This window comes from Rana temporaria, chromosome 1 (genome assembly GCF_905171775.1).
Source record: "Rana temporaria chromosome 1, aRanTem1.1, whole genome shotgun sequence".
Classification (NCBI taxonomy): domain Eukaryota; kingdom Metazoa; phylum Chordata; class Amphibia; order Anura; family Ranidae; genus Rana; species Rana temporaria.
The window spans coordinates 325,288,718-325,353,459 of record NC_053489.1 but is presented as its reverse complement, the minus strand read 5'-3'; the positions used below and the strand labels follow the sequence as shown (position 1 = coordinate 325,353,459).

Below are 64,742 nucleotides of genomic sequence, written 5' to 3'. Positions count from 1 at the left end.
CACCAGTCCAGCATACCTCTGACACTTCACTCCCAGTGACAGAATGGGGTGCTGCCATGTTCATAGTTAACTGTTACTCTTCCATATCAATTGTCCAGGGTATGGGTCTTCAAAAAGGTAGGTTTAGTTCTGGTTGCTGTGATACATTTGCCTATATGTCTCAGTGTACTGCTCCCTGCTAGCCATGGGTAGATGTAGAAAGGAATTTCATGTGTGATTCATTCCTCTGACAGGTTATTGACGTGCTAATGTCCCCTCACTATTCTAAAGGTTAATTGATCTATTGTGTTGTGTAAAGAAGATCTGTGTTTACCCTTAAAAGATGTGTATTGTATCATCAGGCTAAATGATTAGAGAAGTAGTATGTTAATTATTCTGATTGCTTCAGTGTAGTAATTAACTCCCCTGATGTCTTTATCTAAAGAAACGTGTCTGCATGGTCGGCTCCGACTTGTCTCCTATAATCTGTATGGGAAACCCCACTGTGTGAGGGGGGCGTTCCTAACAGGCTGTAACCACATATAAGCTGAGTTTTTGTGTCAATAAAGTGTCTTGGTTCCAGCATCCAGTCTTGACTCATGTGTGGGGGATCCTGTGATGTTCTTGTATGGAGAGGAGGGAATGCTTGACGGGGATATCATACCGATACCGTCACAGTTGCTACTGGAAATTGACTGCTAGGGAGGGAACCAGATCACTGACCCCCCTCCCTACCAGAGCACCTACACCAGGTTCCACGCTTGACGACTGCCTGCAATTTACCTTGCAGTAGTCCTTGGTTACCTATAGCAATTGAAATACTCTTCCTGCTTAGCTTGCTGAGTAGACCTTTGTATGGCTTTGCTTCATACCCCATATGTGCTTTACCGACCCTAGCACTTTTGATATGCCAGGAACCAACATGCACCCCTTTAGACCAGGCTTAGAACAGTTGATGCGACTTTTGAGTTATCAGAACAGTACAGTCCAACATGAACATGTCCTTAAAATGTCCCCAACTACAGTATCTCTAGCAGATTGCCCAGCAATACCTCCATAAAGGTAGTAGTCCATGTTTGGTGTGTCCCTGAACTGGCAGATCTCTGGACTCCCAGTGCCTCTGATGGACTGCAAGGCCCACCAGTCCACCTCTGCAGCAATCATTCCGTAAAGTAGGAACAGAATTGGCAGACACGGTGCTAAGCTTTTCTCTCATTTAATAACACCAGGCAGATGGACTGGGCCCAAAAAGGCCGGGAACAGCAAAACACAACCAAAATCTCATTACAGCCTGGGTCAGCCACTGTCTAGCTAGAAAACCATAGACAACAGCATGTTTGCCAAATTCAGACTTTGCTGCACTTGTATTGCCGGGTTAATGGTTAGTTTGCACTGCTTCCTGTAGGGGGAGGGGGAGAGATCAGGACTCAGGAAGACACCTCCCCCTTCCACTGTCCTGCTCATTTTCATGATCAAGCTCCCAGTGTGCATTTGTAGAATTCAGAGCTCTGCCGATCTATTTATACAGGGCTGAGACCAGCAAAGCCAAAACTCTACACATAGGCACACTGAACACTTGATCCACCCCTTTTCTCAACCAGGTTTCTGTATCACCCCTAATGACCTCAGGCAGCCTTCTTGAGAAAGGCTGCTTTAGGCAACATGTCCAAGTATCCGTTACATTTGAATAATTATTATTTTGAGTCTTTGACAGACTTTACTAAATAAAATGGTCCTGATGGACCTTGGAATCCTCTATCCAGTTCTGTGGCTCGCATAATGGTTTTGCTTCTGAAAGCTCCACATTCCCACTCAGGACAAGGGCTTTTGGAGAGGACTAGGGGAAAGCCTCCTACCCGCTGATTATGGCCCATAAGAAGAGAAAGCAGATCATTCTATGATGGACAACCATTTAATGGATGCTGAGAGCGTGGCTTGGATTAATTCTTTGAATAAGGTCAATAAAGCTTCCCTTCTAGAGTGAATGGAAAGGTGTAATATTAATCTTGTACAGGCTAATAGTCAGAGGAAATATGGTGGCCATCCTGCAGACTGAGTTGGAGAGGCTCCTTCACTTAGGACATAAATATTTATTAACCATAATCCTCAAGAGATCTATGAAGAGAAGATACATTCATTCCACTGGATTAGACTGCTGGGACATTATTTGTCTTCTGATGACTTTTCTATTGGACAGAATATACAAGTTTGTGTTGCTGCCATTGTTGATTGGGTCACCTATTGTTTCTGTGGATCTGATAGTATTATGTGCACTCCCCCTTGTTAGCAAACTATTGTGGGTGATATATGTTTGTTTAATTAGATTACTGGTTAATTAAGATCACTGTTAATTGGATTGGTGTTTGACGTTTACATTGTCATGCCAATATCCTTTAGAGGGGAATGCCCTGATGTGGGGTATAAAGTATGTGTTTGAGTCTCAATAAACAGTCATTCCATTGGAGCTTACCTCAACATTTTGTCCGTGTACGATGCTTGGGGTAAAGACTGGTATTAGCTCTCGGCCTACTCGGAACAGTTTGGAGGGCAGGAGGCACTGTTAGGCAAAAGGAAGCACCTAATCTGGGTGCCGAGCGGTTCTGTCACAATGTATAATTTCATTCACATGGAAACACCGGAGATAAAATGTACATTGGGATTGGTTTTCCAAAACTGGAGGAGAGCACAAAATCTGGTGCAGCTCTGCACAGAAACCAATCAGGTTTCCTGCAGTTTCCCCATGGCGCCAGGTCACCCGTGTACATCACAGCTATACAAGGGCTGTCACAGCGGGAGTAGCGTTACTCGACAGTAGTCTCCTATGGAGGCGCATCAGTAGCAGCTTTTTTTTTTTCTGTATAGTTAAAGGGTCACTAAAGGAAAAAATGTTTTTAGCTAAATAGCTTGCTTTACCTTACTGCAGTACTGGTTTCATGTCCTCATTGTTCGTTTTTGCTTTGAAGTAGCTGTAATTCTGCTGTTATCTCCACACTTCCTGGTTGCCCGTTTCCTTATAACCATCGTACTGGGAGCTTTCTCACGGTGGTCTAAGCTGTCATTACTGTGTGTCTAAAACTCCTCAGAACCAATCAGATTCATTTTAAAAACAAAACACTGCCCTGGATTTGTTTGTTTTTGTTCTGTGAGTCTTCCCGACTCACCTCTCACCCGGAACTTCATGTATGTACATTTAAAACCAAAGTGAAACTAGAGGCACATTATATGATAGATTAAATTCAATTTTTAATCATTTTTAAAAGGAATCAGTTAACTTTTATGTCTCTATACCCAATAAACAGTCATTTCAGCAAAAAAAATGTTTTCCTTTAGTGACCCTTTAATTCACCTAGGAGGCATCCCAGATTTCCTTTTTACATATTCTTTGTAACATTTAAAATGACACTAGTGTTACTTCATTTAAAAAACAAAAAAACAAACTTATAGCTCTTTAACTTTGGGTGTGAGCCACAAGTTTTATTTTTAGCCCTTTAAACTTATTGTAAATGGGAATATACTTTGCAGTGAGTTCACAAACAGTCTTTTTGAAGAATTCCCATTTCTGTTCTGTGCCTATTGATGCCAATATTCTCTCCCAGTCCAAGTCCTGGAGAGCAGCCCTCATCCTTGGAAAATGTGCGCTCTTGAAATTAAAGGGGTTGCAAAAAGTTTGTTTATTTTCTAACTAGGTTCCTGTAAGCTAGTGCATTGTTGGTTCCCTTACCTTTTCCTTCAAAATGTCCCCCCCCCCCCCCCGTCTGTATTTCTCACTTCTTGTTTCTCATCAGTAAGCTTGCCCCCATCATCCAAGCTGTTCTGGCTGGGGGGGTTAGTCAGCGTGCTTGGGACTACATCCCTGTGGGGAGATGCCGATTACAAAAGGAACCCATTTAGGGAAAAAAAAAAAAAACCAACAGCCCTTTAAGTGTCTTTATCTTTCCCATATGTGATTTTTGCCAACATCAAATGAAATCATGTTACAGTCACTGCTACACAGATGTTCATTTATATGAAAATTAGTAATATGGTTAGAGATTACCAGTTCCAAAAGCGCATCATTCCTAGTTGGGGCCTCAATAAACTGGACCATAAAATTGTCATGCAATACGTTTGTAAATTTTTGCCCTTTAACTGTCCCAGCAGTGCTATTATAGCTGGGTAGTTAAAATCCCCATTATCACCATCCCAGCCCTTTCCATCTGTGCAAGGCGCTTACTCTCCACCTCCTCATTAACATTGGGTGGTCTATAACAAACCCCAATTATTAACTTTGAACTATGCACATCTGTATGCAGTGCCACCCATAATGCTTCAGACTCCTCAGACTCTTCATCCACCTTCACTACTGGATAGGACAGACAAAAGATCCTTAAGTAGGTTGGTCCAGCACTGCCTTCCATATCCAACTCTTCAAAAAGGAAGAGGTGAGTAAAAGAGGGGGATAGGCAACTTTTACAGGATTTCTAAAACAGCACATGCATATTACGCAAAACAAAGCTACTCATGGCGGCAGTGAGGGCTAAAAAGAAGAGGGCATTACCAGCGGCCCCTTAAGGCTCAAAAGAGAAGGGGGTCCTGAGGACAGGATAGATGACTGTGACAGAGGCAGTCTTGCAAGTTGCACAAATTGTGGCGTGTAAGGATTCTTTGCAAGGGAGCTCAAAAAAAAACCCCACACACGTGTGTTAGAACCTTGTCCCTATGGCCCTCCAGGAGAAGCCAGCCTCCCTCCCAGTCAGTCATCACCAACAGGAGATATATCCAAGGCTGTTAGCAGGCTAGTGGAAAGGCACACCAGAGGAATACTCACAGCCCAAAGTAAACATGGCAGCCACAGGTTCTGGCCAGAGTAGGTTTCAAAGTAATGGCCTTGTGTAGTGTCAAGGGCCTGAATAATAATTTATTATAACGTCTGTAAAGCTTCTATTACATACTGTATACTCAAAGATTTCCCCTGTTTGACCCCATCAATTACTTCCATCGTTAGAATGGACAGAACAGCAGAGGCACCTATGTACAGTGGATGTGCATGTACTGTAAATAATTCCCCCCTTTATGTAAATTAATCATTTACACTTTGCTACAAGTGCAATATGCAAAGCCAATAGTGATTTTTTTTTTATTAAAAAAAAAAAAAAAAAAAAAAGGGAAAAAGAAGGGTGGCCCAACACAAAATATCACCTCAATTTGCGTAAATAATGTTAACGTTCTATATATTGGAGATGGGAAATTTCAGCTAGCTTGTGCCTTTTTAGCAGTTAAAATTAGCATTAGCAGAGTTTTAAAGGTGTGACATAGGTGCTGTGAAACAAATATTGAAGTAATTGAGCGCAAGTCAATCACGTACAATTCAAAAATCAATACATACCACAATATTAGGAAAAGTAAAGTATGTAGCCGATTATACAAGAATTACAAATTTCAATCCTTATAAATTTGTCAGAAGTTCATGAGGAATTACAGTGGAAGAAAAAGTCCAGCACACAGGACAAAAAATGCTGTCAGAGTTTCTGTGACCCCTGTAATAGAAAAGGTGGCCCTTTCACACAAATAAAATTCAATTATTTGTCTCACCTCTTACAAATCACGGAGACATGATAATGATGCCAAACAGGATACATTCAATGTGATCAACACAGACCTTTTATTAGACAGTTATTTGAATACAAAACTTAGGCACTTATGAGGTTCAGGTTGTTTATTATTAATGCATTTTTTTTTTTTAAGTTTTGTTTGGTGAATGTAATCTGCTAGGCAAGAATTAAGGTGAATGTCACTGCCAATTTGTGTTTAAAGGCACATTTTTCAGCACAGGTCATCTTTACCAGAAGCATGCAGCCTTTGAAGTGCTACGACACCTGCTTTGTAATTCAGTGACTGACCCAGTAAGAAAGGGAGGATAAGTATGTGGCCTCCAGAGAAGTCAGCAAAACCATGTTTCTTCTTTTCCATTAATGAAAATCTACACTTTGATAATCGCTTTTCCAATGTTCTCTCCCTTAAGCATTCCCATGAATCCTGCTGGCATGTTTTCAAATCCATTAGTGATGTGCTCATGATATTTTAATTTGCCCTAAAAAAAAAAAAAAAAAAAAAAAAAGGTTTTCAAATTAGTACGGTAATTAAGGATTTAACCAAGGAAATACAAAAAAATTAAAACAAAAAACCATCATGCGAGTTAGAGAAACCCCCCCCCCTTTTTTATTTATTTAATAAATATAAAAAGTCCATAATAATCGCTATCTTTTGGTATGTTGAATATGCAGTTGGTATCTTTTTTTGCATCTGTTCAATAACTGCAAAAAATATGATTTTTGGACTTAAAAATCTTTGAGATGGAGGGACACAGTTTTGATAAGTGGCCTAGGGCTTTAACGTTGACTACAGAAAAGACGAACATTGTGCACAAAGAAAACTGAAGCCCCCTTGAGGCTATAAACCCCGCTTACCTCACACCTGATCTGTTGTAGCAAGAAGCCCAACTAGAAAACTATAACATTATAGCATACGAGGGGGGGATGGTGCTGCATCCCACAATGGACGCTAAGAAAAAAGTACTCTATGGCAAGTACAAAAATCCTGTTTTCTACATTATCCAGCGAGGGCCACAACTTTGATAAGCTACCCAAGTGTAGCACTACCCCCGAAGGAGCTGCTGGTTTGTTTTGGGTGGCATGTTACCTCATGGCTCTTCCGCCATCTAGGGGTGCATGTAGCAGTAATGGAATGTCCACGACAGGTGTCTTTTCTGTGCTCTTTATTACCCAGCTGGGTAAAACAACAGAAGAGTAGAGGTGAAGCAGAAGGAGAAATAGATTCAGGCGTAACAATAGGGAAACAGTCCTGCTTCCAACGACACTTAGTCTTCTTCGCCACTCCTGTCGGAGTGGGTATAGCGTACCTGGACAGGCCTCTCTCACTGACCTGGCAGCCAGAGTATCACTCAGAACTTAGAGGAAAAGTCTCTGCCACAGACCCTCCTTAGGATTGAAATAGCGGAGATAACCCTCCTCAAAAGACTTTGGCCTGGATCTCTTTCAGGTAGTTTGCAGGTTACCGACTGACAGGTGACCAACGTCCAACCTCTCAGTACCCGGTTACCGGTGGATTGTCGAGACCCTATTGGATCGCCAGCCTCTCTTGGCTCTCCCTCAGATGTTCTCCCCACCGAACAGCTTCCTCTCACTGGGAACAGGCTTGGAATCTTCTCAGGATTGGGGACCCATTCGATTACTGGGGCCCAGCCACAGCTTTAAATGTTCCAGGAACACCACGTGGCATGAGCACCCCAGCCTGGAAGGCCATTTCGCCAGGGCGCCGTGATGCAGTCACCCTGAAGGTGGGTGCCGCACTCGAAGAAGAACCCAGACCAATGGGGTCCGTCTCATAAATACCCTCCCCCAGCATGCACAGTGAGGAAAACCCCTCCCGATAGGCTTCTGGGGAAAAGCACCCAAACCTCAACTCCACTGCTACCACCTGTTGTCCTGGTGTGGGAACAGCACCCAAGAAGCGACATAATGAGCCCACAGTCAGCCAAGCTGAGACAGAGACCCAAATTTGAACAAATCAGCTGGGTCAGAGCCAATTAACTCTCTGACCCCCTCCAAAGTCAACTTGGCACCGGTACTTGGAAGAAAAAAAAAAAAAAAAAAAAAGGAAAATAGCCACTTGTGGAAATTTTTGTCTGAAATTACCATCCTCAAAAGGCAGATACATCAATCTTGTAGAACTTCTATCTGTAAGACTAAAAATTGTGTGTTCACATGCTCTAAGACACTGGATTACAAAAAAATCCAAGTAGTACTCATTGCTCTAGTTGAGTGGGTTTTAACATGAAAAATAAGCAGGAAAAGGGGATGGGGACAGGGGACGAGGGACAGTGGCTAGGGCTGGTCCTCTAAGGATCCCCTCCCCCCAAAAAGGGGGCGATTATAGGACTATGTCGGTATGGGTTCCATATATTAATCTGGATGATGGTACACTTTTATTATTAACTACTTTATTTATCTGAGGCCATACTCAACATTTTTTGCATGAAAAATAAGCACTTTATCTCACAACTCATAAGACTCACAATCTGTTAAAATAGTGGTCTCTGAAGCTGGATAACCTCTTTTAGGATATTCTAGGACAGACAGGGAACCCATTTGCAGTGGCCGATAAACCCAGAAGCAGTGGCCGATAAACCCAGAAGGTCCCTACCACATTCAGATGGAGAAAGATCACCTTAGGGTGAACTGGTGTTGGGCACAAAGGTAATGCAATATCTTCATGGTGAAAAGCAGAGATCACTTTGGGCAAAAAGGAGGTCCTTGGTCTCAAAATCATATGGTGCTCCTTACAGGACAATGCTAATAACTCGGAGACCCTTCTAGCCCAAGTGATGGCTCCAAGAAAGTCCAGAAAATGTTCTTAATAGGTTCAGATGGGTATGAACCAGTAAACTTAGCAAGAAGATGTTTAAAAATAACTAACTGACTGATGGTGCCAAGGGCAAAATGTTGATCTACCCCCAACTGAAGGAAAGGAAGAAAAAAACGGTCCACCGAAAAAGGCATATGAGAAAAACCAATAGCGAAAATAAGCCACAAGTGCAATAATAAAGCTTGTGAGAAGCATATTAATGAACTTTAGGCAAGTATGAAATAAAATTTGCAATGCTGTGGTTTCCCAGAACCTAGCTTTCAATAGCCAGGCCACTTGGCTCATAGGCCTGACATATCTGACCACAAAACATTGACTAACAAAATATACAAAGATCAGCAAACCACACCGACGTCGAGAGATAGATAGAGAGATAGAGAGATAAAAAAAATAAAAAAAATAAAATGCCCTTGCTTTTGACTGTTTGAAGTAGATAAAAAAGGTAAAAACTTCAAAGAAAAGTCAGACCAGGCATCCCTTGCATTCTCCCTTGTGTACCATGTAACAAGGCAACAAGTCCACTTTTGTGAAAAAAAAATCATAAATAGAAAATAAAAAAAATATAGTGTATACAAAATTGCAACACAAGTCATATTGCAATTGAATGTTTTTTTAAAAATTTAAATTTCCTTTTCAATCTGCAGTCGCTGTAAATTTATGAAAATGCAATATGGCTACCTGGGAGGTATTCTGTACATAGAATACCTTGCAGGCTCTGATAAGGTCCGCCAAAAAACTGACATGCGGACCTGATCAAAAAGCCAGTGAGAAAAGTGCCCTTCATCTTTTTTAGGCTGGTTTCACACCTATGCATTTTTAGTGCTTTTTGCATTTTGCACTAAAAATGCATAGGTGTGAATCCAGCCTAAAAAAAAATGAAAGGCCCCTTTCTCACAGGCTTTTTGATCAGGTCCGCATATAAGTTTTTCAGGCAGACCTTATCAGAGGCAACAATATTGTATCTGAAGGTTAAAGTAATTGTAGAGTATTCGGTTATCTATGTGTCTAGTGTCCATTTCTTCGCTAGGTGGCAGTACAACCCTTTGCTGCTCATCAACAAAGCCGTGTCTCTTAACAGACGATGGAGAAGGAAAACCTGTGTTGTGTCAAACATTCAGAGCTGTTCTGTGCACATGTCCGGTGTTATCCCAAAGAGTTTAATTAGCCTTTCCAGTTTTTATCTTGGGACTACAGTATGATTAGTATCTAGGTTGTGAAAATAGGATGGGGAGGGAGGATTTGAGTGGTTTAGCAAAAGAAAACACCATTCACTCCACAAAATGCTGTGTTTTATCAGTTCACCACAGACTAAAGCTGGACACACACTTTTCTGTGGATTTTTTCCTTCATATTTACCAAAAACATATAATATGGGAGGTCAAACCTTAAATTTGTATGCAATCAGGCAGGTCCTTTCACTACATGGTTTTGGTAAATCTAAAGGAAATCAGACAACAAAAGTTGTATAGCGTGTATGGGGGTCTTAGACTTGGGCGCTGTATGCATTTCAGGCAGATATTTTTTGTGCTTGCAGGGTTTTTAAAAAAGCAAAAAAAAAAAAAAACAGGAAATGTGCATATATTGTAAAGATGTTCCAATTTCAAGGTCCCTTTGAGTGTGTGGGTGAGTGTGTAGGTTAAGGAATATAAAAACGAAAAAACACACACACACACACACACACACACACACACACACACACAGATCTCTACTACAGGGCATTTTAGTCACCCTCGTATGGAAATTCTGTAACAATCAAATGAATATGTGAAATTCATTGCAAGGTAAAATATACTTTTCTGCTTGTATCATTTTTTCTGGAGAGTCTAGACTACCTCCTAGTACTTCCTTAACCAGAGATCACCAAATCCAGCAAGCCTCTAATGAGGCACTTGTTTAAAGCATGCATGTTTTCATCTACTGACCACCTATACCTGCCCCAATCCTCATCACACACACTATACTTTGGCCCCTAAAAATTGTTTGCAATAATGCCTTGTTCAGTTGGTTCTCCAATGAATGCCAAGTGTAAATACCCGGAGTAATAGCCTTACCTCTAAGACCCACTGCAGGAGCTGCTTCTGACCTTCCTCACGTCGGTTCTCCCAGCGACTCACAATGAACCCTTCCATTCGGAGTTGTTTAAACAGGATAGTTGGCTGCATGGAAGGTCCTTTAATGAACAAGCATCAACATGATCAATGGGAAAAAATATTTAAAATAAAGATAAATATATGTCCCACACAGAAGTCTTAGTAATCATGAATGACCAATGCCTAGGTTTCTTCACATATTTAGGAGATATCCTAATGACCAATTTGGCTTTTAAACTGGCACAAATGAAAGATTTTGGAAGACTAGCTGTTTAGCCATATCCATATTAAAGTAAAACTATAGCTCACATTGCCACTGGGGGGGGGGGGGGGCATTACACCTGCAAGGGGCCCGGACATTAAAAAAAAATTCCCTCTCCACACTTTTTTTGTTTTCCCACCCCCCCTCCTTTTTTTCATCTTTAGCAACTCAAGGCAGGAGAGAGAGAAGAGAAAACTGGACTTTGTTTTGTTTGTCAGCACCAACCACCCCTGTCCCGCTTATCTCGGGGAGAGGGAGATTACACTTTGGTTATCACAAACCTCCCGCATCCCCATTGCCTTAATCATACAGTTTCAGTCCTGAAGGATGGATGATAAAAAAAAAAAAAAAAAAAAAAGGGGGGGGGGGGGGGGAGACCGAGGAGCCACCAGATGACTTTCACAACATGGCAGACAACAGGTTTAAAACCCCGTCATCCATTCCATAAAGCCTTAATCACGGTCCCACAAAAAAAAAAAATACATTCTACTTGCAAAATTAGTCATATGCATGCATTTCTTTGCAGTATTGCACAATTTGAAATATTTTGGAAGAAAATAATATACCTGAAGGAGGCACTGCGTTGTTGTACATGGAAATGGTACCACATACAGCAATTCTTCCAAATGTTTTCATTTGTTGCAAGGCAACATCTGCAAACTTTCCTCCAACCTAAAAGCAGAAGTAATGACACAATGAATACAGACCAAAAAAAATAAAATAAAAAATAAAATGAATAACACACACACACTTTTTTGTAAATATTTTTTTCCAGAGGTAAAAAGGTTGCTACACAAAAACAGAGCCTCTGGGTATAAACTGGCTTAAATAATGCCAACATAGTCCAACTAGTGACACTGATTACATCAAATCAGAAACACTATAATCAAGCACTTAAAGACTTTACACTGCTTGTATCCACTAGATAAGTAGTATAGCATATCAAATTTAACAAAACACCATTCTTAGGACAGTAAATGGAAAGGTGTAATGTGTACTGGGTCTATAACACTAAAGAATAATCATGAATAGAAGTATCTGGGAGGCTTTTAAGCACAAACTAGTAGAAAAACAAAAAGGTCAACTGGCGTCATAGTAAATCGAGTGCATTAGTTGTGTGCGATTCAAATATTCCATATTTTGTCAAACTTGGCTGAGCATCCCCTGGAGTGATACGTGGCTTAGTATAATGAAATGGGAGAATTAATCAAGGCCTCCCAGAAGTGTAAAGAGTGCACTTCGGGTTGCTTCCATTTTTGAATTATAGCTACAGGACCACAACAGGTGACAAAAAAAAAAAAAAAAATAATCTGTATCTCCACTACCATACTTCCAACAGCATGAAGAAGCATCTGGATACATTTTGCTAAATGTTTGTGGTGTCAGACCTAGATGGAGCGGAAGAGACCATGGGCTCCCTACTGCCAACTTCATAATCTCTGCGTATCAAGTCCTCCTTGGCCAAGTCTGAGCTACTAGGATCACAGGTTTCCCCTTCTACCTGGATTCTGCGCAGGAGCTGAACTGGAGGAAATGCATAAATTAGGGATACATAAAACTGCCCTTAAAGAACCGAGATCTTCTGCTTCCATAATGCTCCTGGAAGTTCCACATTCCCAAGAAATGTATAATGAACACAGTGATTCACGTTCACGTTTACTCATTCACGTTTACTGTACAAACACCGGAGATAAAAGGAATCATTGTTGCTGTCATCATGACTGTGCATATTTGTACATGTTTATGCCATAGACACTGTAAATCCTTTGCCAAGAGGCCAATTATGCAATGCAAACATTTAATAACCCAAAGCAGGTCAAGTAAAATTGTTTTTGTTACAATACATACAACGCTCAAGTGAACTTACATTCTCAAAGTAACAGTCATAGCCTTCTGGAGATGCTGTCTTCAGTGCTTCCTCCAAAGAGCCCACTGTTTTATAGTTGAAAGCTTCATCAAAACCAATTTCCTTTAAAAACTCAAGTTTGGCATCTGAGCCTGCAGATCCGACTACTTTACAGCCCTGATGAGACAAAAGTTACATCATTCCATCTTTACTTTCTATTATTTATTTCAGGTCACTGTTCTCTTTACTGTGCGTTTTTGATTTGGGGCTGACGGCAATTGTACATAGATACTTTAAAAAGAGAATCCCCCCCCCCCTTTTCAGGATTCATACTTGCCTAGGTGGATGCAGCATCAGTACGATGCTGCATCTGTCCCCCGATGCCTCTACACTGAGCCGAGTGATCGAACACCGCTGAAGATTTTCCCACTCAGCAGGCGGATGACAGGTCTGTGTCTGTTCCACTGATGCAGAGCAAACACAGTCCACAGTTTTCTGTCATCCAATCTGCCAGACGGATGAGGAATGGATCCCCATCTGTCTGTTTATAGTGGATTGGATCGGATGCCGACATCCACTGCACTGCATGGTCCAATCATCATAGCTGAGATACTTTGGGACTCTTTCACATCAGCAGTTGTGTTAGAACTCGGCCTTTGGCGTACAGCGAGAATTCCGCAGTGCTTATGTACTAGAAACCCAGAAACCTTTCCATTCTCTCCCCCGTTCAAACTTTACTGAAATGGTCAATGACATTTATTGCAGCGCTATTGCCTGCAAAGCAGTACACTGCTGTGTGTGGCATGTGAAAAAATAAATACTTGGCATCGTTCAGCATACACAACCCACATCAGTGTTGTGAACCGAGCCGATTGTAACCAAGGCAAAGTTGCCTTGTCTTTGGTCTGTGCAGTTCAAGCACAGTCCCAATGCACCTGGCGGGACCAGGCCATAAACATGTAATTTTTGCAACATTTAGTCTCAGGGTAAACAACCTACCTGTTCGGTGTCATTTTCATCCTGGGATGGGTCATATGCACAGTACAATGTAAATGGCTATAGTTGCAGGGCATATAAACCACAGTAGTTATGCAGCAACCTCCTAGCCGCTAGCGTAGGTAAATTTAGTCTGGCTCTTCTCTAGGCAGAGGATTACCGTATTTATCGGCGTATAACACGCACCCTGACTTTAAGAGGGAAGTTTCAGAAAAAAAAAAAAAAAACACACAACCCCCTGCGTATAACACGCAGGCACAGTTTACCCTCTATTTTCAGGGTAAAAAAGTAAGTGTTATACGCCAATAAATACAGTACTTTGTTTTTTGACTGCAGTGCTTCAAAGGCTGTGGCTCCGTTACCTCCCCTTGGCTTCTAGAACTCTCTGGAACTTAGGATGAGGAACAGAGGCTGCAGCCTGAATATTTATGTAGTTCCCACCAACCCCTGGGGAGGCGAGGCCCAGAAGGTGGGGAAACAACCCATAAATACTCAGGAGCCTGGCAGCAGAGCCCAGGGTACAGTATGGAGAGACCAATATCTTATTTTGCTGAATGAATTTGAAAATGAGATTGCTTCCAACACCTGCGCTACCCTGAGCCCTCTGTAGCCATGACCACACAAAGAATTGGAAGTTGCACAGCATATACTCTGACAGGCAGCTACAGTACAGTCAGAACCACACTGAAATATATAAACAAGCAGCCCTTGTAGGATGCTAGGATTAGAAATAAGTAGAGTTGCCTTTCTGGGTTTACAATGTGGGCAATTTACCTAGAAAGCATTAGCACATTTTATGTGAAGTGTAGCTTCCGTAAAATAAATCTCTAAGGCTTCTCCTACCAACCCTCTGCAAATAATTGCCTGGCTTCCACAGTATTCCTCTGAACCACCGACTTGCAATAAGTTTGCCAAATACAAGTTCTGACTTCTCTTGCGGCAAACTTATTGTGGGTTAGTGCCCACAAGAACGGAAGGCATGTGACCTGAATGAGAGCCAGGCAAGTAGCATGTGCAAAGGAGGGTGAGCAATGACAGAACATGTTTCTTTAGGTAGCCTTCATTTAAAGTCATAGCTTTTGGGGGAAACATAAAATTTAATTACAAGGGAATCACTTTAACTTACTTTGATCTTTGCAATCTGTCCCACTAGAGAACCTACAGCACCAGCAGCGCTATTAACAAGAACCACTTCTCCTTCCTTGGGACTGCAGATTTCCAACAAGCCAAAGTATGCTGTCAGACTTAAAATGAAAGCACATATTAAATCACAGTTGTGGTGGCTTTTGTTTAATCACATAGTAAATTACAGAATTTTGCACCATTAACCAGAAAAGTCAACTAAACCGTTTTATTACACTGACACCAATATCAGACAAATTCACAGTGGATGTCAAGTCTGCATTTTTCTGAAACAAGCTTTTACACAGAATCCGATGCAGCTGTGCATGGTAGCCAGCTTCTAACTTCAACTTGTTCAATTAGGTTTTGACAATAAAGCCTGAAAGCCGACTGGTTTCTATGCAGAACTGCACCAGATTATGCACACTCCAGCAAATCTTCTGTGTCTGTAGCACTGTTTAGCCATTCACAGAAAGCTTTGTATTGTATGAATGAATAAAGTTTCATCCGATTGGCTGAGGTGAAGATCATGATGTAATCTGCCCACCACCTCAGCCAATCAGAGGAAGACCTGTATAGTGCATAGTATACAAAGCATCCCATGAACAGCAGAGCTCAGCCCAACTCTATTTTGTTATGAAGCAAGACTTCGTCTCGCTGCCGGAACACAGTTTATACAAACACACACACACAGCGACTACATCTGTTAATGAAGCAAGTAGGTTGATTGGCCCAGACAAATCATTTAAAAAAAAAAAAAAAAAAAAACACACTAATACTTGGAGTCAGGCTTAAATAACAAAGTTTGGTGGCGACGTTACAGAAAAAAAAAAGTTTCTCACTACGCAAATATTAATAAAATTATGCCGAGACATGCTCTAGAGAAGGAGAGCGAGGTTTGTGGGGTGTATTTGGGAAATGCTTGGCTATACACGATCATGTTGCACATGCATGGTTTGCTTTTACATAGTTTTGCCCTTCCTCACTCTGTACCTGGGGGGGGGGGGGGGGGGGGACTTAATGATCTGTAGCTAGTCCCACCCTTCTACCTGCTTTAGCCTGTATTCACCACATGTACTGTATTCTGCTGGAGCTAGTCGAGTAGCGGGATACCAAATATGTCAACCTTTAAATTTGAACTTGTGGCCATAATAGCTGGCCAGATTACTTCTATCTGCCTGTAAAAAAAAAACAAGCTTGTTGTACAGCCTTTGAATGCCATGAAGTGGGGTACATGTCATGATCAGTCAAAAGGTTTAAGATATACATGGAAGGAAAAAAAAAAAAAAAAAGTAATTACAGTATTAGACTAACCAGAATATTGTAAATAAAGCACTTAGTAATGTGAAGGTCACAAAATTAAAATGAAAATGCTGCAACAACTAAAACGTGTGCTCATTTAAAACAATGTATTCCCTGTGATACCAATTTGATTTAGTGGCATCCAGAGACGAAAAAAAGACAGTACAATATGGCTGCAAGTTAATTCATCCTAGCAGAAAAATGCTAAGTGCACAAACATTGATAACAATGCATGCCATCTGCAGCCATTAAACAGGAACTCCAGGCACAGGCCACTTTATATTTTCTGAAGCACGAAGAAGAAAAAAAAAAAAAAAAAAAAACCGCTTCTCTATACTGTACAATTCATAAGTTTCTTTACACTAGAGCAGGGGTCACAAAACATTCTAAACAAAGGGCAGGTTTATTGTCCTTCAGACTCTTGGAGGGTTGACTTTGGCCAGCGGGAGTGGAAATTTTCCTGGCATCAGTGGAAGTAAACATCTGGTATTAGGGGGAGGAATAGTGACCCATTGCTGGTATCATAGGGATGAATAGTGCCCCATTAGTGGTGTCAGTGGGAGAAATGGTGCTCCATTGTCAGATGGCAGAATAGGGTCTCGTATCAGTGGGAGGGATTGTGCCCCAAGGGCCTGATAAAGGCAAGCAAAGGGTCGCAGTTTGGAGAGCCCTGCACTAGAGCCTTTGCTGTGCTTTGCAGCCCTCATACACTGAAGTACTAGTGTCATTGACAACACACACCATAGAATGCCTGGTCTTGTTAAAAAATGTACAGAGTGGAAAGTGCTCTGAAAAACCAAGGGGAGAGGTGGGCCAAATATAGGACCATAAGGCTTTCATGCAGAACAGCTATTAGACATCATGGGGCCCCCCTGTGAGGTATAACTGACAGGGGTGGGGCTTGAGCTGGACCCATCCCTCCCACTAGCCTGCAGGCATCCAGCAGAGAAGGAGGCAGCGTGAACTCTGTACAGAGTGCAGGTATAAGGTGTATGTTCAGGTGTCAAGAATATACAATGTATGGAGTGCAGGGGTCAGGAGTATGTAATTTACACACTGCAGTTTCAGGAGTATGTACATAGTTCAGGGGTTGGGAATGTTTAATGTGCAGGGGTCAGGAATGAGTACCATACAGGGTTCAGGGATTAAGAGTGGGCAATAATCACAATTCAGTGGTCTGGAAAGGGTAATACATAGAATGCAGGGGTCTCAAGTATGCAACATACAGATTGGAGAAAATGGAAGTATACAAAAAATAAATAAAAATTTTGAACCCCCACTGTCATGTTCAGGGGGCGGAATGCAACCCATTCCACTGAATGGGGCCACCTCACAGGCATGTACAATGAACGCAGTTGCAGCAAGGTGGTGCATGTCGTTGAGGAGACAAGTGCTTCCTTACTGCCTTTCAAACACCCTCTGAAAACTCTTCAGATGGTGACAAATGTACACTAATCCACCATAATAATGCCTCTGAGATGTGTCACTCCAAACATGTCCAGGGTATTGCTGCAACATCAAATGTTACTTCAAGGAGGCCCAGCTAAAATAAATCTGTAGGACAGAAAATACAGCAGGAAAGATACCATCCACAATATTTTGGATATGTGGGAGGGCAACTAGGTGCAAGAACATTGTGCAGCCTGACTTTACTACAAACTAACAAGAGTTGAAATTTAAACCATCTGGTCAACCTAATGCTCATGCAAGGGGAACAGGGCGGGGGGGGGGGAGGGGGGGGGCCTGATGTTGATTTAGACAGGGGACCATTTCATCACTTTCGGGTTCAAGCAGAGTAATCTGCCTCTGCATTTCCTGACAATTACATTAAAGTCCTGGCCGGGCCCTGGCACATTGATCTCGAAAAGGCCAGGATTCAAATGTAATCGTCAACACGGTGGTATAGTACCTCGCTTGAACCTGAAAGTGATTAAATAGTCCCCTTTCTGCCCCCACTAAACAAATGGGGCCCAGGAATGTTTTTTTAATAAAGAGCAGGGATTACTACTGTACTTTAGTGCCCAGAATTTGGGAGTTCCTTCTCTGCCTCATGGCCCCCCTGCCCGGTTGTCATATATGTGAGCTTTACCTTTCATAGCTGCAACTGGCTAGAAGTACAGTACCATCTGTAGTATTCAGTGTAAAAAATAAATAAACGGTGACTTGTACAATATAGAGCAGCAATGGGCTCTTTTAGTACATAGATAGGATTAGGGGCAATTCTTTCCCCTACTTTTCAAATGCAGAGTAAAAAAAACAAACACCTCTGGTCACAGGCCAGGATAAAAACCCTTTGTACATTTTCAATCACTTTTTCATAAGAACGTTGTACAAAACAGATGCATAACCCAACTCTGAAATTCACAACCTAGAGAGTGAGCTTGTCCTACTAGTATGTCCAACAAGTAAGGCCCTTTTCACACTACAAAATAAATCCGTTTTAATAATCCGTTTTAAAATCCGTCAGATAATGTTAAAAAACGGAAGTTATACGTCCTTTATAAAATATCATTAAAGTCTATGGGATTTTTTTATGTTCCGTAAAGATCCGTAATAGTCCGTTATAACATACGGACGTTAGTTATAACGGAATATGTGACGGGTTTTGCACTATTTTTTGTAAATTTTTTGTCCGTTGCAAGTAACGTATATATTAACGTCCGTTATATTTTAACATTGAAGTCTATGGCACATGGACGTTAGTAAATGTCTCCGTAAATGTCCGTTATGTTAACGGACGTTAATTTTACTGAGCATGGATATTCAGGGGAACCCCGCCGTCAATTTAAAACAAAAATGACGTGCGGTTCCCGGTAAATATCCATAACCAGACCCTTCAGGTCTGGTATGGATATTCAGGGGAACCCCGCCGTCAATTTAAAACAAAAGTGACGTGCGGTTCCCAGTAAATATCCATAACCAGACCCATTATCCGAGCACGTTGACCTGGCCGGCCGCAGAAAAGAAGGGGGGACAGAGTGCGGCCCCCCCTCTCTCCTGAACCGCACCAGGCCACATGCCCTCAACATGGGGAGGATGTCCCCATGTTGATGGGGACAAGGGTCTCATCCCCACAACCCTTGCCCGGTGGTTGTGGGGGTCTGCGGGCGGGAGGTTTATCAGAATCTGGAAGACCCCTTTAACAAAGGGGACCCCCAGATCCTGACCCCCCCCCCCCCTGTGTGAAATGGTAATGGGGTACACTGTACCTCTACCATTTCATGAAGGAAGTAAAAAGTATTGTAAAAAAAACACACTGACACAAAAGAATAAAGTCCTTTATTAAAAAAAAAAAAAAAACACTCCAGCGCTGAAAAATCCACTCGTTCCCGGCTTCCTGCGTTGTCCTGATCCAGCGACGGGTGCGGGTGATCTCCCGCGACGAGAAGATCCAGCGTCGGGTGATCTCCGCTCCGGCGATGTGAAGATCCATCCATCTGGCGCAGCAGCATCCCGGACCTCCTCTCACCGCTGGGCACAGCCCAGCGAATGAGCGGCTGAAGCTGTGACATTTCTTATATAGAGGAGGCAGAGCCACCCGTCACGTGACCCTGCCCCCTCTGACGTACCTCTGCTACATCACTGGGTAAGCCCAAGAAGAGGAAAGGTCTTTCCTCTTCTTGGTCTTCCCCAGTGACGTAGCAGAGGTACGTCAGAGGGGGCAGGGTCACGTGACGGGTGGCTCTGCCTCCTCTATATAAGAAATGTCACAGCTTCAGCCGCTCATTCGCTGGGCTGTGCCCAGCGGTGAGAGGAGGCCCGGGATGCTGCTGCGCCGGATGGATGGATGGATCTTCACATCGCCGGAGCGGAGATCACCCGACGCTGGATCAGGACAACGCAGGAAGCCGGGAACGAGTGGATTTTTCAGCGCTGGAGTTTTTTTTTTTTTTTTTTAATAAAGGACTTTATTCTTTTGTGTCAGTGTGTTTTTTTTACAATACTTTTTACTTCCTTCGTGAAATGGTAGAGGTACAGTGTACCCCATTACCATTTCACACAGGGGGGGGGGGGTCAGGATCTGGGGGTCCCCTTTGTTAAAGGGGTCTTCCAGATTCTGATAAACCTCCCGCCCGCAGACCCCCACAACCACCGGGCAAGGGTTGTGGGGATGAGACCCTTGTCCCCATCAACATGGGGACATCCTCCCCATGTTGAGGGCATGTGGCCTGGTGCGGTTCAGGAGAGAGGGGGGCCGCACTCTGTCCCCCCCTCTTTTCTGCGGCCGGCCAGGTCAACGTGCTCGGATAATGGGTCTGGTTATGGATATTTAGGGGGAACCGCACGTCATTTTTGTTTTAAATTGACGGCGGGGTTCCCCTGAATATCCATACCAGACCTGAAGGGTCTGGTTATGGATATTTACCGGGAACCGCACGTCATTTTTGTTTTAAATTGACGGCGGGGTTCCCCTGAATATCCATACGACTTCTGGAGCTGGACTTCAAGAAAGGGTGAAATGTTTTTTATTAACGGACGTTAGAAAGGAATGATATAACGGATGTATACGGATATATACGGATAAACATTATCCGTTTTCAATAAAGGAAGAATGGTAAAATATTTATCCGTATGTATCCGTTATTAAACGTCCGTTAATAGGTGTAATACGGATATTATAAAACGGACATACAATCCATAGTGTGAAAGAAGCCTAATGCCGCGTACACACGGTCGTTTTTTGTGATGAAAAAAAACTACATTTTTGAAAACGTCATTTAAAATGACCGTGTGTGGGGAAACGTCGTTTATGTCTTCTGAAAAACGACACAATTTTTTTTTTTTTTTTGAGCATGCTTCAATTTGTTATGTCGTTTTTCAAAACGTCGTTTTTTGTGTCATAAAAAATGACCGTGTGTAGGCTAAAACGACGTTTAAAACCACGTTTTTAAACCCGCGCATGCTCAGAAGCAAGTTATGACGCAAGCTTGAATGGAACAGAGTGCTGTCGTACGTGCTGAACGTAACCACGCTTGGCTAGAGCATTTTGAAAAAACGATGGTGTGTAGGCAACGTCGTTTTTTAAAATGAAGTTTGAAAAACGTCGTTTTTCTTCATGCTAAAAAATAACGTTTTTTTCCCCATCACAAAAAACGACTGTACGCAGCATAAGACATCTTTAGGTCTGGCCGAGGTCTCACTGTTGAGCAGCAGTGTCAGCAACATATGTGTTAATGCAGCACAATAGTGTGAACCCAGCCTAAGGGTTTGAATTGTTGGGATAGCTTCACTATTATTTAATGAGGCAGATAAGAAATCAAGAAAGTAGTGCAAAGTACAGCAACAGATTATATCTTACGTAACTGAAGTCAGGTCATTGGGTGCATTCTGACTAATGACTTAATTTTTTACATGGTTATTTACCCAAGTATTATACAAACATGCTTCGAAATGTTAAGACAAGTGTATATGGCAACCATTTACAAAAAATGTTTTAAACAAGTTTTAAACGGCTTTGCCGAGACCTTTAAAGCAATTGTTAGTTCTAGTAAGATGTTAAACAATACCCAAATGGGAGTGCTGAATGTCACATTAAACAAGCTGCTAGCTGTATTTTACCAAACGTCAAGTAATACTGAAGCTTACTAAAGCCTTAAGCAGTTTATAATCCAACAGCCAGCACTCCTGATACGATCTGAGTTTAACCTCTCCAAAATGGAGTTGATGGGTGCTTTAACAAAAAGGTACTTGAATCTGCCTAAAAAGTGCTTTGCAGAAACTTGCTGTACATACGGTTTTATACAAGAAAATCCCATATGTACCTTACATGTAGATGGGCATAAAACCCATGCTATGTTGCCCTTAATGCAGGACTTTACTCATAACAACTTGATCTAAAAAAACAAAACAATGGGCCAGATTCAGGTAGCTGCGCCGCGGCGTAACGTATCCCGTTTACGTTACACCGCCGCAAGTTTTCAGCGTAAGTGCCTGATTCTCAAAGCACTTACCTGTAAACTTGCGGCGGTGTATCGTAAAGACGTCCGGCGCAAGCCCGCCTAATTCAAATGGGGCGTGTACCATTTAAATTAGGCGCGCTCCCGCGCCAAACGTTCTGCGCATGCTCTGTTCGTAAATTTCCCAACGTGCTTTGCGCGAAATTACGGCGCCCCAACGTGTTTGTGAATGGTGACGTGCGTAACGTACTTACGCCGAAAAAAAAATTAAAATTCGTCGCGGGAACGACGGCCATACTTTAACATGGCTGGTGTAAAGTTAAGCAATGAAAAAGATTGCTTAACTTTGCGACGGGAAAAACCGACGTTACGCACACGAGTTGCTTCGTGGATCGCCGTAAATGCTAATTTGCATACCCGACGCTGGAAAACGACGCAAACTCCACCCAGCGGCGGCCGAGGTACTGCATCCTAAGATCCGACGGTGTAAGTCAATTACACCTGTCGGATCTTAGGGCTAGCTATGCGTAACTGATTCTATGAATCAGTCGCATAGTTAGGACGGGCGGATCACAGAGATACGACGGCGTATCAGGAGATACGCCGTCGTATCTCTCTGTGAATCTGGCCCATTGTTCTTTAGCAAGGAACATACATGTTACATGAATAATAATGCTACCAAAATAGTGCTTGCTGTAAATTGTCCCCAGCATTTCTCCTGTTTCTTCTTGCTGGAGGCTGCCATTTTGCTAAAGCCCCAGCAGTAAATTTGTATTTATTTTTTGTAAATTACAAAGTTTGATTTGATTGTGTCCTCAACCAAAACTGTCAAACCATCAAATGGCTGGTGTCGTAACTGATCACATTTTCCGCACCAAGGCAGTTTCAGGTGTAGCGGGGTCATCCTGTCAGTCTAAGGACAGGCCATCTCCGCTGGGACTTTATTCACGCTTGTAAATATGTAAGATACCTTTAAGGAGTTATGCATTATGGGATTGCAAGTAGCGGGAGATATGGACTCCATTTGACTCTTAGGAGAAACAGACTACACATCCCATAATGCCCTGCAGCATTGGAACATGCGACACCTCCGCACATACTTATGGGGGAGGTTACTTAAGAGGGCGCGGCCCACCTCGCTCTCTCAGGACCTGCATCTTCTCCTATGCGGAGCTGCTGACACAGCCCAGCCGTGCGACTAGGCCAGAGGCCTGGGCCTAAATCCACCGAGAGACCAGCCATCCGGAAGGAAGCAAGACTCCAGTATCCAGCCCGTGTTCCCGGAGATCGAAGAGGCAGCCCAGCTGACAACTGAAACAGTGGAGAACCCTCGTCCGGGACCCCTTTGTGCTGTGGAGCGGTGTTTTACTAACGCGCCTTCTGAGAACTCTTTGACTTCCACTTAGACAGACACCTTAGTGCCATCCCACAGGCATACGTTCGGCCTCCAGCTGAAACTTAGAGGCCCAGTTAGCTGTTTAAGTGTTCTATAGAAGTGACTGGCGCTGACAAGCGATCAGTTCACCAACGTTTGCTGTTCCAGATACTTTGTTGTGCAATTCTTTCACCGATAGCCACTTGTGGATTACAAATTTAACGTGCACCGACCGGCCGCAACATGGACATTAACTGTTCTACGTTAACTGCTCGCTAGAGGGAGCTCATAAGCATAGACTTCCTACCTTAGTTGAAGTAAATAGTACCGTTCTTCAGTATGAACCATTAATTGTCAGTATTAATTGCTGATTTCTGCAAGGGCCCTTGCGGAATCATAGTGTGATATTGTCCAACAGTTGTTTGTTGTGCTCTAAACCTAAAAAAAAAAAAAATGCAATAAAACTATCCCCTATTTTGTAAACGCTATAAATTTTGCGCAAACCAACCGATAAACGATTATTGCGATTTTTTTTACCAAAAATAGGTAGAAGAATACGTATCGGCCTAAACTGAGGAAAAAAAAAAATTATATATGTTTTTGGGGGATATTTATTATAGCAAAAAGTAAAAAATATTGCATTTTTTTCAAAATTGTCGCTCTATTTTTGTTTATAGCGCAAAAAATATATAGCGCAAAAAATAAAAACCGCCGAGGTGATCAAATACCACCAAAAGAAAGCTCTATTTGTGGGGAAAAAAGGACGCCAATTTTGTTTGGGAGCCACGTCGCACGACCGCGCAATTGTCTGTTAAAGCGACGCAGTCCCATACTGTAAAAACACCTTTGGTCTTTAGCCAGCATATTGGTCCGGGGCTTAAGTGGTTAAAGTTTTAGCTTTAACTGTTCAGTTTTGGACAGTTTACTTACTGGAATGGTGCCAGCTGATTGGAGAAAAGCCCATGTGGCAAGAATAAAGAAAAAAAAAAAAAAATAAAAAGGGGGGGGGGGGGGGGGGGGAAGGACAGACACATGTACCTGTAAACTATAGGCCAGTCAGTCTAACATCAATAGGTATTAAATTGGAGTGGACGATAAGGGACTAGATACAGTTTATCAACAAATTCTTGTATCATTCGTAGTAAGCAGCATGGATTCATGAAGGATTGTTCTTGCCAAAACAAATATGTTAACATTCTATGAGGAAGCGAGCTGCCATCTAGACAAAGGAAGGTTTGTGAATGTCGCATATTTGGATGTTGCAAAAGCATTTGATACAGTCCCCCGTAAACGTTTACAAACCAAGGTTTGTCGGCATGGATCATAGGGTATGTATCTAGGTAGAAAACTGGTTATAGGGACGCGTAAAAAAGGGTAGTCATAAATGGTGAGCATTCAGAATGTTCTAGTAATAAGTGGGGTACCCCAGGGCTCTGTCCTGGGATCAATTCTATAATTTATGAATAAATTATACAGAGGTTGGTATAAATAAGCTTAGCTCACGATACAAAGCCAAGCAGGGCAATAACTTCACAGCAAGATGTGGAATCCTTACAGGAAGACCTCAGTAAAATAATGGGGTGGGCAACTACATGGCAAATAAGGTTTCATGTACAAAATGTAAAGTAATGCATCCCAGGACTAAAAATATGAATGCAAGTTACTGACTTGGGGGGTTTGACCACTGGGGAAATGTAAAAAGATCTGGGGGTCCTAGTAGAGGACACGTTCAGCAAAGGCATGCAATGTCAAGCTACTGCAAGATGAATATTAGCATGCATAAAAATAGGGGATTCACTCAAGCGATAAAAAAAAAAAAATGATAATTCTGACACTTACAAGAGTCTGGTCCGGCTGCATCTTGAGTATGCCATCCAGTTCAACAAAATAAAAAAGGGATTGGTGGGCCTCCGTTATAAAAAAAATGACTACAAAACATTAAAACGTATTCTCTCTGTAGAAGAGGCATGATCACAATATACAAGTACCTTATGGTGATTCTAGCATAGGGGGGAGAAAAAGAAAAAAAAACCACACACCAATAGTGGGAGGGAGTGTGAAAAGAAATACGGCCATTCATTGAAACTGAAAGAAGTGGTAGAACAGTAAGAATGTGGAACTCCTTTCCAGAAGCAGTGGTATCAGCAGGAGTTAAGACACCATGACATTGTAGGAATGGGCATGGACATCCCACTATATTAACACCTTTGCTCAGCATTACATCCTTCTCATTCCTTTGTTTATGCTGAAACAGCAGAATATTAAGAGTCATAAGTTGTGTAACAGAAAACCTTTTACCTTTCAAATATGGATTATATTTTTATTTGAGAAAAATGAAAAAAAAATAAAAAATAAATAAATAAAAGTAGTGTTAAGTACAACTTACCCAGGCATGCCAACGGCTCCAAGTGCCAGCGATTTAGGCAGAGATTCAGGCCAGCTGGAGGGTAATGCAAGTAGTCCTTTGCCATTGGATATGAAATGTGTTGTCCATCCAACATTTGAAACATAGAATCCTCCCACTGGGAAATTAGGATTTTTGCTCTCCGTTACCCTACAGAGCAGAAAGAAATGCTGAGAGAAGTGTACAGTACATACTAAAGGAAGCACAGCAAAATAAAAAAAAAAAAAAAAAAAAAAAAAAAAACACACCCCACACATTTTTAGTGCCCACCCCAACACCACATACATATGTTATATGTTATCTGCCCACAGACAAAATATACAGTATTATTCCTGGCTATGGAAGAGCATGCGACTCACACCCTTTTACCTCCTGTGACATGCACTAGTGCTTGAAAAAAGTGCACTTGTAAGACGTGTGTGTGTGTTCTAAGTAATGTTAGAGCAAAAAAAAAAATCTATCAGAAAGAGGATCGGTACTTAAGTGGTTGGGTGAAAAAAAAAAAAAAAACACACACACACACACACACACACACACACACTTCAGTGACTGGCCCCCTACCCCCCCCCCCCCTTCCATTTTACTCACCCGAGTCCTGTAATGACCTCGGTGGTGACACACTCTCTCTGCCTGGGGTTCTCGGCTCTTGATTGGATAGATAGCAGTGTAGCAATTGGCTTCCACTGCTGTCAATCAAATCCAATGACACGAACGCAAGTCTGTATTCATTAACAACTTGCGCCCTTAGTTACGGCGGCGTAACGCATCTGTCGGTGTAAGCCCGCCTAATTCAAATGTGGATGATGTGGGCGTGTTTTATGTATATTAACTGTGACCCTGCGTATTTGCCCATGCGCCGTTCGTGAAAAAATTCCAGTGCGCATGCTTTAAATTACGCCGCAAATCGTCATTGCTTGCGACGTGAACGTAAATTACGTCCAGCCCTATTCGCGAACGGCTTACGCAAACAACGTAAAATTTTCAAAACTCTACGCGGGAACGACGGCCATACTTAACATATGATACACCTCATATAGCAGAGGTAACTATACGCCAAAAAAAGCCTAACGTAAAAAAAAATGCGCCGGCCGCACGTACGTTTCTGAATCGGCGTATCTAGCTCATTTGCATATTCCTTGCGTAAATCTATGGAAGCGCCACCTAGCGGCCAGTGTAAATATGCAGCCTAAGATACGACGGTGTAAAACACTTACGCCGGTCGGATCTTAGGGAAATCTATGCGTAACTGATTCTATGAATCAGGCGCATAGATACGACCGGCTGGAGGGTTGTGTGTTCCTTCCCTCCAAATCAGCTCTTAGAGCTCTCCACCCCCTTTTTTCTGACAGCTCAGACAAGCTTTATACATTCTGGACTTTAAACAGCTGCAGAGAAGACTGCAAATAAACAGGTACAACTTATGTAATAGGATAGGTTTCATTGCCTCATCACTGGCAAGGCTGTATTACATATTCATTAGTCAGTGTTTGAAAAAAAATGCAGAAATGAACAGGGGCCAAGCAAGTAATGCAGGGGCCTCAATTTCCAAACTCAAATACATAGTAGCACAATAAGGGGCCTCCATTCCTGTATCCACTTTAAAAGATATAATCAGATCCCCCCCTTGTGTGGAGGTTAAAATGATTTACCTGCCAACCTGGCTTCCTATCATAACGTCCCCTTCCTTCATTATTTTTGCACTGTATGGCCTGTAAGATGTAAAACAAGGCATGTGACATAGAAAATCAAAGCACTCAAAATTCACCAAAGTACACAAAATGTCAACGCAATTAACTATAGATTATGAAAATCAGATATTTATTCACACAATCCACTATAAAGCTTCATACACATGGAGATCAGACTTGGAGGTGACTTCCATTGAAATCAATGGGCCAGATTCACGTAGATCAGCAGATCTATAGATCCGCTCGATCTACGTGATTTAAGATCCGCTCCCGCAAGTTTGGGAGGCAAGTGGGTAATTCACAAACCACTTACCTCCAAACTTGCGGCGGCGGATCGCAAATCCCCCGGCGGAATTCAAATTCTAGGGGGAGTGTACTATTTAAATCAGGCGCATTCCCGCGCCAATTTAAATGCGCATGCGCCGTCCGCGAAATTTCCCCGGCGTGCATTGCTCCCACTGACGTCGCTAGGACGTCAGTAGTTTCGACGCTTACGTAAACGACGTCCGTCCGTATTCAAGAACGACTTACGCAAAAGACGTTCAAAAATTCAAATTCGACGCGGGAACGCCGGCTATACTTAACATTGGCTGCGCCTCATCGAAGCAGGGGTAAGTATACGCTGGGAAAGCCGCTACGGAAACGACGTAAGAACACTGCGTCGGGTCCGCGTAAAGGTTCGTGAATTTGCGTATCTCGCTGATTTACATATTATTCAACGTAAATCAGCGGGAACGCCCCCCGGCGCCATTTTCAAATTGAAAATAAGATCCGACAGTGTAACACTGTCAGATCTTAGCCATATCTATGCGTACCTGATTCTATGAATCAGACGCATAGATAGGACCAGTGTAAGTCAGAGACACGATGGTGTATCTGTAGATACACCGTCGTATCTCTTTGTGAATCTGGCCCTATGTGTACAAGTCGCCTTGAAGTAGTACAGGAACCTTTTCTGAAGTCGGAGCGAATTCAGTAGTGTACATTACGACGGCTCTCATTCACTTCCATGGCCTTTATGTCCAGCGACTTGAGGACTTACAAGTTGGATCCCAAGTCGCTGTAGTGTGAACCGACACTTAGGGTTGCAAAAAAAAACAAAAAATATATAATGCAACCATCACATCTAAGAATTAATAAGCTGCAACATATTTGTTCAGAATATATGCACGTCAATTCTACAACCAATATGCAAAAAAAGTGTTCAGCCCTCATATTTGCAATTGTTCAGTTGTAGAAGTTGACCACCTTCCAGATCTACTACAGCAGTGGCTTTAAACTGTGTCCCACAGGCCGGATATGGCCCTTTGCTTACCTTTACCTGGCCCCGCTGACACCACTGATGGGGCACTCACTGACACCAATGATGGGACAGCATTCCTTCCATTGACACCAATCATGGGACACTAATCCTCCCACTAACATGGCACCATTCCCCCTTGAATACCAACGATTTCTCCTACGGCACCAACAATGGGGCACTAATCTTCCCACTGAAATCAATCATAGGGCACTGGTTACTCCCACTGACACCATGGCATTTCTTTAGTCCTGGCCCATTTAAAGCCGTAAAGACTGCAACCTGGCCCTTAGTTTAGAAAGTTTGGAGAAACCCTGTACTACCGAATGGCTACAAAGTTATAAAACTTTTGATATAGCAGACTGACATACCTAGTTAAAGTGGATGTAGACCCGCTCTCATCTTTTCTAACTACTGCTGATCTATAAGGATATACATGCCTCATGCATGTATCCTTACCTGTCAAATGTCTCCCCTCTGTTATGAATGAATGAATGAATGAATGAATGAATGAAAGACTTATATAGCGCGGCACATGCGAACTGAATCGCCTCTGGGCGCTTGTTGTTCCTGTCTCTTGACATCAGAACAGTAGAGTTTTGATCCGTCCTCTGAATGCCAGGTGGTTTTCCTCCAACCGAATTCTGGTTGGTAAAGCATTCCATAGTCTAGGACCTTGGAAAGCAAACCTTCTTTCTCCTTTGGACTTGTATCTTGCTTTAGGTATCTTGACCAGATTTTGGTCGGTGGATCGCAGAACGCGATTGGAATTATGGAGTTCTATCTTGTCGCAAAGATATTGCGGAGCCTTCCCATGGATGCACATATGTGTCAGGCAGAGTGCTTTAAAAGCAATTCTGTCCTTTACTGGCAACCAGTGAAGGGTTCTCGACGAAGGTGAGATTGATTCCCAGGGTTTTTTCCCAGTCACAAGTCTGGCGGCCGTATTCTGAACGACTTGCAGATGAGAGATTTGGTACTTTGGGAGCCCGAGGTAGAGGGCATTAGCATAGTCCAGTCTGGAGTTCACAATTGTTCCCACCACGACTGCTACGTCTTCTTTGGGAATAAATGGAATAAGTCTGCGTAGTAGGCTCAACAGATGGTGAGATCTGCTGACTACTGACCCTATTTGTGCATCCATTGTCATGTAGGTGTCGAAGATGACCCCGAGACTTTTGACTTTGGAGCTAGGGGTGATGATTTGGCCCAGAATGGGCGGGGGTGTCCAGGTTGGTGCCAGTCGATTTTTGCGTCTGGCGTGAAACATGAGAAGTTCTGTTTTAGAGCTATTGAGTTTAAGATAACTCTTAGTCATCCAGTTTTCTATCAAAGAGAGACATTTCTCTAAACTGAGATGATGATCCTTTTTGTTGCAGATGCGGAAATACAATTGCGTATCGTCTGCATATGAGTAATAAAGTAGTTCTTGGCTACTGATGATTTCAAAGAGAGGGCGAAGATAGATGTTGAAAAGCACCGGCGACAGGGGGGATCCTTGGGGGACTCCACATGACACCGTGCGTTTTTCAGACGTGAAAGATCCCAGTTTCACTGTTTGTGATCGGTTTTCTAGAAAGGAGGAAAACCATGGTAAATCACCTTCTGCGACTCTGGCTACCTCAGCCAGCCGCGTCAGTAACATTTTATGGTCTACCGTGTCAAAGGCTGCGCTTAGGTCCAGCAGAACCATGAGACAGGATTCTCCTTCGTCTGCGGCCTCAAGAGCGTCGTCCCATATTTTAAGTAATGCTGTTTCCATCCCATGACCGGGACGGAAACCTGATTGAAATGGATCGAGTAGATTATGGGTATCTAGATGCTGTTGCAGCTGTTGTACCACTACTTTTTCCATTACCTTGGAGAGAACGTTTAGGCCTGTTATGGGACGGCGATGGGTTGGGTCCTTAGGGTCTAGGGTAGGTTTTCTCAAGATGGGCTGGATTGTGCCCTCTTTCAGCAGGGAGGGCATTGTGCCTTCCTTAAATGACTGGTTTATAAGCTGCGTGATAGGTGGTGCCAGGATGTCGGCACATTCCTTCAGCAGTTTAGTAGGGATAATATCATTAGGTGCTGTGCTGTTTTGCAAAGTACCAATGATAGTTTTTGTGGCATCGATGGAAGTGGGTTCCAGAGTGAACATTGTTGACTGTGGAAAGTTTTCGTGGGTGTTGTATGGTTGATTGAGGGGGGGGGGGGTTGAAGGGGGTATTGTTTTGCAGAATGCTTTCCCGGATTCCCTCAATTTTGTTGATGAAGAAATCCGACAATTCATCGCAAAATTCTTGGGAATCTGAATTGGGGGCTGAAAAACTGCCGAGTCTTGATGTCAGTAGACGCCCCGCCCTCCTTTACACTCCTTGTCAACATGCATTTTTTCCTGTGCATTCCTTACACTAAAATTCTGCTACTATCACCAACATCCAGTCAAAATCCAGAAAACTAACCACATGACTTCAGAAAAGCAGTGGGGGGGTGGGAATTAAAAAATAAAGCCTGTCTCCAGGCTAGTGCATGAGATGTAAATAACCCGTCATTCACAGCAAGGGGGGGCAGAACGGACTAAGGTTATTCTCTGCAAGTCCGTTTTATTTCACTGAACAATAAAAAAAGGATTGCTCAGAGCTGGACTTACTTTGTGTGGCAAGACTGGGCACAGATGATAGGAAATCTTATACTCTACATTGTGACATTCAAAAAAAAAAAAAAAAAAAAGGGTTTACATCCACTTTAACATAATGTTAGTATTAATCTAACCTTATAAAGAAGCCGGCTTAGGTCTCTTATGAATCATAGCATTTAAAAAATATATATATATAAAAAAACAACACCCCCTTTGTCTGTTGATATAATTTACCTCATGTATGGGTCCACACTCAAAAATACAGATGCCAACAACAATTCTAAAATGAAAGAAACAAAAATAAATAGATCAAGTCCTAGTTACTGGTATACAAAAGCATTAAATAAGATTATGGTTCACGAAAAACAGCTTTTGTAATTAATCAGCTCCTATTGAATCTTAGAATATACAGCACAGTCCAACCTTGGTTCTCTGGATTTGAGTTGTGGTAACACAATAAAATATGCAATGACTTTTGTTCCCATTTATTTAGAATTTATAATCAGTGCAATTACATTTTCTTTTGTGTAAAAGGTAAAAGAAAAATCGCATGTCTCTTATGGAAAGCACATTTCATTTATGATGACACAAACATACTAATGTATCAATCGTTTTATTCTGTGCATAGTCGCATGCAATTATTGGTTATAGATAATAAAGTAATAAGTCAGAAGTCTTACCTCCATCTTTGAGTGCTGGAAGCTCCTTTTCAACCAGCTTGAAATCTTCAGGTTTTGGGGCACCATCAAAGTGCTTCACCAGTGTCCATGACTTTGCTACAACCATAATTACTGACCTATCATACAAGATAAAATTATTCAAATGAGACATGTTGCATGATCGAATCATTTATAGGTCAGTGAATCTGATAACAATGGTCCTAAATGACACCATTTATAATCTAAGCAGGAGGTGGTGGACAAAGCATATATAAAAACTAAAAAAAAAAAAAAAAAAAAAATATGTTTATTGTAGCTTACAGTCTTAAGGCCCCATTCACACGGACAGATAGAATGGTGCTTTCAGCTGTGGATTTTAACACAGCTAGAAGCACACAATGCTTTCCTATGACACCCTTCACACACTGCGGTTACCTGCGGTTTTGTGTGAATCGAAAAATTGAATTGAATGCGTCCAGGTGCAATCTGGCGCATAACCGCAGTGCACTGTCAGCTGCGTTTGGTATGAATCTTGAGGGGGAACTCCAAGCCAAATTTCAAATAAAAAGACTGGCATGGGTTCCCCCTCCAAGAGCATACCAGGCCCTTGGGTCTGCTATGGATTTTAAGGGGAACCCCAGTACGGCAAAAAAAAAATAAAAAATAAATCCCTTATCTGAGCACGCAGCCCGGCCGGTCAGGAAAGGGGGTGGGGACGAGCGAGTGCCCCCCCTCCTTAGCTGTACCAGGCCGCATGCCCTCAACAAGGGGGGGGTAGGTGCAGCCCCCCACCTCAAAGCACCCTGTCCCCATGTTGATGAGGACAGGGCCTCTTCCCGACAACCCTGGGCGTTGGTTATCGGAATCCAGGAGCCCCTTTAATAGTTTTTCTAAATTATCACCTTACAAACAGCTCTAGAAGGACTGCAGGACCCAACCAAGATTCACCACTTGTTCGTCAAAGGTCCCCAAGTAAGCTAGCAAAAAAAAAAAAACTAAAAGAAAAATTGCAGTCTCCTCTTGTCTTAATTATTAGCACTTGTCTCACTATTGTGTAACCTTGCCTTTGCTGACTCACTTACCTTCAATATACTCAAGGTCATTTTAAACTGCTGCGGTTTATTCATGCAAGCTGGTTTCACATGGGCTTTGTCCGTAGTCTGCATACTCCTGCTCAGCAGGGGATCTCTCCGCTGAGCAGGTGGAGGACAAGTCCGTGTCCACTCTATTATGCAGAGCAGACACAGCCCCCACTGTTCTCTATGAGGCTGTCAGTTGGAAATGGATTGCCTGTCCGTTTTCCATTAGAGCCAAGGTTTTTGGCAGACAGTATTGGATCGGATGCTGGTGGGTGTCAGTGGACACATCTCCACTGACATCCTCTGCTCCATAAAGAGCTAGGGATGGTCCAATCAGGTCCGCCTGAAAAACTGACAGGCGGTCCTAAACAGAAAGCCTGTGTGAAACCAGCCTGAAGTAAGTGTCAGAGTGGTCAAGGTATTACATCCCTCAATTCAGTTGAAGCAGGAGAACACTTGAGGAATTACCAAACTAGCAGCCCCTGCGGGGTGTGTGCTACAACTGTAAACAGCAATTACATGACCTGTTCAATGCAGGTGTCATGCCAATCCACAATAGCAGGTGCACACGCATGTCCCAGCAGAATACTAACAGCAAATGCAATCCACCTGTTAATGTTTTTGATGTATGGGTTTTCATACAACGCTGCAGCACATATGAAAAGCTCCATATCACAAACACGTAGAAACTAGAAGCCGAATTACAATACATGTTATCTTGCATTTGTATGCAGCAAGTACAGATTAAAATGGCACTTATCTTTATGCAAAATTTGTTGTATTTAGTACTTGTTATAATTCACTAGGAAGTAAAGTTGCTACATCATTCCTTTAACCACTAGCCGCAGCGCGACTCTCAATCTCTAACAGGCCGTCTTTTTACGGCCACCCCTTTGCTCGCTCCCGAGCGCGCAGCGGGGAACTGTTGTGCTGGCCGTGTCCCTTGGACACAGCCTAACACAGATCGCGGTAAATAGCCAATCACAGCGGCTATTTACAGCGCGATCTGTGCGGCCAATGAGAGATGATCTCATATGTAAACATATGAGATCATCTCTCATTGCCGGCTCTCCCTCCTCACACAGACAGCGTGTGTGAGGAGGGAGAGGGAGAGAAATCCAAGTAACCAGCGCAAAAAAAAAAAAGTGAGTAACAAGTGCCACCACCTGTGCCCACCACAGTACAACAGTGCCCACCACAGTACCACCGTGTGCCCACCACAGTACCACCGTGTGCCCACCACAGTACCACCGTGTGCCCACCAGTGCCACCTCAGTGCACATCTGCAATCAGTGCCCACCTGTGCCACCTCATCAGTGCCCACCTGTGCCACAGTCAATCAGTGCACATCAGGACCCATCTCATCAGTACCCATCTCCGTGCCATCTGTGCCGCCTCATTAGTGCCATCTGTGCCGCCTCATTAGTGCCATCTGTGCCGCCTCATTAGTGTCCACCAGTACACAGGCCTCATCGGTGCACATCAGTACCCATCTCATCAGTACCCATCTCAGTGCCATCTGTGCCACCTCATCAGTGCCACCTCATCAGTGCCATCTGTACTTTCCTGGCTTGTTAGGGTCTCAAGAAATGAGAGGCCTTCAGTACATCAGGTGTGATCAGATGTGATAATTTTTTATGATTTGCACTATAGCTTGTAGACTCTAAAACTTTTTTTATCAAAAGACGTGTAGCAGTATAAATTGTGGCCAAAATTTATGAAGAAAAATTAATAATTTGCAAAATTGTATCACAGAAACTAAGAAAAAATCATTTTTTTTTCCAAATTTTCGGTCTTTTTTCATTAATAGCGAAAAAAAAAAAAAAAAACGCAGAGGTGATCAAATACCACCAAAAGAAAGCTCTATTTGTGGGAAAAAAAAGGACATGACTGAGTAATTGTCATTCAAAGTGTGAGAGCCCTGAAAGCTGAAAATTGGTCTGGTCAGGAGGGTGTTTAAGTGCCCAGTATGGAAGTGGTTAAAACCAAACACATATGAATTACTGTTCTGTGGCTGATTAAGGTGGTAATTAAAGCGGATGTGCCACTAAACAAATATATTAAAAGCCAGCAGCTACAAATACTGCAGCTGCTGACTTTTAATATAAGGACACTTACCTGTCCTGGAGTCCAGCGGTGATCGCAGCAGATGACGAGCCGATCGCTCGTCACCCTGCTGCTCCCCCCTCCATCCACGGTGAGGGAACCAGGAAGTGAAGCGCTCCGGCTTCACTGCCCGGTTCCCTACGGCGCATGCGCGAGTCGCGCTGCGCCCGCCGATTGGCTCCCGCTGTGTGCTGGGAGCCGAGTGTTCCCAGCATACAACGGGGGACGGACGGGAAGCGGAGAAAAAACCCGTCCTTTGCCCGTATCGTAGGGCCGGAAGTGGGTGCAGATACCTGTCTGTAGACAGGTATCTGCACCCCCCTCCCCCCTGAAAGGTGTCAAATGTGACACCGGAGGGGGGGAGGGTGCCGATCAGCGGGACTCCACTTTAGAGTGGAGATCCGCTTTAAACTCACTTGGTGCATTATCTGTATTAAATTAGCCTTAGAACCTGTGTAATTCATAGGTGTTCGGGTTTAAAGGGATGTTATAACAACCCTACCAGGAAGTACATTTTCATCTTTATTGCAGCAAACCACTTTAGGCTGGATTCACACCTATGCATTTTTAGTGCTTTTTGCATATTTACACTACAGAACATGTTCCAAGGGAAACCATGTTAAATGGACTATAGTCCAAATCTGCAAAAAGCACTAAATGCATAGGTGTGAATCCAGCCTGAGTGCTCAAAGTGATCTGCAGTGGATCTCTTTTCATAGAGCAGTTGATTTGGTGAAAGCACAACAATCACATGAATGACACACACACACACACACACCACACAGCCCAACAAACATGGGGATTTTTTTATTCTTTTTTTTGACACAACCATAAAGCATCACATTTGCATCACACCATACGTCCAGCATGTACAGTTAACCACTTAAGGACCGCCTCCTGCACATATACGTCGGCAGAATGGCACGGCTGGGAACATGTACGTACAGGTACGTCCTGTACTAGTACCCAGCCGTGGGTTGCGGGCGCGACCCGATCCGAAGCTCCGGGACCTGATCGCCGCTGGAGTCCCGTGATCGGTCCCCGGAGCTGAAGAACGGGGAGAGCCATGTGTAAACGGCTTCCCCGTTCTTCACTGTGGCGGCAGCATCGATCGTGTCATTCCTTTAATAGGGGGACACAATCCATGACGTCACACCTACAGCCACACCCCCCTACAGTTGTAAACACACGAGGTCACACAACCCCATCAGCGCCCCCTGTGGTTAACTCCCAAACTGCAATTGTCATTTTTACAATTGTCATTTTTACAATAAACAATGCATTTTAAATGCATTTTTTGCTGTGAAAATGACAATGGTCCCAAAAATGTGTCAAAATTGTCCGCCATAATGTCGCAGTCACAAAAAAATAAAAAAAAAAAGCAATAAAAACTATCCCCTATTTTGTAAACGCTATAAATTTTGAGCAAACCAACCGATAAACGCTTATTGTGATTTTTTTTTACCAAAAATAGGTAGAATAATACGTGGTTAACCACTTGACCACCGCCCCATGTCAAAAAGACGTCCTGTTTTTAAAGTTGAATATCTCGATAACGGCAGCAGCTGCTGCCACAACCGAGATATTCATCTTTTCAGGGGGCGGTGGTGTACACGATAACGGCGGTCTCCGCGGCGAATTCGCCGCGAGATCGCCGTTATCGGTGGCGGGAGAGGGGCCCCCCCCCTCCCGCCGCTCTCCCGCGCCCTCCGCCGCTTACCGGAGCCGTCGGTAGCGGCGGAGGGGGATCGGATGTGTCCGGCAGCTGAGCGGGGACGGGACTGAAGGAGAAATCTCCTTCACCCGTCCTCATAGCTCTGCTGGGCGGAAGTGACGTCAAAACGTCAGTCCCGCCCAGCCTCTTAAAGAAACATTTTTTTTTTTGTCATTTGAAAAAATGACATTTTTATTTATTTTTATTTTCTAAGTCTAATTATGAGATCTGAGGTCTTTTTGACCCCAGATCTCATATTTAAGAGGACCTGTCATGCTTTTTTCTATTACAAGGGATGTTTACATTCCTTGTAATAGGAATAAAAGTGATCAATTTTTTTTTTTTTTATTTCAGTGTAAAAAATTATAAAACTAAATAAAAATAAATAAGAAAACCCAAAAAAATTTTTTAAAGCGCCCCATCCCGACGAGCTCGCGCGCAGAAGCAAACGCATACGCGAGTAGCGCCCGCATATGAAAACGGTATTCAAACCACACAAGTGAGGTATCGCCGCGATCGTTAGAGTGAGAGCAATAATTCTAGCCCTAGACCTACTCTGCAACTCAAGAAATGCAACCTGTAGAATTTTTTAAACGTCGCCTATCGAGATTTTTAAGGGTAAAAGTTTGACGCCATGCCACGAGCGGGCGCAATTTTTAAGCGTGACATGTTGGGTATCATTTTACTCGGCGTAACATTATCTTTCACAATATATAAAAAAATTGGGCAAAATGTATTGTTGTCTTATTTTTTTATTCAAAAAAGTGATTTTTATCCAAAAAAAGTGCGCTTGTAAGACCGCTGCGCAAATACGGTGTGACAAAAAGTATTGCAATGACTGCCATTTTATTCCCTAGGATGTCTGCTAAAAAAAAATATTTAATGTTTGGGGGTTCTGATTAATTTTCTAGCAAAAAAATTGTGATTTTCACATGAAGGAGAGAAGTGCCAGAATAGGCCTGGTGGTCAAGTGGTTAAGTGGTTAAGGAGGCGGAAAATCTGCACCTCCAATACCTATATTTATTCCCCCAGCTATAATTGTAAATGAGACCTTAGGGCTACCAACATTTGAAAACAAAATTTTCACACAGTTTTTTTTTGTAATTGTATAAATTAGCTTGTCATGATCATATCTCAGATTGCAATTATCTCCTGCCATGGAGACAAACCTGGATTAGAAAGCACATGCAGTCTGCATACAATTCTATAAAGCTACTATTATCTATTATTATAACCTGTAAAGAGGGACAAAAACAGATCATTTTCAGGGAAAGATTCCTCATGATCGGGGAGTGTCCCTTGAAATTAGAGTTTTTTTTAGCAGCTAAAAAGGATTAAGTTCTGATGATTGCACAGCAGATAGGCCTGTGCTGGCAAAGAGGTAGCAAGCACACTATATTCCCTGCAGAGGCAGCTTTCCAGGAAGGAAGAAGCATGACACTTACTTGAGGGACGCTTCTGTATAGTAGTGAATAGATTTCCTTGTTGGTCAGTGAGTGAGCAAGTAAAAATGCAGAAGTGAGGGTTTAGCCGGCTATTATACAAGCCTGAGAATATCCTTCCCTCCCTCTCTCATTCGCAATCACCAGTATTCACTCCCCTTCTCTATCTCCTCCTCTGACAAGCACACACAGATCATGGATTATCCTTTACTAGAATGACACTTTGTTTACTTATTAACCACTTTCTGCTCTTGTGCAGATGTAAAACCTAACTGAAGGTTGTATTTTGTTCATATAATTTGTCTGTATTGTCTTAATGTTGTTTGCATATAAAAAAAAAAAAAGATCTGACTTAAAAGAAAGATGTATTGATTTACTAAGGCCTGATTCACACCTATGCATTTTTTAGTGCGTTTTCAGTTTTGCAGAAACACACATTTAACATGGTTTCCTATGGATGTATAAGAAGCAAGAAGTGCAATCAGCGCAAAAATTTAAATATTAAATAACAAACCCCCCCCCCCACACACACACACATATGCAAGCTAAACACTAAAAGAATATTCACAAAATTCCAATGACAAGTTTTAAAAGAGGGTATAAGTGCAGCGCAATATAACAGTCCAAAATGTTACCCAATTAAAAAAGTCCCAAATGTCAAATAAAGTGACATTAGCGGACATCAAATTCCAGAAAGCCTACACCAGTGACGTAAACAATCCGCAATAAGACGGATTGTTTACATCACCGGTGTAGGCTTTCTGGAATTTGATGTCCGCTACTCCTCTGGACTTTGTATTTCACTTTATTTGACATTTGGGACTTTTTTAATTCCTATGGATGTAGTTCTGTGAATTTTATGGAAAGGGCCAGGTACTTTTTTTCTGGTTTTTGGTTTGATAAACTTCAATGGATCAAAAATGTGTATTAAAAAATCGCAAAATGCAATTGGAATATACAAACTGCAACCTGCATCGGTGTGAACCAGGCAAATATACTGTGCACTGCAAATGCAATTGCTCTAGATCAGGGGAAGCTCTGAAATGAGGGGAAACTCTGCTGATTTCTATCATCCAATCATGTGCAAGCAAAAATGCAGTTTTCTATTTCCCTTGCATGTTCCCCTCAGATCTAGAGCAACTGCACTTGCACAGACTATTTACCTTTAGTAAATCAACCCCATAGTTTGCTAAAGCACTATGTATTATAGGTTTAATATAAGGTAGGGTGACCAGTCGTCCCCATTTTTTGGGGACAGTTCAAAGATTGAGGACACGCTCCCCGGAGCCCGTCTGTCCCCAAATTTTTCCCCGGATTGCAGAGGCGGTACTCCGCCGCCCCCAGCCTGGTTGCATGTTTATCCAGGGAGCAGAGCACAATGACAGGCTGCAGGGCTGGGACTAGAAGGTGTGGAAGGATCAGAAACTTCTTTAAAGTTAAGTGTGGTGGGCAGGCATCACCGGGGCTAAAGTCTCCCGGCTGAAGAGGGATAGACAAAAGCAGAGCTGCAGCGGGGTGCCAAGTGCGCTCCTGCACCCGTCACCAGTCTAAACTACCGTACCCAGAATACATTCTCTGTCAGGCGGAGATCACTCTGCCTGACAGGTGACTTCTAGTCCCAGACTCCCAGCCTCTAACGCGACTTCATTCAGAGGCCGGGACAGAAAGGGAAAGTGGTGCCAGGATGGAGAAACTGAAGTAAGTGGTAAACGTTGTAGCAGCAGATCCTGGTGCTGCTATCGTGCGGTATGTGAAGATAGTAGGGCAAGTGGAGCTGAGTGTATTGGGGGAGGGGGAAGGTGAGAGAAGAAGGGGGCACTGTGTCCTAGGGGGGGGGGAGCTTAGGCTCTTTACTAGAAGTTGAGAAGCTCTGTTCTGTGGATGAGCTGTGCCCTGGGATTGGGAGTACAGGGAGAGCTCTGTGTACCGGGGGGCTAGGGGTGTCTGGAGCTCTTTAGTGGGGGGAGCTAGGGAATAGGGAAGCTCTATGTACTGTGGGGAGCATGGGGGGTGGGGCTTGTAGTGAGGAAAGAGAGAGTGTCAGAGTTGAGGGAGGAGCACTGTACTTGGGAGGTGGAAGGAGGGTGGCCTCTGTGTAATGGGGGTGAGGGGAGCTCAGTACTGGGGGAAGAATGAGGGGCAGTGGAGGGTGTACCTAGGGAGTGCATCGGTTGCAGCTTGCACTGGGTACCACAGCTCTGAGGTTGCCAATGCAGATCAAGTCTAATGTCACACACAGTTGTCTGATACTCAGTGGTGCCAGCACCTCACAGGGCACTAGCGCTAAACCACTCTGTTCCTCTTGCCCACCCCATAGAAAAGCATTGTTAATGACACTTCAACTACTCTTGCTAAATAGCTAAGCAACAGTAGTTGCAGTGTCACTAAGAATGCTTTTTTTTTATAGATTTTTATTGAAAGTAGTTTCATACAGAGCATAAAACTGATAGCATCCGTCAAATTTTAAAATTTTGCGTACAGGAAGAAGAAAAAAAAACAAAAAAAAAGTGAAAATACAAAAACAACTGTAATAATAATGAGTCTTGTAATCTAGGGATGTTGAATCTGAGTCCCCAAAGTGGAGTTGACCTCAGGGACCAAATCCCAATATAAGAATAAACAGCTATCAGATTGACAAATCGAAAAAGGAAAAACAAAAGGGTAACTGGATGGATCCGAGACATGGAAGGGACCCTAAAGCTCCCGAAAGGGAACTCAACGATGATTCAAGAAAGATGGGGGGGGGGGGCGTGGGCACCAGGAACAAGTTGTTGATGTAGAAGAAGGGTAGACAGCAAGGCTTTGGTTGCAGTTGCGAAAGTGGCAGTCTCTCTTGTCATGGTTAGATGGGGGCGAAGGAATTGTCAGGACGGTCGTTTTTTGTGATGAAAAAAAAACGAAGTTTTGAATCATGAAATAAAACGACGTTTTTGAAACTTCATTTTCAAAAACGACGTTGCCTACACACCATCGTTTTTTTCAAAATGCTCTAGCAAAGCGCGGTTACGTTCAGCACTCTTTTCCATTGAAGCTAGCTTCATAACTTGCTTCTGAGCATGCGCGGGTTTAAAAACGTAGTTTTGAAAAACGACACAAAAAATTCGAGCATGTTCGAGTTTTTTTTTGTCGTTTTTTCAGAAGACATAAAACAACGTTTTCCCCACACACGGTCATTTTAAATGACGTTTTCAAAAACGTTGTTTTTTTTTCATCACAAAAAACAACCGTCTGTACGCGGCATTAGATTCCTTCCGTTGTGGTTCTGTCAAGTTGGAGAGGTCGGGGCCAGTTGAGGCAAGGGGGGAGAGCTGTGATATAAGAACTGCTTTTCGAAATTCGCCATATCCGTGGGAGTGAACGCTGAGGCCATGAAGGCTTTCCATTTGCGATAGAAGCGTGTTTTAGTCCGCTCATGTGTTAAGTCTGCATTGAGCTTGTCCTTGTAAAGTAATTGCAGTAGTTCCTTTTTGAGTTGGGAGGTATTTGGGCAGACGTTGGATATCCAGTTCTTCAGGATGGATCTTTTGGCCAGCAAGAGGCAGATCAGAATCCAGTCTTTGCCAGAGGGGCGGGTAGAAGCGACCAGGGTAGCAGTTGGGGGTCCCAGTGGCCAAAAATGAGAAGTAGAGGGTAATTTTAGCAGAGTTACTTCGAAAATATATGATAGAACTTGATCCCAAAAAGCGGAGATGTAAGTGCACGACCAGAAGCGATGGGTCAGTGAAGGCCTGGGGTGGTGACACAGAGGGCAGGCTGGGGCGGTTTGGGCCTGTTTGACAGAAAGAAAGGGAATATGGGCCCGGTGGACGATTTTCAGTTGGGTTTCCCTCCAGATCTCGTTGGGGATCAGTTTGTGGACGGTATTGAGACCATGTAGAAGCTTGTCCACTAGTTCGGTGTCTGGGAAGTCTTTTGACCAGTTGGCAGCTGACAAGGACACTAGGGGGGGAGTAGTTTTCAGGAGAGGAGGTAGGTAGAAGTCCGATATTTTGTAAGAGCCCTGTGAGAGAAGGGTGTCCATGAGAGATACTTTGAATCTTTTGCAGTCGTCTCTACAGGCGTTTTTCAGGAAGCTGACTCATTGTCCAAATTGGAAAATATGTGACGGGGGGAGCGAGAACTTATCGGCTAGAGTTTGAAAACCGATGAGGCGGCCAGTTTCCGGGTCGCATAGCGAGAAAAATTCCTTAAGTCCCTTTTGCTGCCAGATGAGGTACGGCTGATTTTCCAGGCCTGGGAGGAAACTCGGATTCCCCTGAATTGGGAGGTGGCGAGATATAAAGGGTGATAGTTTGAGGCCTTTTCTAACTTCTCTCCATGTGGTGACCGTGTCTTGAAGCAAGAGGTTGTGTTGAAGGGGTGGAGGGATGGATTTCCACTGACAGTGGAGGAGGGCTACCAGGGAGAGAGGGTGGACCATTACGGTTTCCAAGGGGAAGTTGGAATAGCGAGATGACTGGGCTACCCAGTCCAAACCTGTCCTTAGTAAGCAGGCAAAGTTATGTGTTCTGATGTTAGGGAGGCTGATACCCCCCTCGCGTCTGGGAAGATATAGCTTAGAAAAGGCTATACGTGGCCCTTTGCCTTGCCAGAAAATCTAGAGATAGCCGAATTGAGAAATTTTACGTCTTTATGTTGTAGAAGCAGAGGAATAGTCTGTAGTACAGTGATGGGGAACCTCGGCACCCCAGATGTTTTGGAACTACATTTCCCATGATGCTCATGCACTCTTCAGAGTAGCTGAGCATCATGGGAAATGTAGTTCCAAAACATCTGGAGTGCCAAGGTTCCCCATCACTGCTGTAGTGGGTATAGTAGGCGGGCAAAACTGACCATTTTTACTAGATGACATCTTCCCAGGAGCGAAAGGGGCCGATCCATCTAGTTATCTAATTCCTGAGGGATTTTCATGAACAGGGGGGAATAGTTGAGGTGATAGAGAGAGGAGAGTTTCCCTATTTTCATGCCTAGGTATGTGATGTGGGATTTCGCAACGGTGAAGATGGACGTTTGGGTCCAGGGAGGGTCGGAAAGGGAGCCTATGGGGAGGATTTCGCTTTTGCCGTAATTTGTGCGAAGGCCCGAGCACCGTCTAAATTGGTCAAACGTTGCTTTGATCGTATTCATGTTATGAGAGGAGTTTGCCGAGAATATAAGGACATCGTCAGCGAAGAGGGATGTGCGTAGTTCATGATCGCCAATTCTAATACCATGTAGAGGGGCTACTTGGGTCAGGTATCTAGATAAGGGTTCTAGAACAATGTTAAATAGGAGCGGGGAAAGGGGGCAGCCCTGTCGCGTTCCTTTATGGAGGCGGAATTCGTGTGATAGGAGGCCTGCGGCCACCAAACTTGCTGCCGGGGCGTTATACATGGCGTTTATAAGATGGGCGAACGGGCCAGAGAATCCCATTTTAGTCCTGACCATGGAAAGCCATTTGAAACTTACGTTGTCGAAGGCTTTCTCTGCATCTAGAGTGATAATGGCGTGATCACCCTTTGGGTTACACTTGGCATGTTCCAGGGCCATCATCACCTTCCTAATATTCATGGTGGCCGTCCTGCCTTTCATGAAACCTGATTGGGCAGGGTGTATCAGAGAGGGTATGATGGCCGCCAATCTGGTGGCAATGATTTTGGAGAGAATCTTGACATCAAGATTTAAGAGTGAGATAGGTCTATATGAGCCTGGCTCTTGAGGGTCTTTCCCCTTTTTCGCCAAGAGTTTAAGGTCCTGCCTTTCTCTGGTGAAAAATTAAGAACTGTTAGGAGGGCAGGATATGAGCTCAGAGAGAGAGAGAGAGTGCAATATCAACTTCTTCCCTGGAATCAACTGAACTGCAGTGCCACCTGCTGACAGCTGTTCTTTATTGGAAGTACTATAGTGCTTAATAATCAGTAAACCAGTCTTTTTTAACTAAGTTTATGTGAAATAGAATTGGACTCTAAAAAAAATACATGTAGTATAAGATTAGTTAAAAGAACCATCATCCAGGAATCAGAATTGAATAGAGATCGTCACTATTTTAAATTGCATCTTTGTTTGTATCTTATTGTTTGTGTTAATAAAATGTATACTTTCCTTTACACGTGCATTTTTTATAATTGTTTATCGTACCGCAATAGTCCAATTGCCCAAAAACCCCTCTTTTTGTTTGGTTTTTGGTTTGGGGTCCAAAATCCAATCTCTATTAAGTTTATGTGAAAAATTACAGGTTCCTCAAGAGGTTGCCGGGGGTTTCTTCAGCAGTAAGGATGAGCCGAACACCCCCCTGTTCGGTTCGCATCAGAACTTGCGAACACACCAAATGTTAGTGTGAACTTTAGAACCCCGTTAAAGTCTATGGGACTCGAACATTTGAAATCTAAAGTGTTAATTTTAAAGGCTAATATGCAAGTTATTGTCCTAAAAAGTGTTTGGGGACCTAGGTCCTGTCCCAGGGGACATGTATCAATGCAAAAAAAAGTTTTAAAAACGGCCGTTTTTTCAGGAGCAGTGAATTTAATAATGCTAAAAGTGAAACAATAAAAGTGTAATATTACTTTAAATTTCGTACCTAGGGGGGGTGTAAAGTCAGCATGTGAAAAAGCGCATGTTTCCCATACATAGAACTGTCCCTGCACAAAGTGTAATTTCTGAAAGAAAAAAAGGCATTTAAAACCGGCTTTGCGGCTCTAATGAATTGTCGGCTCTGGCAATCCAGAGATGATTCATTCATAAAAAAAAAAAAGCGTGGGGTCCCCCCAAATTCCATTAACCGGCCCTTCAGGTCTGATATGGATATTAAGGGGAACCCCAACGTCAATTTAAAAAAAAATGGCGTGGAGTTCCCCCAAAAATCCACACCAGACCCTTATCCGAGCACGTTAACCTGGCCGGCCGCAGAAAAGAGGGGGGGACAGAGTGCGGCCCCCCCTTTCCTGAACCGCACCAGGCCACATGCCCTCAACATGGGGAGGATGTCCCCATGTTGATGGGGACAAGGGCCTCATCCCCACAACCCTTGCCCGGTGGTTGTGGGGGTCTGCGGGCGGGGGGCTTATCAGAATCTGGAAGACCCTTTTAACAAAGGGGACCCCCAGATCCTGGTAATGGGGTACACTGTACCTCTACCAATTCACGAAGGAAGTGTAAATAGTTAAAAAAAACACACAGACACCGTAGAAAAAAGTCCTTTATTAATAAAAAAATAAAAATAATCCAGCGGTGGTAATCCACTCTCGATGCAGCTCCCTGCTCCAACGTTGTCTTCTATCCAGCGACGGATGATCTCTCCAGTGACGGGTGATCAGCGGTCCGGTCCAGCGATGAGAAGATCCATCCGTCCAGAGCGCAGCAGGCGAGCTCCTCTCTCCGCTGGACACAGCCCAGCGGAATGACGCGCTGGTGCTTTGACATTACTCATATAGGGGAAGCGGCCACCCGTAACGTGACCCCGGCCCCTCTGACGCACCCTCGTACGTCACTGGGAAAGCCCGGTCTTTCCCAGTGATGTACGGGCAATGTTCGAGTCGAACATGAGTTCGACTCGAACTCGAAGCTCATCCCTATTCAGCAGTGATCAAATGTTTTTGTTTCCAACTCACAGATAATAAAATAGTGACCCCAATGAATGTATTCGCTATCTGTAAGGCAGGCATTCTTCCCACTGACTGCCAATGTAAGGAACATTCTTCCCACTGACTGCCAATATAAGGAAAATTCTTCCTACTGACTGCCAATGTAAGGAACATTCTTCTCACTGATCACCAATGTAAGGAACACTCTTCTCACTGATCACCAATGTAAGGAACAGTCTGTATTGTGGTTTGAAAACATCACATGACATTAAAAAAAGTATCGGTATTCGGTATCGGCGAGTACTTGAAAAAAAGTATCGGTACTTGTACTCGGTCTTAAAAAAGTGGTATCGGGACAACCCTAGTTCTTAATAATGGTGTGTATTTCAGGAGGGGATATGGGAGCGTTCAGAGCTTCCAATTGGGATGGAGAGATTTGAGTGAGGGCCGTTTTCTGAAGGAAGGCAAGTGCAGTTGGTACTTCTGTGGGGTCGGGAGCGTAAAGGGAGGCATAGAAATGAAGCATAGCCTCATTTATGTATTTTCAAGTGTTTTTAACGGTACCCGACGAGTCCCTGAGGGAGGTAATGTGAGTCGGGCGATTCGGGCCCTTGCACAGTCTATAGAGTAATCTGCCTGCTTTGTTGCCAAATTTGTGAAGAGTGGCATCCAGGTGTGCCTTTTTGGTCTGTTTGAGAGTCGCAGCCCAAGTGTCAAAGGACTGCTTGGCCGTGAACTAAGCCTTCCTGTTGTCAGGAGAGTCGTCGGTGTAAAGGGATCGTTGGGCGCAGTGTAGTCGTGAGCTGGCCAATTTATAGTTCCTGAGGGTGTTTATTTTGAAAGAGGCAGCATAGGCTATTATACAGCCCCTAAGGAAAGCTTTACCTGCTTCCCAGAATAGATTGGGATTGTCGGAGTGTAACGCATTGGTCGAGGTGTATTCAGACCATGCATTTTCCATATGTTGCTGGAAGTCAGAATTGTTGTGGATGTAGGAAGGGAAACACCATATTTTGGGATTCGTGTGTAAGTCAGGGCCATCGAGCGTGGTCATTACAGGTGCATGGTCAGATATCACAATGTCATGAATGTCAGCATCCGATATCAGTGGGACGAGAGCGTCTGAGCAAAACAAGTAGTCTATTCTTGTAAATACATTATGGGGGTTAGAGTAAAATGTGAAATCCCTATCCGCTGGGTGCCGTAGGCGCCAAATGTCGTGAAGGTGGAGGGATTCTATTGTTGATGCCAATAGTGTCTGATCATTGGCATTCGGGGGGGGGGGGGACGGGACGTGGGTGCCTGAGGAAAGACCTGTCATCCGACAGGTGCATAGTGGAATTAAAGTCCCCGCCGATCAAGTGTGGAAGAACTGTCTCGTAGGGTTGTTGGGTGCATAGACGTTTGTGAGTATCAAGATACCCTAATTGGACCCGGGCAGATACAAAGCGGCCTCGGAATCCAAGTCCGTAGATAGGACCGTGCAGGGGAGATTTTTGCTTATGAGTATTAAAACTCCCGCTCTGCATCCATTATAGTCAGAGCCGATAACTGTGGGCACCCAGAGTTTTTTCATGCGGAGAAAGTCAGGGGTGGAGAGGTGGGTTTCCTGGAGTAGGCGCAAGATTTTCATTTTCTTATTGTGGGAGCAGAGCCCTTTAACATTCCAAGAGACTACTTTCATGTTGGGGGGCCACCGGGGGGATGTGAGCTGATGTTGTATCGGTGCTGTGCAGTAGTATTTGGTGGTATGTGGTCAACATATGTAAAAGTGTGAGGGAGCCAAGGCTATCTGAGTATGTAGGTTGAGGTGCAGTTGGTGCGCATATGGTATAGAGAATAAAAACATGCGGGGGGGAGGAGAGGGGGGTGTGTAAAACATAAAAACTGAAAAACACATTCAAGGAACTTTGCTTTTTTCCGCATGGAGTCACTGAGTAGGCCAACTCCCAACACAGGACTCGCCGCGCTGTAATCTACCCACGGTGTAGGGGTTAAGTAGTCAGCAGCTAGAATCCTGTATGGAGAGAGAGGACCAGGCAGGGATGCCAGGGAGAAAGAAATCAGGTATAGGTTGAAACAGTAAACAGTATGATACATTCCAACGATACATAAAACAGTGGAAGAAGAAGTCAAAAATTTCCCGGGAGAATCGATTAACGGTGGGGAGGAGGGAGCAAGGCTGCAATAGGCGTACGGCCTTGGGTGAACCAGAGCGACCGATTGAAGAGTCATAGGGGCCGCGACTAGTAAAAGCATGGTTGAAATGCCGTCAATAAGGTGTGAGTGGTTGTTGATCTGGACCAGAAGCTCTGAATCTTTTTGGAGAGTTTTTGCGTGGACTTCTGTGTTCAAGGGCATGGTTGGTGGGGGCTGGTCTGGGAGAAGGACTGAACTATGGGCCCGAGTGTCGCGATCTCAGGAAGGCCTCCGGTTGGACAGTTTGTGGAAAGAGAGTTGGTCACCGTTGGGGGCTTTAAGCCGGAGGGTAGCTGGCAATGCCAGGGTGAATTTGACTTGTAGTCGGTGAAGCTCTGAGCAGATCTGTTGGAATGCTTTTCTTTTCTTGGATACTTCTATGGAATAGTCTGCAAAAATCAGGATCTTTATTCCGTCGATCTGAAGAGTTCTGGACTGTAGGATGAGAGCTTTGTCCGAGTAGTTGAGGTACTTGGCAATTATGGGGTGGGGTGATTTGCGATCGGAGTTTAAGGTCCCCATATGGTGGGCGCGCTCGACTGTGCAGGGGCCTGGGAGGCCTAATGCTTCAGGAATGCAACTCAAGCATAGATCTGTGAGTGCCGAAGGTTGTAGCGATTCTGGGATGCCCACGAAACGCAGGTTGCTCCTTCTGGACCTATTTTCCAAATCGTCCAGCTTCTCAAGGATGTACCTGTTCGTCTTGTCTTGGACCTGCTCTGTGGACTGGGCCTGGTACAATTCCTCCTCCATGTTAGCGATGCAGTGTTCAGCCTCATTTAATCTGGAGGCGTGCTCCCCTAACTGGGCCTGGAGCTTCTGCACTGATGGCCTTCTCAACAGAGGCTGCAATCATTGGTGACAGGAGAGCCGCCACAGCCTGGGTGATGAGCTCTGTATTGGGATCCCCTGAGTGTGGAGGAGCCGTGACAGCCTGTGAGGAGAAGCGGGGGCCGAAGCGCCGCTTACCTCCATTGCAGGAGCCATTTCCGTGGAGGGTTCCGTGTAGGCTGAAGCCGGGGCCTCGATTTGCGACTGTCCCGTTCGCGTCGTTACGGCCGCGTACGATCGCAGGCCGTTTTTTTCAACGAAACGGTCCATCATATGGCCGGGGGTTAGAGGATGGTGCTGCCGGTGATCGTTGGCGGGTCTGCCGGCTTCGTAAGCCGTTTTGTGAGTATGGCTGTGGGAGCTGAAGTGAGGGGCAGCTACTCCATGCGTCGCTGTACCGGAAGTGACCAAGATTGCTTTTCTATGGGGTGGGCAGGAGGAGTGGAGTGGTTTGTGCATGAACCCACACAGATGTCTTTCAAGATGACCCCGGAAGTCAGACTGCGATGCGGCTTTGAAACCGTGCGAATTCAGATGAACTTGCACAAATTCAAAGCCGTGTTCAGTGTGAATGAGGGCTTTCAGGCATTTGATGTTTTATTCAGCTTGAAGAAGAATGTGATTTTTTTGTGCTCTTGTGCATGTTTTTATTGAACTTCTTTGAGCTCATTTTGAGCTTTTTTGAGCATAAGCATTTTTTTTTTCACAAACCCTCCCTTCAGCTTATTTTTTCTTATTTTTTGTGTGTTTTTGAGCTTCTTTGAGCTTTTTTCGAGCTTCCTCATGCTTTATCACACATTTTTGGGCACTTTTGGGTGTCTTTTCTGCTCTAAAGCTCTTCTCAAAAATGCGAGTTTGGTAGGTTCTTCTCTGCCTGTAAGAACATATACCTGTAAACTCCTGAAAAAAGTCATAGTGTGCATGGACAAACACACTGACTAACATGGAGGGGAGTTTCCATGCAGAAAAAAATAGAACTCAAAAAAGCTCAAAAGCCTGTAGGAGCCACTTCTTTGAGCTTCTTTGAGATGCCTTTTTATTGCCTTTATGAGAAACAATGCTCACGCTGAGCCAGCTCCACCTCTTCTAGTACATGACGAGTGCTGGTATCTGCCTTTCTTTGGAGTGTATCATCCACGTAAACCAAAGAAAATCCAGGTAGTGTTTGATTCCAGTGCCAAGCATTAAGCATCCCTGAATGATGTTCTTCTTATGCCGCATACACGTGCCGATCATTTTTCGGCATGAAAAAAAACGTAGTTTTTAAAAAATTTCATTTAAAATGATCGTGTGTGGGCTTCACATCATTTTTCGGGTTCTGAAAAACGACAAAAAAAAAATTCGAACATGCTGCAGTTTTTAACAACGTTTTAAACTATGTAGTTTTTCGGGTTGTAAAAAATGATCGTGTGTGGGCTAAAATGACGTTAAAAACCTGCGCATGCTCAGAAGCAAGTTATGAGACGGGAGCGCTCGTTCTGGTAAAACTACCATTCGTAATGGAGTAAGCACATTCATCACGCTGTAACAGACAGAAAAGCGTGAATCGTCTTTTACTAACACGGAATCAGCTAAAGCAGCCCCAAGGGTGGCGTCATCCGAATGGAACTTCCCCTTTATAGTGCCGTTGTACGTGTTGTACGTCACCACGCTTTGCTAGAGCATTTTTTTTTAAACGATGGTGTGTGGGCAACGTCGTTTTAATGATGAAGTTGGAAAAACTTTGTTTTTTCTAAATGCCGAAAAACGTCGTTTTTTTTTCATGCCGAAAAATGATCTTGTGTACGCGGCATTACTGATCCTAACCTATAACCAACAACCTTGTAGGAGTACTTAAGTGAGGCCCGGAATGGAGAGTCACCAAAACAAAGTAATGAAGGGCCGAGCATGACAAGGTGGAGAGGAGAGGCAATTAAGAGGTTTAAATGGGGAAGACTTAAGGGGAGGAGGCAGGAGGAAAAAATTAACTGGAGGGGAGGAGCGGTATAAAGGGGGTAGGCGGGGACTTCCGAGAGCAGGTGGGGAAGTTTAGACAGAGAGGAGAAGTTTTTCCAGCCCACCCTCCCTGTTGTGTGTCTTTGTGGTTCTTTGTTTTCTTTTCTTGCAGGATCCATGGTTTCGGGTCGTCATAGAAGCTGTTTACCGGCGTTGTCTTTGATCTTTGATGGTGGCAGAAAACAGATGTGATGGAAGTGGTGGGGGGCTCATTGGTGGTATGTGCCCCTCTGGTGTATTCCAGCGGAACGGTATGCTGGAATATGGGAATGGTTGCACTGCAGGAAGGGGGTTGTCTCCAAACTGGTAATACGGCTGGAGGCCTGGTATGGTGAAATATGGTCGCACAGTGTAGTGGTGGAACGTGTTATGCCGCGTACACACGGTCGTTTTTCGTCATGAAAAAAAAAAAGACATTTTTAAAAACGTCATTTAAAATCATTGTGTGTGGGCTTCACGTCATTTTTCGGCTTCCGAAAAACGACAATTTTTTTTTTCGAACATGCTGCATTTTTTAATGTCGTTTTTTTAAATGTCGTTTTTCGGGTTGTAAAAAATGATCATGTGTGGGCTAAAACGATGATTTAAACCCGCGCATGCCCAGAAGTGAGTTATGAGATGGGAGCGCTCGTTCTGGTAAAACTACCATTCATAATGGAGTAAGCACATTCATCACGCTGTAACAGTCAAAAAAAGCGCGAATCGTCTTTTACTAACAAGGAATCAGCTAAAAGCAGCCCAAAGGCGAATAGAACTTCCCCTTCAGGAAACATGTCCGTCGGACCGTTGTTGTCAAAAAGTCTGATCGTGTGTATGGGCCTTTACAATTCAAATCTAAGCCAATCCAAGACTTTTTAGCTCAACAGGGTTGTACATGGACTTTCAATCCTCCTCATTCTTCCCTCATGAGAGAGAATGATGGGCATTACACACAAGATACGGGACGCGATGTTAATGGAATTGAACTCCACAAGGCTTACTCATGAGTAGGGCATATGTTTGACAGTTCGTCGAAATACGAACGTTGCGGGCCGTTCACGCCAAATTCGAGTGGCGTGTCACGGCCCATAATTCAGTGCATTGCTGGCTGATGATTGGCCAAGCATGCACTATGACCCGCATGCTTGGCCAATCACAGCTTTCAAAAAGCGGAGAGCCATAATTGGCCAAAGCCAGGGTGGCTTTGGCCAATTATGGGTCAGGGGGTTTAGTACACGCCCCACACTATAAAAGGCCGCCTGCAAGTCGGCCTTGTGTAGTGTGTTGCGGTGGCACCAACCTCCTCTCTGCCCTGAGACAGGGGCAACTGACCCATGTGCCCTGTTTTGCTCATGTCCTTAACTTGGTGGTGCAGCGGTTCTTGGGCAGGTACCTGGGCTTACAGGATCTCCTGAAGCAGGCCAGGAAAGTCTGTGTGCATTTCCGACGGTCATATAATGCCAGTGCTCAGCTGGCAGACCTCCAAAAGGAATACAACCTACCCAAGAACCGCCTAATCTGTGACATGCCCACCAGGTGGAACTCTACGTTGGCCATGCTGCAGCGGCTGCACACGCAGCAGAGGGCCATCAATGAGTATCTGTGCCAATATGGCAGCAGGACAGGGTCAGGGGAGCTTGTCTTTTTTTCCCACGCCAGTGGGCCATGATCGGGGATGCATGCACTGTCCTGTCACCACTTGAGGAGGCCACGAGGATGGTGAGCAGTGACAGTGCATGCATCAGTGAGACTGTCCCTCTTTTTCACCTTTTGAAGCACACGCTGCATGGAATAATGGACAGGGCCCTGAGGCAGAACAGAGGGAGGAAGAGAAGGACTTCCTTACCTCTCAAGGCCCTCTTTATCCAGACAGTGTTCCTGCTTGCCCACCTATCACACAGGAAGAGGACAAGGAGGAGGAGGATTGTGTCAGCATGGAGGTGGAGCCTAGCACTCAGCATCAGCAGCAGTCTTCAAGGGATTAATTACAGTCCCAAGAAACCCATGGACTTGTACGTGGCTGGGACAAGGTGGCTGTGGATCCTGTCGTCCTCAGTGACCCAGAGGACTCTGCACCGAATGCTTCATCAAACCTACGTTGTATGGCCTCCCTGATCCTGCAAAGCCTGCAGAAGGATCCTCGTATTCGTGCCATCAAGGAGAGGGATCATTACTGTCCGGCAACCCTCCTTGATCCACGTTACAAGAGTAAGGTTGTGGGCCTTATCTTGCCAGCGCAGAGGGAGCAGAAGATGAAACATCTTCGGGAGGCCTTGCAGAAAGGTCTGTGAAACGCGTTCCCAGAGACTGGGAGGTGACAAAATGCTGGTCCTGGACAACGTGTTGCTGAGGCTTCGGACAGTCACAGAAGGAGCGGTGGAGTAGGTGGCAGGCTGACCGATGCGTCCAGACAATTTTTTAGTCCGCAGCCCCAAGGTATGACCGGTTCCAGCAACCATCGCCAGCGTCTGTTTTACATGGTGTGGGAATACAGAGGGGCAAGATCAGACTTGGACACCTTTCCCACCAAAAATCCTCTGACTTACTGGGTCTTGAGGATGGATCACTGGCCAGAGCTTGCACAGTACGCAATTAAGCTACTGGCTTGTCCTGCATCCAGCGTTCTTTCAGAACGCACATTCAGTGCTGCTGGAGGCTTTGTAACCAATCACAGGGTGCGCCTCTCCACTGACTTGATCGATCGACTGACCTTCATAAAAATGAATCAGGCTTGGAGCACCACCAGCTACCAAGCACCTGATGCTGATGTAACTGAATATTTTTTTTTTTTAAATATCAGATCCCTTCAAGACTGCCTATGCTGATGCTGAGTGACTATCCTGTTATGCTGAGTGATTATCCCTTTCCTCCTCAATGATCATGCTGATAGCCAGTGGCGGCCCGTCCATAGGGGCGCCCGGGCGCCGCCCCCCATCACACAGTCAGTAAAAAAAAAATTTTTTTTTTTTAAATCTGTCCCTTTAAGAATTTTTTTTTTCCCAAAAAAGGGCCTTATGTCCGCGCGCCGGACGCCGGGAACAGTCCTTTAGGAGTAGCGCCACGTCGGGATTGCAGACGCGGCGCTACATTGGCACAAAAAATATGCCTTTGTGGCGCTCTCCATCGCGCCACTTGTTTCTGGCGCGATGGAGTGTATTGTTATGGCCGGGCGGGTGCATACACTGTCTGTGTGCACCCGCCCGTCTCTGTGCTCGTTCCGACGTCACTGTAAAAACCGGAAGTGACGTCGGGTCAGCGCGAGCTCACTGCGCCCGACCGAGGAACAGGTAAGCCTGCCTGTCTCTACATCGGCGGCCGCTTCACAGCTTCACAGCAGCATCCAACCCCTCCCGCGATTGGCACTATCGTATTATTCTTCTATTCTTCGGTGGCCCCCCCCCCCGCTTATTCTAAGTTATTTTTTTCTATTTAATATTTGGCGGCACCCCCCCCCCCGCTTATTCATAGTCTTTATTTGCATATAATATTCGTCGCCCATCCCCCCCCCCCCCGCTTATTCAAACTCTTTTTTTTTGTAATATTCGGCGGCCCCCCCCCCCCCCGCTTATTCAAAGTCTTTTTTTTATCTAATATTCGGCGGCTGGCATCCACCCTCCACCCCCCCTGCTTAATCCAATTTCTTTTTTATATATTTTTTAATATTTTTTTAAAATATTTTTTAATATTTAATATTCAGCTAAAATAATGCCAGGCAACAACCCCCCCCCCCCCCAATGTTTTTTTTAATTTAATATTAGTTAAATATATTAAGATTATTAACAGTTTATTTTTTATATTTGATTCAATTTAGCATTAAGTATAAAAAAAGTTTTTTTTTTAATAACTGGGGGGGGGGGGGGGGGGTGGTCTGGTGGGGTAGTGTTACCGCCCGCTGTAGTGTTACTTGTGCTGTAATGAATTTTTACAAAGAAAAGAAATGTTGTTAATAAATGGGTAAATGAATTATAAAAAAAAGATTTTTCCAATAACGGTTATTAAAAAAATCTTTTTTTTATAATTCATTTACCCATTTATTAATTCATTTACCCATTTATTAACAACATTTCTTTTCTATGTAAAAATTCATTACAGCACAAATAGCGGGCGGTAACACTACCCCACCAGACCACCCCACCCCCCCACCCCCCACCAGTTATTAAAATTTTTTTTTTTTTATACTTAATGTGCAGGGAAAATATCGGCCGTCAACACCACCCCACCCCCCGCTTGCAAATTGTCCTGCGACTTGGGACTGGAAAGTTGCAGGATGAGTTGGACCCGATGATTTCCAATGAGAACTGTTCATATCTGTGCAACTTTGAAGTAGTCCCTGCATTACTTTTGTCCCACCTTGATGTGACTTGAGGTCCATAGACCTCCAGAATACATAGGCATTGCTTCAAGTCGCTGCAAAATCGCACCAAAAAATTGTGGCAGAATCTTGCGACTTTCAGGCTAATGCAGTCTGAAAGTTGCACAATTCTACTGCAATTCTGATGTGACTTAAAGCAATGCCTGTGTATTCTGGAGGTCTATGGACCTCAAGTTGCATCAATGTGGGACCAAAGTAATGCAGGGACTACTTTGAAGTCGCACAGATATGAACGGTTCTCATTGGAAATCATGGGGTACGACTTGTCATGCAACATTTAAGTCCCAAGTCGCAGGACAAGTAATTCCTGCAGTCTCTGGTAATCTTGTGCAGTATGTCCGCAGTCTCTGGTAATCTTGTGTAGTATGTCCGCAGTCTCTGGTAATCTTGTGCAGTATGTCCGCAGTCTCTGGTAATCTTGTGCAGTATGTCCGCAGTCTCTGGTAATCTCCTGCAGTATGTCCGCAGTCTCTGGTAATCTCTTGCAGTATGTCCGCAGTCTCTGGTAATCTTCTGCAGTATGTCCGCAGTCTCTGGTAATCTCTTGCAGTATGTCCGCAGTCTCTGGTAATCTTCTGCAGTATGTCCGCAGTCTCTGGTACTCTTGTGCAGTATGTCCGCAGTCTCTGGTAATCTTCTGCAGTATGTCCGCAGTCTCTGGTACTCTTGTGCAGTATGTCCGCAGTCTCTGGTAATCTTGTGCAGTATGTCCGCAGTCTCTGGTAATCCTGTGCAGTATGTCCGCAGTCGCTGGTAATCCTGTGCAGTATGTCCGCAGTCTCTGGTAATCTTGTGCAGTATGTCCGCAGTCTCTGGTAATCTTGTGCAGTATGTCCGCAGTCTCTGGTAATCTTGTGCAGTATGTCCGCAGTCTCTGGTAATCCTGTGCAGTATGTCCGCAGTCTCTGGTAATCCTGTGCAGTATGTCCGCAGTCTCTGGTAATCCTGTGCAGTATGTCCGCAGTCTCTGGTAATCTTGTGCAGTATGTCCGCAGTCTCTCTGGTAATCTCCTGCCCATTTCGAGTCCTTCATTACTAACAGTGTCATATTTTAGTTTGTTTGCACCGATCTGTAAGGCTGCGCTATATACCATGATTTGTGATGCTGGGGCTATATACTCTGTGCTGTGACGCTGAGCTGTATACTCCTGACATTGAGTGGAAGCAAGTGGAATACAGGGGACGGAGTGGTGGATTCTATAAGGGGTGTGGCTTATGAGAAGTGGGAGGGACCAAATGTGGAAGGGCGGGGTATTGCGCCCCCCCATCATAAAACTTCACCAGCCGCCACTGCTGATAGCTTGTAAGAACATTTTTGGTTCTGGGCACCAGCACCAGTGCCTAAGGCCCAATTTTTCTGCCCCTGTTTAACAGGGGCCTGTAATTAAAATTTTTGATGCAATACTTTGCAGCGGGCTCATTCCTGCGCTCCAACTAGAGTATATGTGAGGGGTTGCAGTGTTGTGGCACCAGCACCAGTGCCTAAGGCCCAATTTTTCTGCCCCTGTTTAACAGGGGCGTGTAATTAAAATTTTTGATGCAATACTTTACAGCGGGCTCATTCCTGTGCTCCAAATAGAGTATCTGTGAGGGGTTGCAGTGTCGTGGCACCAGCACTAGTGCCTAAGGCCCAATTTTTCTGCCCCTGTTTAACAGGGGCGTGTAATTACAATTTTTGATGCAATACTTTGCAGCAGGCTTATTCCTGCGCTCCAACTAGAGTATATGTGAGGGGTTGCAGTGTTGTGGCACCAGCACCACCACCACCACCACCACCACCACCAACAAACGCCCAATTTTTCTGCCCCTGTTCAACAGAGGCATGTAATTACAATTCTTGATCTAATATTTCACAGCAGGGCCCATTCCTGTGCCCACCAAGAGTAACTGTGAGGGCTTACAGAGTTGTGGCACCACCACCACCACCAACAAAGGCCCAATTTGTATGCCCCTGTTCAAAAGGGTAATGTAATTACAATTCTTGATCTAATATTTCACAACAAGGCCCATTCCTGCGCCCACCAAGAGTAACTGTGAGGACTTACAGTGTTGTGGCACCAGCGCCAGCACCAAAGCCCAATTTTTCTACCACTGTTCAACAATGGCATGTAATTACAATTCTTGATATAATAGTTCACAGCAGTGCGTTCCAGCACCCACCTAGACTAACTGTGAGGGCTTACAGTGTTGTGGCAACACCAACATCTAGGGCCCAAATTTCTGCAGAGTATATACGGCAGGCCCCTACTTTCAAACATCCAACTTACAAACGACTCCTACTTGCAAACGAAAGGAGACAACAGGAAGTGAGAGGAAATCTACCCCTACGAAGGGAAATTCTCTTCTGTAAGGGGTGTCTCCTGTCCACTGATGCTTTATCACCAATCCTTGTTTCACTAAAAAAAACAAATTAAAAAAAAAATCATTTGTCATTGGGACAGAAAGTGAATTGCAATCTTCTGAACAGATGCACACAGACAGCAAAACCCTTCTCCCCTGTTTTCAGAAAAAGCTTAAAAATATATTTTTTGGCTACACTTTAAAAAAGTACCAGTTCAAAATTATAAACAGATTCTACTTAACAACAAACCTACAGTCCCTGTCTTGTTTGCACCGCCTGTATACTGCTGTTCAAAGCATATAGGGCCAAAGGGGCTTGTAATGACCTGGGGGGAGTTGGGGGAAACCCATGCTATTTTTCTCAATGTTTTTAATCCATATTGCAGGGACCAGACATTACATTAAAGCCGCAAGCAGTTTTAAATTACTTTTTTCTTATAGTAATCTCATTTTGTGCAGGGACATTTCTAAACATGTGCCACTTCACAGGCATACTATAGACACCCAGCAGGGTCACTTTAAGCATCATTAAAATAATTGCTCCAGAAAAAACTACCGTTTTTAAAACTTTTTTTTACATTGATACAGGTTCCCTGGGGCAAGACCCGGGTTCTCAAACCCGTTTTACAACAATAACTTGCATATTAGGCTTTAAAATCATCACTTTTGAATTAGAACGTTCGAGTCCCATAGACTTAAATGGGGTTCTAAATGTTCGCGCAAACGTTCGGTCCGTTCGAAGGTTCTGGTGCGAACCAAACGGGGGGTGTTTGGCTCATCCCTATTAATGAGAGTTTAACCACCTTTTAGGCAGAAGTGTCCCTAATAAATAAATCAAGACCACTTGTTCTAGTGTCTACAGATCTAGAGTCCCCAACCATCCTTACTTCAGCTACTCTTCTTACCCAGAAGCTTCGGTCTGTTCCTGTTCCACCTGGAACAATGGAAGCGAGTACAACACCTTGCTAACTGCTTTTGGAATCGTTAGAAGATGGAGGATCTTTCTCTTCTGCAAGGATACAGAAAATGGCAACATCTGAACCCTAATCTCGAATTTGAGATCAGATCATGGGGCCAGTGGCGGAACTACCGCCATAGCGACCCACGCGGGCGCTATGGGGCCCGCAGCCGAGAGGGGCCCGGTGAGGATCTGTGTTGCTAACCGTCCGTTTTTTTTTTTTTTGTTAATTTTTTTTTTTTTTCCTACGAACAGTCCGGTACAGGGGCGGACTGATCAGTCGGGCAGAAACCGAGGACCCCAGAGTCAGGGAGGCCCCATGAGCTGCTCAGTCTGCCCCTGGATGTGCCCACAGTTTATTATGCAAAATTAGGAAAGTTTGTGCACCGCAGAGGTAGTGAGTGATGTCAACCCTGCCTGCAGATGATGAGGCTGTATGAGAGGACTAGGTGCTGGCCAGGATTACAGAGCGATCATGGAGCCATGAGGATTATTGCAGTGACAGGCGCTCTGGCCACCTATCCTCCTAGGGAATTCAGCAGAGGGGCGGGGCCACAGTATACATCCATGCCGCGGGGGAAAGCCAGTGAGAGAGCTGGAGGCTGGAGAGGGAAGACACAGTGGAGTCTTGTTGTGTGTGGCAGCAGGTCAGTGTGTAATCACAGCATGTCTGTGATCATCAGCCAGGCTAAGTGTTCCTTCTTCCCCAGTGCCCATCTACCAGGAGCTATTCCCTGACACACGGAGATCTGTACACTGAGTGTCCAAGTGTACAGATATATCAGTGTTGTATACAAGGAATAGCTCTCAATATACAGATATCAGGGAAAACACTCAGTGTATAGATGTCAGTGTTGTATACAAGGAATAGCTCTCAATATACAGATATCAGTGTCAGGGAAAACACTCAGTGTATAGATGTCAGTGTAACACATAAGGAATAGCACCAAGTGCTATTCCCTATGTATAACTGACATCTATACACTGAGTGTTTTCCCTGATATCTGTATATTGAGAGCTATTCCTTGTATACAACACTGATATATCTGTACACTTCGACAAAAAGAACCATCAGTGGGAAGAATGTCCCTTACATTAGTGGTCACCAGAAAGAATGTTCCCTACATTGGTGGTCCCCAGAAAGAATGTTTCTTACATTGGTGGTCTGTGCGAATAATGTTCCCTACATTGGTGGTCCCCAGAAAGAATGTTCCTTACATTGGTGGTCACCAGAAAAAATTGTCCCTTGCATTGGTGGTCTGTGCGAATAATGTTCCTTACATAGGTGGTCAGCAGAAAGAATGCTCCTTACATTGGTGGTCTGTGCGAATAATGTTCCTTACGTTGGCGGTCACCAGAAAGAATGTTCTTTGCATTGGTGGTCACCAGAAAGAATGTTTCTTACATTGGTGGTCTGTGCGAATAATGTTCCTTGCATTGGTGGTCACCAGAAAGAATGTTCCTTGCATTGGTGGTCTGTGCGAATAATGTTCCTTACATAGGTGGTCACCAGAAGAATGTTCCTGCAGACCCTGATGTAAGTGGGAACTTTGATGTAAAGGGAATGCAGTGGACTCTGATATAAGGTGGTCTCTGGTCACCAGCGCCCCTCCCCCCACATCAGAGTTCCCCCTTAGATCATGATCTGCAGCGTTCCCCTTTACATAAGAGTTCCCTTTTACTGTAAGGGGGAATCCTGCAGACTCTGATGTAAGGGGGGAACCTAGTGCTGGTAGAGTTATAGTGACCTGACCTTCATGTAAATGGAGAAATATGTTTTTTGACTTTTGTTTAACTTAAACACATTGCTAATAGTACTAGCTACATGTTTATAGTTCAAACATTTTACTTGCACTGTTTAGCACTGAAAACAGTAATTTTAGGTAGTTTTTTGCAGTGCCAGTAAAAAATTGGTGTCATTCGTAAATTTTGGCATCCTTGCCAGTAAATTTCACTTCAGGGGTTGGCAACACCGGTGAGGATGAAGAATGTAATCCGGCTCCCAGCCCCGCGAGCCCGGCCGTGTCCCGAGCAGAGGCGTCGTTAGGCCCGGGCTAGGGGGGCTGGAGCCCCAAATGTGCCCCTGAAAAGCCCCGAGTCTCAAAAAGGGCACCATACACTATTTAGCCCCGAACGCCGGCGAGCAGGAAGCGATCTGATCTGCCGAGTCACAGGTCCTGCCTTCTGGAGCCTGCAGAACATATGATGTCCATCATACGCGTCGCCGACTCCAGAAGGCGGGAGTTTCCAATCCCGCAGCCGCCGCCACATCACAACACTGAGATCCCCGCTCGGCGCTGAAGCGGGACTCAGAGTTCAGATCAGGGCAGCGGAGGAGCGATCGGGCAAGTCTAAAATCTTCCACTGACTGCACCGATGCAGAGGAGGGGGATGAGGATGACCGGAGGAGCCCGCTGCACTGGGGTGAGTGTTGATTACCTGACCTGAGCTGTTGTTCAATGGCATTAGTTCATTTTTTTTGGAGGGGGGGCCCCATACAACATTTTGCTATGGGGCCCTGTGATTTCTAGTTACGCCCCTGCATGGGGCATATTGTAAAGACCATCCCTAGTGATGATGGTATGGTGCATAAGGTAGAGGTGAAGGTTGACAGACAAGGAACGGTAAGAACTTTCCTCAGACCCATTACAGAACTTGTTTTACTCTTTCAGTTTGGCGACTGAACTTACTTACCTGGGTTTGTTGGATCCTGTTTCTCACCTCAAGAAGAATGTGCCCTGGACCTTAATTGACACTATTTCATGCCTTATTTCAGTTATTTTTGTTGCATATATTTGCATTTTCTTTTTGTCTTTCAGGTCTTCACGACAACTGCAAATTGCACCTTTGTTTAGTTGCATTGCATAACTACCGTTACGATGTAACATATTGTTATTTACAATACCAGACTTGGAGTGTGCTGTTAAACATGTTGTGCGAAAATTCATATACTGTAGTTAATTTTCATAAGCCATTGTTATTTGACTTCTGTATAATTGGTTAATATACTGATATCTTGTGGTTGTTTTTGTTATAGCACCATCCTTTTCTGTTTATTATCTTCTGATGCATTTCCTGTTCCTGCTTCTCTGTCTTGTGAGGAAAGAGATAGCCACTTCTGTATAGGCCTCATGCCATCTGCAAGCATTCGGGAACACATTACCATGTTTTGACCTGTAAATCTATCTTTCATTTTTCTACCACATCTTGTCGTCTCCTATACCTGCTGCTTGCAATAAAGACCCACACTGATGAAACGGTGTTTGGTGAGTTTAAGCTATCTGATAAGAACTGTCAGCAGTTATTATATCTGCTTATACAGGCCAGGCATAGAGGTTTCAGCAAGGGATAAATGATTATGTGAAGCACTAATGCACTACTAAAAAATGTTAACGATTAAAGTAGTGAAAAATCAAAGTGTATAAGGCTGCGGAACTTCTAAAGTGTTACCAGCACCAATAGATATGTACTGTAAATAATAATGTGAAGCAGCGCTATATACTATAACCAATACTAAAATAATATAAAGCGCTATATATGAAATAAAGTGCAAATGCATTGAACAAATCTTATATCAATGTGCAAAGGTGCAAACAAATATCATCAAAATAATAGTCCAATAGAAATAGAAAAAATGTGCATATATCACAATGGTTAAAAGTCTCTTCAATTGTGCAAAATAAGTGTAAAAATTTGAAGGGGAGAGGGAAGGAAAAAAGTTAATAGCCCGTAGATAGTCTTCCACAATCCACACCCAGTGCGTTCTAGCCTCTCACCTCAAGGATAGACCCTACAGGGTCTAGTCATGCATCAAGATGTTGGATCTTGGTGAAATATGCCGCCTTCCTCTTCAATGGGAAAAAAAGCAGGATAGAGAACAGCTGCAGTCTCAAGGAATAGATGGATATTTTCCCATGTGGTCCACGCTCCACTGCAAACTCTTCCAATATTATCTCCATATCCTTCTTAGAGAACTGTGACCAGAAATTACCTCCAGAGAAACATGGTGTAGCTACAACCAGTCCTTAAAATGTCCACTCGCCTGCTCACATTTGGCAAGTGGAAATAAGCTGAGGGCGAGTGAGGAGCTGCATCGGGGTGTGGGGTTAAAAGAAGGCCAATTTTCCTCCCAGCCTCCGTCCCCTGTCATTCTCTTAGCAGGGACAGAAGTTATATCTGACACTCGGATTCAGGTTTTCCCTTCTTCTCCTATCATGCCTAACCCGTCGCCACCTCTTCACTGCCATCCCCATGCCAGCATTACCCCTTCATTCTCCACACCACCCACTTCTCTCCCCCAACCAAGCAAAGAGTACTGCTGCCACCGGCCCACATATCATCAGTGCACACACACCGGTTCCCATGCAGACTTGCGGGAGACTCTGTTTGGCCAGGGTGCCAACCTATTACCCTTTGACAGCTGTCACCACCTGAGGTTTCTTCTGAAACCAACATTCCTCTTAGCCAGGTGACCCAATCCTTTCCTCCATCTTCTTCCGATCACACCACCCCTGCCAGTGTACCTGCTACCGCTTCCAACACTTATCAGCTGCATCCCCCTGCAGCTTTCCTGTCTTAACATACCACCGCCAGGATCACAATCACCCACCCCCACGTTGACTGTGTTTCTGTCATACTTCTCCCCTTATTCTGCATTGATAGGCACTGATGAGGCTGCATTGATTGGACACTGATGAGGCTGCATTAGTGGGGCCACCGGTAGGCTGAGCTAATGGGTACTGATAGGCTGCACTGATGAGGCTGCATTGATGGGCACTGATGAGGCTGCATTGATGGACTGTATTAATGGGCACTGATAAGGGTTGCACTTATGAGGCTGCATTGATGGACACTAATAGGCTGCATTGATAGGCACTGATGAGGCTGCATTGATGGGCACTGATGAGGCTCCACTGATGGGCACTGATATGCAATGATAAGCTGCATTAATGAGGCTAGACTGATGGGCACTGATATGCTGCACTGATGGGCACTGGAAGGCTGCATTGATGGGCACTGATAAAGTTGTTGTTAATATTTATTTGTGTACCCTAATTCTGCATTAAACATTTAACAGTGTCATTTCATTAGATAATTTACAAGGTTGTGTTTAAAGTGATTGGAAAGTCTGAACCACCTGTATAAAGTACCCCAGGAGCTCCAAGCATAGCTGGAGTCAAATGCATGTCAGCTAGTGTTGCTAAGGCTTCCAGATGACAGAGTAACCACGAATGGTATTAAACTCATACAGTGATGCTGAATATTTTGCCCCAACCCAGAGGAAAGGGGAAACCTCATACAATTTGCTAATGCCTTTGGTAGTTATTATGGTAGTACTACAGAAAAGTGGCAGCCAGCTGTGATGAGAGAGGAGTTTCTGTTGGGATTGAATAATGTGTCCCTGAGGAAATTGCTTCAAGAAAAAGATGGATGCACATCCCATTTTTAGGTTCCACCTGCTGCTAAGGGAGGCTGTGAAACAAATTAAGGAAGACAAATTTAGAAGCTATGGATATATGACTATGGAAAAACTATAAGGTGATGAATGCTGTAAATTGGTTTGTGGTAAATTTCCTCTGGAAGACTGTAAAAGAACTTCAGGAACTTGAAGGAAAAAGTAGTTCAGCTGAAGCAGGCAGCACTGACTATGACAAGGCAGAACCAGAAACAGAGGCCCACTGTTCTCAACACTGGATAGCCTGCCTATGATTCACCCAGACCAACTTCCAGTCTCTTTGTACCCCAGATATTAGTTGTGACGGATCTCAGATACCCCAGGTGGGCACATCCAACAGACCTGTGTCTCCTGTCCTCCAAATGCACCCGCAGCCTGTAGACTCGCCATAACCATAACCAGCCCTTAACTCTCAATCATAAGACTTCTGGGGTCCCTCGGCGGCTGTCTCTGGTCCTCCACGCAAGAACTTTACACATTCATGCGAAAGAGCTCGCATGGTGTGGAGTCCTTGTGGGCATGCTCCCGTGATACAGCCGACGGCCATAGCTGCTGACTGTATTACTTGGCCCCGCCCCCAGCACACCACGTCATTGGTTGTGATTGACAGCAGCGTGAGCCAATGGCTGCGCTGCTTCAATCGACCAATGAATGAGCCGGGAAGATGGCCAAGATGCCATCGCGTTCACGGCGTGGGACTTTCGAGGGGTCAGGTAAGTAAACAGGGGGGGGGGCTGGGGAGGCCG

The 64,742-nt window shown here is 44.2% G+C and overlaps 1 protein-coding gene across 1 annotated transcript; it reads right to left on the bottom strand.

Annotated features, from left to right (window-relative positions):
• Positions 1-5,596: 5,596 nt before the first annotated feature.
• LOC120945925 (prostaglandin reductase 1-like) lies at positions 5,597-38,412 on the bottom strand. Its single transcript, XM_040360501.1, has 10 exons — positions 38,312-38,412; positions 31,989-32,104; positions 31,543-31,588; positions 27,347-27,406; positions 25,680-25,847; positions 14,724-14,841; positions 12,623-12,778; positions 11,322-11,427; positions 10,455-10,573; positions 5,597-6,049 (listed from the first exon to the last, which is right to left on the bottom strand). Exons 2-10 carry the CDS (start codon positions 32,092-32,094, stop codon positions 5,939-5,941), a joined length of 990 nt encoding a protein of 329 aa, XP_040216435.1. The 5' UTR covers positions 32,095-32,104; positions 38,312-38,412; the 3' UTR covers positions 5,597-5,938.
• Between the last annotated feature and the right edge of the window lie 26,330 nt (positions 38,413-64,742).

Excerpts from the sequence above, each read along its gene's own strand:
- LOC120945925 (XM_040360501.1), bottom strand. The coding sequence starts at position 32,094 with ATGGTTGTAGCAAAGTCATGGACACTGGTGAAGCACTTTGATGGTGCC. Across the intron at positions 31,589-31,988 it reads TCCAGCACTCAAAGATGGAG|AATTGTTGTTGGCATCTGTA; the intron begins GTAAGACTTCTG and ends CTTTCATTTTAG. Across the intron at positions 11,428-12,622 it reads ATGACTGTTACTTTGAGAAT|GTTGGAGGAAAGTTTGCAGA; the intron begins GTAAGTTCACTT and ends TTCTGCTTTTAG.